Source organism: Molossus molossus, unplaced genomic scaffold (genome assembly GCF_014108415.1).
Source record: "Molossus molossus isolate mMolMol1 unplaced genomic scaffold, mMolMol1.p scaffold_m16_p_10, whole genome shotgun sequence".
NCBI classification, from domain to species: Eukaryota; Metazoa; Chordata; class Mammalia; order Chiroptera; family Molossidae; genus Molossus; species Molossus molossus.
Window position 1 is genome coordinate 21137576 of NW_023425345.1, and position 60948 is coordinate 21198523.

The following is a 60948-nucleotide window of genomic DNA, read 5'->3' on the forward strand; positions in this document are numbered from 1 at the left end:
GTGGCCCTCGGAGTGACGTCGAGGAGGAGGTGACGGTTCTGCCCAGATCTAGCTAGTTCTGGCTGAGAACTCGGGCAGGATTCTTCCAGGTGGGGGAGGAGTCCGGCCGCCAGATGGCGCTCTTCGGCCAGGCTGGAACTACCTCCCCCAGGGAACTGGTGTTGGCGAGGCTCCTAAAACCCTCACACTGCTTTGAGGGTCGGACTGGGGAAAGGCTCTAGTTCTGAAATTAGTGCCAACCTTCCCTTTCTTTTTCCTAACTCCTATGTTCTCAAGAGCTTCCAGTCGTGCCCTGATCTTTCTTGCCTCTTAGTCAGTTAGGTCAAAGGTCTAAAGTTTGGGAGATGAAGAAAAAGGGTGAAGAGCTTCATTAACCAGAATTACCCGGAGATGAAGCTAGAAACAGACTCTAGAGACCTGACTCCGAGGCCAAAGACTGATACTTTGACATAGTAAGTGTCTTGGATAAAATCTGGCCCAACTGGAGAGAAAGGCCCATCCCCCTGGGTGTCAGGGGATTTGCACTGTCTAGGATGGACTTTAAACCAGGTTTATCCAAATTCTAGCTCTCCCTGGTTCTTTACTCTGGCTGCCAGCCATGAGTGCTGTGTGGAGCCCGACAATCAGAAAGACTTGTTCCCAATACTTCCCTGGGAGAGAAGGCGAAGGGGTGGTCCCTGGTGACTCAGGAAAAGGTACTGGGGGCAAGAGCCTCTCAGGTTTCTTTGGACTTGATCATCATTAAAGAGGACAGAACAATAGTACAGAGACAGATAATTTAGAAGCAGGCAGACTGGCAAAGACAAAGAATAAAATAAAATTTGTTTTCATTAATACTTCTGGGGAAAAGACTGAGCAAAATCCTTTACATTTATTTTCCAGATGCTGTATCTCTGGACATCCCACCATGCAAGTGCCCCTTTTCCTCTTGCCCCAAACAAAACAGTTTGACATGTGATCAAGTTATCCCAGTGAGAGTTCTGTGGTCCTGACTTTAACTACCAACTGTGGTCCCTCACTTTCCAGCTTCTGCCTTCTGATTCCATCATAGCTAACCTTCAAGACTGAATGGGAGATAGAACTTAGCTTTTAGACTCCTCTTTTTCCTTTTCCAGTACCTGGTACTCTACCTACTGCCTTTAGGTGCCTAGAGCTCTTTCTCGTCTTTCTTCCAAAAATTAAGAATCTGATATCAGCCCGGCTGGTGTGGCTCAGTAGTTGAGCATCGACCCACATTCCAAGAGGTCGCAGGTTCGATTTCTGGTCAGGTCACATGCCCAGGTTGTGGGCCTAATCCCCAGTGGGGGGCATGCAGGAGGCTGCCAGTCGATGTTCTCTTTCACTGATGTCCCTCTCTCTCTCAAAATCAATAAGGAAAAAATATTTTTAAAAAAGAATCTGGCCCTGGCCGGTTTGGCTCAGCGGTTAGAGCGTTGGCCTGCGGTCCGGAGAGACCCGGGTTCGGTTCCCGCTAAGGGCACGTACCTTGGTTGCAGTTTGTCCCCAGCCCTGGTTGGGTCGTGTGGGTGGCAACCACTCGATGTGTTGCTCTCACGTCGATGTTTCTCTCTCTCCCCCTCTCATTCTATCTGAACAAAATATTGAAAAATGTCCTCGGGTGAGGATAAAAAATAAAAATAAAAAAGAGTCTGATATCAGTCATTTTTACCTCTGCATGATTTTAAATGTATGCACTACAAATATATTACCACTCATAGAGGAGTATAGTTAACAGTTGAACAAGCAGGGTTTAGGGGCGCTGACCATCTGCAGCAGAAAATCTGCATATAACTTGCCTCTGTGCATAGTTGGATTCTTAACCTGGAGCAGATCCAAAGTAGTGTTTATAAGTTACAGTTTAGTTTCTAACTATGAGACAAAGCTCCAAACCTAGGCTTTGTCTCAGGTTAAAAGAAATCCTTGAATAAATGGGGATGAAGGAGGAGATGCAAGAGCTCATTTTCAGAGTCTCTAGAGACATACCATTTAGGCAGCCATCTACTCCAAGAATTGAAGGAATGTAATTTTAAAAGTAACCTTCCTGTGCCCCACAACCAGAGTTTGTCTGTCTTCCTTCTCCATCGCCATCACTTCCCTTTCCTCCCACTGTCCTCCCTCCTTTTCTTCCTCCCTTCCTTTCTCTTCCCTCCCTGTCCAGTGAACTCCGATGAACAGAAATTCCTCCGTCACTGGAGTGCCTTGTAGACTGTAAGATGTAGGAAGGAGAGTGGATGCATTTGCTGATGGATGGATGCAATGCCCGGGGTAAGGCTTAACACAAGGAGGATAAAGACTGTTGAGAAGGAAGAGAAATAAAGTAGTTCCCACATTCACTTCTCTATATAATAAAGTCAGGAAGTCTTTGAGAGGGTAGAGCTTGGCCAGAAAGGGGCCTTTTTAGATTCAAGGTTATGCACCTGGAGCAATCCCAGGGCAATTGTATGTTGGAACAGAGTGAGGATGGGGAATGATGTAGGAGTTAGGGGAGACTGGATTTCCTGCTTGAGCCAAAGTGAATGGGTGTGACAGAGTGTATGTGTGTATGTATATGTGTATTTGCATTGGGGGAGGAAGATAAACGCTGAAAATTAGTACTAAGGTGCCCCAAGTAGAGGGAGTTGTACAGCAGACACCAGATCAGAGTGAGATTGAAAAGTGTGACTCGGAAGCATTTTTTTAAAATCAGCTTTCAATTTGTTTTTATATCCACATCCATTCTACACATATTTATTGAATGCCTACTATGTGTCAGGTACTGTTCCTGGCTCTTAGATATAGTAGTAATATAGAGAAAAATAAAGCAAGGTAGGCCCAGCCAATGTAGCTCAGAAGTTGAGCACCGACCCAGGCACCAAGAGGACGCTGGTTCGATTCCCAGTTAGGGCACATGCCCAGGATGTGGGCCTGATCCCCAGTGGGGGGCATGCAGGAGGCAGCCAATCGATGTTCTCTCATTGATGTTTCTATCTCTCCCTCTTTCTTCCTCTCTCTCTAAAATAAATAATTTTTTTATTTTTATTTTTATTTTTTATAAAGCAAGGTAGAAGGGGGATAGAGGAACAGGCAAATGGCTGGGAGGTGGTGGTTGCTTTTTAGAGGGACTAAGGAGGCATCACATAGAAGGTGACATTTAAGCATAGACCTAAACAAGATGAATAGCTGGGGTGAGAGCTTTCTGGGCAGAATAGCAAGTGCAAAGGCCTGGAGGCAGAAGTATGCTTACTGTGTTCAACAAAGAAGCCAAAGTGCCTAGACTGGTATGAAATAGGGAAGAATAGTAGTAAGAGACAAGATCACAGAGAAAGAAAGAAGCCTGATCATGTCTGTAAGATCTACTAAAGGATCATTGTGGCTATTGTATGGAGGACAGACTGTTGGGGAACAACAGCAGCAACAGAAAGACCTATTCACATGCTGTTGCCATAATCCAGATGAGACATGATGGCTTTGAGCAGGTTAGAAGAAACGGAGGTAATGTGAAGTGGTCACATTCTAGATATAGTCTGAAGATAGAGCTAACAATTTGCTGATGGATGAATGTAGTATAAAGGAGAGGAATCAAGGACTCCAAGGTTTTTTGATCTGGGCAACTGAAAGAAATAAATGATCATTCTGCTTGCTGCACTGTACTGAGTATACAGACACTAGTTTGAGAATAGTATATTAAAATTGTGTCTGGTTGGAAGATCTTGACCATGTGGCTATGCAGGATAACTGACCTGGACAGTCTCACCTTTATTTTTTTATTTACTTATTTTTTTTTTTTTTATCTTTATTGATTTTAGAGAGAGAGGAAGGGAGAAGTAGAGAGAGATGGAAACATTGATGAGAGAGAACATGGATTGGCCGCCACCTGCATGCCCCTCACTGGGCCCATTGGGCCCACAACCGGCCTATGCCCTGACTGGGAATCGAACCGGTAACCTCTTGATGCATGGGTCAATGCTCAACCACTGAGCCACACCAGCCAGGCGACAGTCTCACCTTTAAAAGCTAGCCATATAGAGCAGGAGGAGATGTGGACAACAGGAATAAGTGAATTCCATACCTAGTTTGACCATAAGATATTAGCTGTTAGATCATCAGGGGTAGATATGCTAACGTCAACCGTTGGTATTAGCATTGGTATTAGAGTTTTAAGTCTTAAGAACTTCCTGTTGGCCCTGGTCTGTGTGTCTAAGTGGATTGACCGTTGTCCCATGGACTGAGAGGTCCTGGTTTGAGTCCTGGTCAGGGCACATGCCCAGGTTTCAGGCTCGATCCCCAGTAGGGGACATGCAGGAGGCATCTGATTGGTGTATCTCTCTCACATCAATGTTTCTTTGTCTCTCAAACCCCCCCTCTCTTAAAAATCAATAAAAACATACTAAATTAAAAAAAAAAAAGGTTTCCTACTGTTCTTTGATCATTTCAAGAAGACATCCTGAAGGAGGCAGTACATCTTGTGATTAACATGGGCATTAAGGATTGATTTTTGTCACCTGTTTGGTAGTTCATATCCAAAAATATTTATTGAGCTCCTACTATGTGCCAGGCATAGTGCTAGGTGCTGGGAATGAAAAGACAAGTAAGACATGATCTCTGCCCAAGAGGCTGGCCAACATGTAATCAATTACAATCTGGTGGTCAAATCTGCAATAGAAAGATATATATACTTTTTTTTAAATTAAATTTATTGAGGGTGGCACTGGTTAATAAAATTATATAGGCTTCAAATATACAACTATACAATACATCACAATCTGTATATTGCATTATTTGTTCACCACCCAAAGTAAAATCTTTCATCAACATAGTTTGACTCCCTTTACCCTTTGAAAAATGTATATAAAAAGGGAAAAAGTGGTTCAAAAGAGGAAGTGAGTGATTTTAGGAGGGGAGAAGGAGCCAGGAGAGTATTCCAGGCAGAGGATGCAATCAATGCAAAGGCACAGAGGTATACCCCATTTAGGAAGAACTATGAGGATTTTTTTTTTTAAAGGTGGGGGGCTGAATAGGAAGGAGCGTGTCAGTGGGGTAACAAAGGAGAAACATCTGTAACAAAAATAAAATAAAAATTAAAAAGGTGGGGGGGCTGAAGCAAAACATTTGAGGGAACAATGGTGAGAGATCAGGTTAAAAGGACCAGACCCTGAAGGGCCCTATTTGCTCCTGGACTTGATCTGCTAGGCCTGGGGGAAGCTATCAAAGGGTTTTATATAGAGAAATTACAACAGCCTGTATTTTAGGTAGAAAGACAGTTTATGCATTTCAGGAAACATTTTTTAGCTTCTACAATATGCCAGGTAGGAAAGTAGGTGCTGAAAATACAAAAATTCTTTAAATTAATTGAAAATCCTAATTAAGATTAAAGCCAGCAAGTGATGTTGACCCTTGGAGCAGAGACAGGACTGAAATTGGAGAGATGAGGTACTCAAAGAATATTTAATTTTTTTTTTATCCTCACCCGAGGACATTTTTCGTTCAGAGAGAGTGGGAGGGAGAGAGAGAGAGAGAGGAAGAGAGAGAGAAACATCGACGTAAAAGAGTCACATTGAGTGGTTGCTACCCACAAGACTCCAACTGGGGCCAGGGACAAACTGCAACTGAGGTGCCTTTAGCGGGAACCGAACCCAGGTCTCTCTGGACGGCAGGTCGACGCTCTAACCGCTGAGCCAAACTGGCCAGGGCGGAATCTTTACTTTTTTAAAAAAACACACGGTCCAGAGAGACCCGGGTTTGGTTCCTACTAAGGGGACATACCTCAGTTGCAGTTTGTCCTCGGCCCCAGTTGGGGTCTTGTGGGTGGCAAGCACTCGATGTGTCCCTTTCACGTAGATGTTTCTCTCTCTTCCTCTCTCCCACTCTATCTGAACAAAATATCGAAAAATGTCCTCAGGTGAGGATAAAAAAATATGTTTTTTTCCCTGGCCAGTTTGTCTCAGCGGTTAGAGCGTCGGCCTGTGGCCCAGAGAGGCCTGAGGTTCGGTTCCCGCTAAGGGTGCGTACCTCCGTTGCATTTTGTCCCTGGTCCTGGGTGGTCGTGCAGGTGGCAGCCACTCGATGTGTCCCTTTCACGTCGATGTTTCTCTCTCTCTTCCTCTCCCCCACTCCATCTGAACAAAATATCGAAAAATGTCCTTGGGTGAGGATAAAAAAATATGTGTTTTTATTGACTTTTTAGAGAGAGGAATGGAAAGACAGAAACAATGATGTGAGAGAGAAACACCCACTGGGGATCGAGCTTGCAACCCAGGCATGGGCCCTGACCAGGAATTGAACCAGGACCTCTCAGTCCATGGGACAATGCTCAATCCACTGAGCCACACCAGCCGGGCCTCAAGGAATCTATAAAGTGAAATGTGAAGGATCTAGGCAGGGAAAGAAAAGGTGGAATCTTGGATGACCACTTTGCCTAAAGGAATGAGTAGAGGACAGTACATTTAACTGAAAGAGAAAATGAGGAAATTTCCATTGGAATGTGGGGTCTGAGGAGCTGTACAGGATCCAGGGAGAGATGAACAGAAGGGAATTGGGAGTCATGACTCTGGCGAGAAGCCAGTGCTAGAGATACAGGTTTACAGGTCATCAGCTTTTGAGGTATGTGTTGGCAGAAGGACTTAAAACTATGGAAGTAATAATAATAAATAAAATAATTTAAAAAAAACAAAAACAAAACAATGGAAGTACACAATGGAGTCACTTAGAGAGGCTGAGAATACTGAGAATAGGACCCCTGAGACTGGAGTCATCTGGAAGGGTTCAGTCAACACTGGCATTGCCTTCTAGTTATCAAATCTTCCTTCAGTCTTTTACATTCTAGGAAAAATAAGTTTCTAGCTATCACTCCTGGTCCCATTTTCCCTATCCTTTTCTTTCCTACTGTTTTCTCTGTGTTAGCCAGTTTGTTTAATCTGTGAAAATGTGGAAACCCTGAACAAACATGCACCTATGGTAAAGCATATGACAGAAGTGGCCCAGATTACTTTCAACACAGCATGCAGAGTTGCTCTTGACTTTCTACGTACAGAACACTGTGGATGGAGAATAGAAAGGAGGTGGAGAAAGAAAAGACAGCTTAGGGCCAAGGACTAAAGTGGTGCTGTCCAATAAGGTAGCCGCTAGCCACACATGGCTATTTAAATTTAATTAAAGTTAACATTAAAAATGCAGTTCCTCGGTGGCATTAGCCACATTTCAAGTGTTCAATAACCACATGTGGATAGTGGCAACTGTATTGAAAATTGCAGATATAGGACATTTCCATTACCACAGAAAATTTTATTAGAGCCAGAAGCATTTATGTTATCTTTCTTCTGGACTTTTCTGAAGGCTTGTGAAGGCTTTTTGAAGAGAAATTGAAAGGAGGACAGTGGAAGGTTAGGCAATAGCCAACTATTCTAGGGGTAAAAGTGAAGATTACCAAGAAGGCATGGAGAACAAGAAAAGCCAATCAAACCATCTGGAGGCAAAACCAATTCTTTTTGCTGGGGAGAAAGTTCATGGGGAAGTATGAAAGACACAAAAATTTTGGTTGTGATGCTGAAACCGTAAAAGACAGACAGTGATCACCAGGACATCAGTAGTTAATGAGCCGATCCCAAGTTAGAGCAAGGCAAGCTGATATCCTGGTGGTATGTTGTAAGTTTTCCCCGCCTACTCAAATAAAGAAGGTTGAAAGGGCTGAGATTGAGTCCAAAATAGTGTGTCAGGGCTAGGAAATCAATTTATAGAGCTCTTCTTTGGTGCCTAGCATTATATCTTTGGTATTAGGTATTATGTACAGGAGGAGACAATCATAACAGTGGAGGAACCAAAAAAGGCTGGAATTGGGAATGATGGATAAGGATTTGTAAAAATAAGGAGATCAGGGAGGCATTCCTTAAGAATACCCATGGAGATAGGACAGGGTGCTCTCTGGTGTGACTGGTGGGAAGAGCACTGGATACATGCCCATTTTCATGCTGTACTTGGAGCTCTCCCCATCTATTCCTTGAGGGCAAGGACCATGCCTTTTGCATTTAGCTTTGAATCTCCAATACACAGCACCATGCCTAATATCTAGTATGAGCTCAATAAGTTTGTTGAAGTGTAAAAGTTCACGCTTTATAAGGCAAAAAGAAAACTTGAATTTTAGTTTAACTCTACTTAAATTTGACCATAATATAATGATGGACACACTTGACCGGTAGTGTTCATAATGAATGTGCCTTAGTGTTATGAAGATGATTTAAGTAACACTCCTGGGGGCAACATACTCAAACAGGATCAAAGTTAAGCTGGTTTAGGTTTCTCTCTAGGAGTCCATCTCTTCTCAACTCTCTACTAACTTGAGTTTTTTAAAGGTTAAAAAAAAAAAAGGAAAAATGAGGAATAGAAAATAAGGTTATTGGAAGTGAGGATTAAAAAGTGCAGTGAGGAGCCCTGGCCAGTTTGGCTCAGCAGTTGAGTGTCAGCCTGCGGACCAGAGAGTCCTGGGTTCGGTTCCCGCTAGGGACACGTACCACAGAAAAATAAATAAAATAAAAAGTGCAGTGAAGAGGCCCAACTCTCAGGTTTCTGTTCTTCAATGCCTTGAAGGATAAAGAGACCTTCCTTAGCACTTAACCTATCAGATAAATAGGCAAATTAAAAAACAACAGCAACAACAAACAGGAAGCTGAAGAGGGGGAAGAATTCACTTATGAATGATATAGAAATAGTTAGAATTGAACACCTTACAAACAGTACTGGGATAAATTTCTAGATGTCAGGTGGGAAGTCACAGTATCCAGAGGGTTCATGCCTCCCTTGTTCTCACCTGGCCTCTTTTTTCCCACCTCCAGAAAATGTGTAAGAAGCACAGGTTTCCCCATTCAACCAGTGGAAGAAATTCTCAATTGGACTATGGAGTAATAGAACTGTAGGGATAGGCAAGCCTCCACAAGGCCTCAGAAATAGTTCTGTGGAAAGGATCAAACATGCTGGCATCATTTAACACTATTTGGCCCAGGAGGCCCAAAGTCTAACCTCAAGGACTATGGGGGTTGGCTTTCAGCAACCCACCCAATCCATATTCATCCTGTCTCACTTCCAGCTTCTTTCTTATTAAGCCAAGGTTTCAGGAGACCAGTCTGTTGTCCAACCAGACAGGGAAGGCTAAGAGATGCTTTTCTCGTGCAGAAAGGGATTTAGATCCAGGCCTCCAGCTTCCTAAGTCTTTTTCCTGTGATCCCTGCGGACCCTAGTGTCCAAACTCTTAGATTCTCGAGGCACTCCCTTGGGCCTTGGTGCAGGACTCCCATTCTCTGCCGTTCCATCTCCCTGGAATTTTCCACTGCAGCTGCCTCCGCTTCCAGACACCCCTCCCTGGGCAAAATTCCCGGCTGCCTCCGCCTCCCCTTCTTTAATCACACCTCATTCCCACCCCCGGCCCTGAGGCCCAACCCACAATCCCGCTCACACCCCACACTAACCCTGGCGGTCCCAGTTAGAGAAACGGGAGGCCAGGCCCTTACTGAAGAATGAGAGAGGGTCCCAGGCTCTTTCCAGATCAGGCAGAAAGGGCACTGGAGGGGCTGCTCCCCTGTGGGGCTGGAGTGGGGGGAGTGGCCCTCCTCAAATCCCCATATAAGGCAGGGCATGCAGTTTGGCTCTTGGATTGGCTGATTCAAATGAGCATTCCACCTGGCAACAGAGTTTCTATTGGCTCTCAGGAAAAATAGGAGGAAGGTGGATGGAGGTTGTTGGTGGCGGGGATTGGAGGGGGGAGGGGAGTGGAGGTGACCGGAGTGGGGGCGGTTACCAGGGCAACAGGGTAAGAGCCCAGCAGGGTGTCCGAGACAGCAGGCGGGGCTGGGAGGTAGTGAAGAGGGTAAAGTGAGGGTGGGAGGGAGAGGAAAGAGACTGACGGGGAGGGAGTGAGACATGGAGACTTGGGGGGGGGGGGGCAAAGGAGAGGGGAGAGGAAGAAGAATGAAGCAAGAGAGTACCGAGATGGAGAGGGTCAGAGACCGCTAAAGACATCAGCAAGTGAGTCAGAGAAACAGATTGAGAGATGGAAAGATCTCAGAGAAAGATGAGTTCAGCAAGGAAAAACCCTTGTGGGTCTCTAAGATTTTTGAGAAAAGGGAGAAAGAGAGAGTGGGTTATGTGTACACCAAGGGATCAAAAAAGATGGATTATTTAGGCACTCAAGTACTAAATGATGATTGATCAGTGTGTCTTTTTTTTATTAAGAAAATAAGAGTAATGATTATGATAACCAAATACGAGAGTACACACACACCAAAGACATCTTTTCCAAACCCTAGCCTTCCATCCCATATAGATTCCTGACATTTAATACACACCCTCAGCTCCTGTCCCCTTCTGAAATCCCAAGTTTCTCAAAATAACCCAAAGATACAGAGACTGAAGCAGGAACTGAGAATGTGGAGTAGGGTGGGGCTAGGACTCCAAACCTGGACCCCTTGCAAAGTAAGCAAACATATTTCGGAAAGGCTGGGCAAGATGGCACCAGAGGAAAGAGAAATGGAAAGAAAGGGAAAATGTGGAAAATAAGGACATGAAGGGGAATTGCAGAAAATCAACTAAGGATATAAGGCCAAGTGAAAGACCTAAATGAGACAAGTACAATGTTGTCTAGGAAAGGGAACGAGATCAGATGGAACGGTGGAAGAGGGCAAACGAGAAGCAGAGCAGAGGTGACAGAGAATAAGAGAGATGTGAGATATAAATGGCTGTGAAGGAGGGGGTCTGGGTACAAATGAATGAGGAGGAATGAAGAGAAACAGAAGGACCAGGAGAAGGAAAGTAAAATAAGATGAGCGAATAAGAAAGGCCAGAACTGGAAGAGAGACTGGAGGGCCTCTGCTCACCTCAGAGCACGAGGAGAAGCCCCAAAGGGCAGAACCCAGTAAGGGTCACAAAAGCCTAGGGCAGGACAGAGGGTGGGCTGCCCTTTCTGCTCCCATCCCCTCTCAAAGCCAGGAAGAGAATGAAGGTAGATGCCTGATGAAAGGGGAAATCCAGCGTGATGTGGAAGTAGCTCCCCCATTCTCTTCCTCTTCTTTAAGCTTTTGGTTTCTCAAATACCTGCCCAGCTCTCTCTCTGCTCCCCCCACCATCCCTTGGCAAAATCTCAGGGCTTTGTTGGGGGGCGGGGGTGGTAGTCAGGAGGATTCTAGCCATCCTTCCAATCCGCCCCCAAAAGACAAACTCCACATTCACAGGCAGTAGGTCGGGATTCGGAGAGGTCCCTCCCCGCAGGAACCCCACCCCTTCCCACCTCCGCGCCCCACTCCTTTCTCCGCGCCCGTCAGTCCCTCCATTTCCCCCTCCGGTCTTGTCCTCCCTCCCGCCTCTCGCGCTCTCCCTCCCCTCGCTTTCATCCTCCTATCCCCACCTCTCCAACCTCCGCTTTCATCCTCCTCCCTTCTCCTCTCCTCCCCACTCCCGCCTGCCCCACCCCTGGGGAGCCCCTCCCGTCGGGCAGCGCCGCCTTTATAAGCGGTTTCTCTGCCCGGGGGCGGCAGCGGCTGGTCGGTGGCAGCTCTGCTGGTGCGGGGGCGGCGAGCCCAGGAGCAAGCGACCGCGGCCGGAGCGCGCCGGCCACCGTCTGCACCGCCCTTCCGCCCGCTCTCTGGACGGCCGCAGCCCTGCGGGTCTCCGCTCCAGACCCACCCCCGCCCCACCCCGCGCGCCTCTGCCGCCTCTTCCAGAGACCCAGCTTGCTGAGCGGCCGCCACTGCCGCTGTCGCCGCCGCCGTCGCCACCGCGCCAGGTTTCGGCCGCGACCACCTTCCGTCCAGCGCCCCTCCGTCCCGAACCCGGGACCCCGGCTCCCCGCCAGCTCCGGCCCCGGCACCATGTCGGAGAAGAGCGTGGAGGCAGCGGCCGAGTTGAGCGCCAAGGTACGGGCGGGAACGGCCGTGACCCGGACCCCGCGCGACCCCCGGACTCCGCGCGGTCTTGCGCCCCAGGCCGCCCCCGACGGCCCCACGCTGCCCTGGCGCCGGATCCCGGCAGACCCTTCTCCGCCCTCCCCCCTGCTCACCAGCCTGGCGCTGCCTACCCCTCTCGGCGTGCCGCCCGCCAGCGCCCTCTAGCTTCCCGAGTGCCGCTCCCTGCCCTGCCCGGCTCAGGCCCAGCCGCCGTCCCCACCCCTCTCCGGGTCAGGCCCGCGCGCCTCGGCCCCGGCCAGTTTCCCGTCGGAGCTCTCCGCGGCTCACTTTACTTGCCCTGTCCCTCACGCCCCTCTCCCCGCACCCCATTTTCCCGTCTCTCCTGCCAACCTGACCTCACCTTTCCCCGGCTAAGCGGTTTGAGACCCTCCTGTGTAAACAGGACTCCGGGAAGCCGCTCCTCTCGGCCCCTCCCCTCGAGGTCAGACCGCCTCTTGCTTCTCTCCTTGGATTGTTACTGTCTCTATTTTCTCATTTCTCTCCTTAATTTCCGTCTATATCCATTCCTCTACTCATGGCCTGCAGCTCTCTTTTCTCTCCATAGTACCCTTCAGCCTCTCCTCCCACACTTAAAGAATCCTGAGTCCTGAAAAATCAGAAGCGGGATAGGAATAGCCTTCGGAAAGCCTCTGCTCAGCATTGCATGGCCTTGCGTGGAGCCGTCCTTGCTCCCGTCAGCTCCCTTCCCCGGCCCATCTGTTTGCCCTTGCCTGTCTTCGAGCCTTTAATTTCTCCAGGGAACTTGCTGAGTACCGCTTTGGGAAATTAATTCCACCAGGGCTTGGGGGCTGGGAGCCCGACCTTGGGGCTTGGGGGTTGCTGAGGAGGTCATAGAGGACTCCAGGTGGCTTGTGAAGTGAAAAGGGGGAACCAAGGGGATTAAAGGCATTAGGAGAAAGAGGGGCTATGTGCGAGATCTGACAAGGTGTGGTGGCATGTGACTTCATTGAGTAGGTGTCTTTGTATGTCTGAAATTCAGCAAGTGTGTGGGACTGCCCATGTCAGTTACATGTGTGCATGTGGAGACCTGGAGCCATGTTGCTGCTTTGTGAGTGCGGAGTGGCTCCACTGTGCCCTTGTGCTGTCTGTCTCAAGAGTGTGCCAGAATGCCCAAACACCAGCCCATGTGTCTTTGGATTGCGTGGGTGCTCCTCTGTATCTGTGTGTGTGAATTGGTGTCAGCCTGTGTCAGTGTGTGTGCCTGTGTTGAGTAAATGAGACGAGAGCTGTTTAGCACAAGACCTAGGTCACATACCCTCCTGGAAAAGGGATCATGGGAGGACAGTGACCAGAAGGACAGGACAGGGAGGAGAGGGCCTGGCCCCTTGGACTTTGGTCTCTGGTAGTCTCTCTCCCTCCCTTTCACAGTCTCTCCCTCCCCCCTTAAGCCCAGATGGGAAACTCAAGCCAGGGCCACACAGACTTGGTGCTGGGGCCCAGAGAGAAGCTGATGAGCCCCTGGCCTCCAGCCCCAGGATAGAGAGGAAAGTACACCAAGTAGTAGAAATGCCATATTGCCCTGGCTGGGTAGCTCAGTTGGTTAGAGCACTGGCCAGATAGTCCCAAGGTTTGGGTTTGATCTGCCTACCACCACAACCCCTGCAGGGCACGCACATACAAGAATCAACCAGTGTGTGCATCAATAAGTAAAACAACAAGTCGATGTTTCTCTTTCTCTTATCCTCTCGCTCTCTCAAATCAATAAATTAGAAAAAAGGGAAGAATTGCCATACCGACCATGTGGCAAAGAAATGAGGACAGCCAAGTGACATGAAAAAACCTAGCTGGAGTAAGAGGGTCAAGCATTTTGTGCTCCCCTGAAAGGGAGAAGAGAATTGAGTGTCTCTCCAGGCCAACCATTGACACCAACCCCCCTCTCCTATCCCCAGTTCTGTTCCAGAAAGGACACACCCTCCCAGGGTAATCTCACACAGAAAACTTCCATCCACATGGAATCAGATACACAGAGTTGCACACCAACGCCAGATCAGATCACAGGGAGACACTGTCGTTCAGTGCCTGCCAAGGGTAGGGTGGGAAGAGGACTGGAATCAAAATTGGAAGGACGGGTGTGTCTAGAGACAGGTGACTCTCTCAGGAGCATCTCCCTCTGCCAAGGAAGAAAAGGACATTAGGGTGTACTTGCTAAGATCTTGGGGTGAAGAAGAGAGGGGCAGTGTCGGGGAAGGGTCCTCTAGACAGTAACCTTGCCCATCTGTATTCCTGTCCCACCCCAGACACAGAACTTGTTTGTCTCTCATTTCATCCTCTATGTCCCACATTCTCCCATGTTTCTTTTATCCTACTTGACCTACATCCCCTGGAAGTGGTTATTTCTACTCTTCTACCACACCATGCACACTCCATGGGCCTTAGGGAGCTGGAAACGACTTGAACTTTTTTTGGAGGAGGAAGTGGGAGAAAGGGGGAGGGGGTACCAGAAATTAGGCTAGGGTGCTTTCCCTATTCCTGTGGTGTTTGCCCAAGTAGGAGGCTGCAGATTCTGGGGACAGACACACAGACATGGAAATAAAGACTTTGGTAGCTGGAAGGGATGCCCAGGAAAGAGTACCAGAAGAGGCTGAGGGGTAGACAAAAGGCAGAGCTGGGCAGGCAGTGGGAGGGGGTGGGGCATCAGGGCTGTGAGCAGATGGAGGGGATTTGCTTTGCTGAGCTGAACTCTAAAGCCAGTGAGGTTTGGAAAAACTATGGAGATAGCAAGCAGTTACCTTGGCCACCTAGTTCCCTTTTCTCATCACTTTTCATCTTCCCTGAGTCTTGGGGAAGAAGGTGTCTAGTTTCAGCCCCTTTGTGGCCTTAAGGACCCTGGGACCTCTGTTCTGACTCTAAGCTGCAGTAGCTACTTTCTCCATTTCACACTCCTCTAAGCTCACTGCAGAGGGAGAACAGGGGCTAGAGGGACTTCAGGGCTGCAGATCATTTGTGGTGAGAGAAAGGTGACCTCTTTCTTGCAGGACCTGAAGGAAAAGAAAGAGAAGGTGGAGGAGAAGGCAAGCCGGAAAGAGCGAAAGAAAGAAGTGGTGGAGGTGCTGAGGGTTGGGGTCTGGGTCAGGCTTGGGGGTTGTGACCATACCTGCCAACCATTCCCCCTCTCATTACCTTCCTGGGAGGCTGGGTCTTGTCTTTCCTCTGACTTCTCCCATCCTCCCTGTGGTCCATCCCAGGGCCTCTTGCCACTGGTGGTGATGGTGGGTGGAGGCAAAAAGCTAGCCTGACACTGCTTTCTCTTCTGGTCCCCAAAGGAAGAGGAAAATGGAGCTGAGGAGGAAGAAGAAGAAACTGCTGAGGATGGAGAAGAGGAGGATGAAGGAGAAGAAGAAGGTGGGGAGGGGCAGGGAGGCTGGGCTCCAAGGAACAGAGTTAGGGTGGGTTCGAATACCTAAAACAGGGCTGAGGGCGACCACAGGGGGTCTGCTGGAGCTTCCTGCTCTTCCCCAATGACCCATTTCTGGCTCCTCAGATGAGGAAGAAGAAGATGATGAAGACGAAGGGCCCGCGCTGAAGAGAGCTGCTGAAGAGGAGGTTTGGGCTGGGTTGTGGGGCCTGAGGGGCTGTCAGGGATGCAGCAGGGGCTGGGAGCCCTTTGGATTTGGACCCAGATCTCTGGTGCATGGGTGGGTGCAGGAGCACGGCTGGGACAGGGGGAGGTCCCTCTCCCATTTACCAGCTCTTTCCCTCTCCACAGGATGAAGCTGATCCCAAGCGGCAGAAGACAGAAAATGGGGCATCGGCATGAGCCCCCTGCCAATGGGCTGGGGTGGGAGGCCCATCAGGACCTGGAGATGGGGGCAGGAACAGCGAGTGCAGCCACTCTTCACCTGACTCCTTGCTCTGGGCCCTGCATAGAGCTGCCACCCTTTCTCCCCAGCCTTCTCATGTCCACCTCTCCACACCCTGCCCTTCCTCCTCACTCTGCCATTGTTCCACCTCCTGCCCTGTTCATCTGAGCTCCACAGCTGGTCCTTTTGCTCCCTTTCCCTCTTTCTCTCTTCCTCACTCTTTCCACCCCCCAACCCCCACCTCCACCACTTCCACCCCTCCTCTGTAAGCCTCTCCTTCCTAACCTCTGCATTCTAGTCTTCTGTCCTGCCCATTCCTACCCTGCCTGATTCCTGGGTCTCCCTCAGATCCCCTTCTCTCAGACAGCGCCAGGCCTGGGTGGGGCCAGGGTTGGGACCAAGCCCCACAGCTGCCGCCCTCTCCTCCCCTTTTTGTATAATTTAATAAAGAAATGGTCGCGCTTCTGTTTTTAACCTGTCTCCTGCTTTCCCAGGGCAGAGGGAGGAGGGTGGCTATGTCACATTCTGTGGGCCCCTTTCCTTCTATAAAAAAGTACCCTGCTACCCATCACTCAAGAAGACAAGGTCAGCACTTTAGGGGTAGACATGGAGCACAGCTTCTTTGAGAGCTGACTGTTGTCCTGATTTTGGATTCTTGGAGATGCTCCTCCCCAGTGATACACCCATACTTCCCTGCTAGCCACACCAGGTCTAGACACTGCTGAGTCCAGTGGAAAGCTACCAGTCCTATTGTGCTGAACCACGCAAAGAAACAGCCTCAGAAACAGGAAGTCCCACCCCTGCAGTGGGAGAGGGCAGAAGGCCTGGGTCTCAACCTCCTGGGACCTGGAGTGAGTTTCCTGGCATCAAAACTGCCCCACTGCCTGGCACTGAGGAGAAGTGAGCACCTGGTTAAGTAGAGGAGAACTCCAGGGCCTCTTTGGTACCCAGGCTGGCTGCAAGTTTTTGGCACCCACTCTCCACCACTCCCTGCTGGGCTCCTCAGGCTGAGTGGGGTGGGGTGGGGAGCAAGAGTTTCCCTCTGGCAATTTCAGGCTTCCTTCCCTAGTACTTCTGCCTCAGTTTTTCTAGAGTTTGATCTGTTGCAGGATTTCTGCATTTCTCCATATCACTCTTGTCAATCTAGAACCTCTGGATTGGGAGCAGATGCTGAGTATATAGGGGTCTGAGCTGGGGCAGGGTGTGTGTGAGTGACTGACACCACCTTTTTTTTTTGCATTTATCTTAAACTGCAACCAAGGTTCATGCCCTTAGCAGGAACCGAACCAGAGACTCTCCAGTCCATGGGCCAACGCTCTAACCGCTGAGCCAAACTGGCCAGGGCCATCATTCTTGTTAAAAGACATACATAATTCACCCAGGGTCAGGACTAAACACAGCTTTTGTTTTCACACTCTATAACTGACCTTGGTAAATTATTTAATCTCTGAGCCTGTCTCAATTTCCTCATCTGTACAATGGGAATAACATTAGTTTTCATGCGTTACTGTATGTGAAGTGTCCAGTACAGTGTGTGTAGCACATACTGAAAGCTCAATACCACATAGCTATTCTTTTCTCTGGGCTTGAGGTGCCCTTCCCCAGACCTACCATCTTTTAAGGTCCAGTAAAACTTTCTGTCCACCTTATTTCCAGGAATCATTGGATGGGTGGGTGGGAGAGGCAGGTTTACAGGGGTAATGAAATTTGGGGAAGCTAAAGGAATGAGGGAGCTGATGAGTGCCTAAGGGGGTGCCAAAAACTTGCAGGCAGCCTGGGTACCACAGGAGGCCCTGGAGTTCTCCTCTACTTAACCAGGTGCTCACTTCCTCAGTGCCAGGCAGAAGGGCAGTTCTGATGCCAGGCAACTCTCCAGGTCCCAGGAAGAAAGGGTGAATTTTGGGACTGACAGGTAAAACAGCTTACAGATGGGGAAACTGGTAGTTTCAGAAATGGTTTGGAGAGAAGGATAGAAGGATAGAAGGTCCTGGGAAAGAGAATAATCAGGAGGGTGGGGGAGGGTGTGAAGGGGGTGGTGGGGACACCCAGGACTGAGGAAATAAACAAGGGGAGCGCCAGCCACCACAGCGGTGGAGGGTAATGCTGCTGGGAATCAGCCCCCTCAGACTTTCCACTGCGAAGTGAAACCGTGAACCCTGGGGTGTGTGTGGGGGGGGGGCAACACAGAGGGGAAGTGGGGAAGGTGGAGGAAAGACAGAAGGACAGGAGCAAGGGCCCTGGGAGCAGCAGACCGGCAGCCTCCCAGCTCAAGACATCCACCTTGCCTTTGCTCTGCTCTCTGCCACTGCCCTGTCCCATTCCCTGGGACCCCCACCCCCCTCACCACCAGCACCCTCACCCCCTGCCCTCCCGGCCCTCAGCTGCCTGATCTGGCCAGCTTTCCTCTGGATTCCAGCTTCTGGTCTTTGTCCCTGTCCCTCTTCCCCTAGGTTCCCTTCCTCCACCTCCACTTTGCAGAACCTCTCTTTTGTCAGGCTGTCTTTCCTTTCTTTCTGACCTCTTCCCTTTGGAGGGCTCATCACAGGGCCCAGGCCTAAGGGGAGATGGGGGAGGCCCAGTTCCTGGTCTCGCTGCTTCTGCAACTGCTGTGGGTGGCTCCAGGTAAGGTGGAGATGACACTCGGAGAGGGTTGACCTCCAAACCCACCGGAGGGGGTCAGCAGGGATCTCTGGATGACTACACAGAAGCCAAGGTTCCTAGTTTGGGTGGGTTTTCCTTCGCCTTGCTTGGGGCAAGTCCTTCAGCCCCAAAGCCTCTCTTCAGCCACCCCTTGGCAGGAAAAGAGCGGAACCCCTGGTCTTCCTCAGGCTCCTTCTCTACTCCAAAGTCACTTGGCTCATGGCCCCTCCCCCTGGCCTCTCTTTTCTTCCCCAGTGGAGGCAGAGGTCCCAGAGGTGTGGGCCCAAGAGGGGGCTCCTGTCCAGCTCCCCTGCAGGCCCACAATCCCCCGCCAGGATCTTAGCCTTCGAAAAGGAGGGGTCACTTGGCAGCATCTACCAGACAGGTATGCACCCCAAACTTGGGCACCCGAACTCCCAAATCCAAGGCCCAAGCGGGTCCTCAGTCTCCTCCCCTGAACTGTCAGTTCCTCTGAAGCCGGTGGCCTGCCTCCCCTGCCACTATGCACCCTTAGGCCCTCCCTTCGCAGACTGCTTCCCTCATCCTTGCATCCCATAAGTGCCAGCAGGGCATGGTGCTGACCCAGTGAGAGGGGGAACGGGGACAATTAATGATCAAGAGATCTTCTCTTTGGGTGGGCTTCCTTATCCTTAAAGTGTGGCGGGACTGCATCTCCCCCGAGATTTCTTCCCCTTTAATGGCTCCATCTCTCTCTCCCGCACCCAGTGGGCCCCCAGCCCCGGGTTCGCGCCCGGTGGCGCCCTCCGGCTACACAGTGCTGAGGCTGGCGCCCGGGGGCCTGCGCAGCGGGCGGCCGCCCCTGCAGCCCCGCGTGCAGCTGGAAGAGCGCGGCCTCCAGCGCGGGGACTTCTCGCTTTGGCTGCGCCCGGCCCGACGCGCCGACGCCGGCGAGTACCGCGCCGCCGTGAGCCTCAGGGATCTCGCCCTCACCTGCCGCCTCCGTCTGCGCGTGGGCCAGGCTTCGAGTAGGTGGGGGCGGGGCGGGGGGCGCGGGGCTGCGAGGAGGGCGCCCAGTTCCAGACGCGGTCCGGAGGCAGGAAGGGCTGGGCCGAGGCGGTGCTTCTAAGGATGCCCCCTAGGCCCTGCCTGCGAGCCCCCCAGAAGGGTAGCGGAAAAGGGTGGGGAACCACATAGCGAAGTGGAAGATGTCACCAGAGAGGCACGTGTGTGTGAGGAGGGCCCTTTGGAGAGATTATTATCACCCTTTGAGCTCCCCTTCCCCCACCCCCTGTGGGAGTGCCAGGGTGGAGGAGGGGAGGCACCCCTTTTGGGGGAAGGAGGGTGCGGGGCTAGAGTGATTCATATCAGACATCTGTGGCTCAGGAGGTGGGCTTAGTGGGAATCCTCAGGCAAGGAAGACCTGGTGGAAGGGAAGAGTAGACCAAACCAAGTAAAATTAGAGGCCGGGGAAGTAAGTAGGCAGGAGACTCTAGGCGTCTTTTTTTTTTTTTTTTTTTTTGCGTTTATCTTGAGATAGAGCGGGAGGGAGAGAGGGAGGAAGAGAGAGAGAGAAGCATTGATGTGAGAGACACATAGAGTGGTTGCCACCCACAGGACCCCAACTGGGGCCTGGGACAAACTGCAACCAAGGTACGTATCCTTAGCGGGAGCCAAACCCAAGACTCTCTGGTCCGCAGGCAGACACTCTAACCACTGAACCAAATCAGCCAGGGTTAGGCATCCATTTTAAGCACCTCCAGGTGCCAGGCACTGAGCTGGGTTTGGGGAGGGGGACAAAGAAATTTACATCATGGAGCCTATTTCCAGGAGCTTCCAGCTTAGTTGGCCTGCTGTGTTGGGAAAGTGTTTGCTGTGATGCTGATCAGACCTTCTTTGTCCTTGCACAGTGACTGCCAATCCCCCAGGGTTTCTCAGGACCTCGGGTTGGGTCGTCTTGAACTGCTCCTTCAGCCGCCCTGACTTCCCAGCCTCTGTGCAGTGGATCCGAGGCCCAGGCAGAGTCCCTGTTCAGAAGTCCCCCCATCACCACTTGGCTGGGAGCTTTCTCTTCCTGCCCCAAGTCAGCCCTTCGGACTCTGGGCCCTGGGGCTGCATCCTCACCTACAGAGATGGCTTCACTGTCTCCAGCATGTACAACCTCACTGTTCTGGGTAACTCCTCCAGTCTGCCTTCATACTTGACCACAATGCCTTCCTGCCCCCCTCTCACCCCCTCCTGACTTATGGGTCCCCAAAGCAGCTAATACCATCTGTGATTGCTCTGAACATCACTGTCCGATTTCTTTCTTCCTCCTGTTGCAGATTTTCAGCGGCTTTCTCCCACTGTAGACTCTCCTTTAGCCATTCAGCCTCAGTTGCTAATCTTTGGTCTCCTGCTAGCCCAGCCCACATCCTAGGTTTCTGAGCCTCTTCAGTTCTGCTCCTTAACATTTCAGAGCCAGACCACCTCCTTCTTTCCTGAGCTCTTCTGCCTCCCTTTCATGCAGATCCAATGGTCCAGCCCCTTTGTTACCTCCCCGTCTGTTTTAACTTTGGGTTCTCTTTTCTCTCCAGATCCGGAGCCTTCAGTTCCTCTGACAGTGTATGCAGGAGCAGGTTCCCGGGTGGAGCTGCCCTGCCACCTGCCTCCTGGTGTAGGGGCCCAGTCTTCCCTCACTGCTAAGTGGGCCCCTCCTGGGGGAGGCCCTGACCTGCTGATGGCTGGAGACAATGGCAACTTTACCCTTCGACTAGAGGCTGTGAGCCAGGCCCAGGCTGGGACCTACACCTGTCTCATCCAAATGCAGGGGCAGCAGCTCAATACTACTGTCACTTTGGCAGTCATCACAGGTCAGCCCTATGTGAGAAAGGAGTAGCTCCCAACCCAGGGGAGCTAGACAAGGAGGGAAGACTAGCTAGGCAAACACTGGGCAAATCCTCCTCATGATGTCAGACCATGGGCCCAAGTTACAGAGGCTGTCCCTTGAGGTCTCCTCTTTTCTCGCTCCCATATATAAAGAACTGAAACTGAAAATCTCCCCTGAGTCATTAGATGAATGTTCCACTCTTCTCTAAGGGGATCCCCTGCTCTGAATTAGGGGGAAGGTCTGAGACATTAGAAGAAGATATGCAAAGAGTTTAAATAGTTCAAAAGCAGTGGAATATATTTCTAGAATCCTTGTCCCACTTTGGGACCAGGGCTTGGGTTAAAGTGGCCTGGATTTGGGAGGAGTTAATAAATTAGTCCCTTGGTCAGCAAATACTTACTGATCATGGGCTTTTCAAGACAATGCAAAACAAACACTTTTTTAAAAAAACTCTAAATGTGTTGATTGTTATTTCAGTCAATTACCAGTGGTGGTTACTAGGCTGTGTCTGCAATACTAACCTTTGGCCACTAAACAGTAGCACCACATAGTAGGTGCTTAATGTATATTGGTTGAATGAATAAATTAATATGCTCACATATAATGTATCTTCTGTGGGCCAGTGCTGAATCTGCACATTTTTCCTAGATATTTCTACCAAGATATGGTAGTCATACCTCATCCTCACTCTGAATCCCATCTTTTCCTCATGCCCAGTCCTCTTGCTGATGTGCCTTTCTGTCAATAACTCCACTTGCATCCCATTCACCCTGAAACCCATATCCAGTCAGTGGCCAAAGCCTACCAATTCTTTCTGTCCAAAGTCTTCTTGAGAGTCCACTGTTTTGTGTCAGTTTCCCATGCTGTCTCATGACAACTCAATGGAAGATGTTTTGTAGAGAAGGAGCTTTCCCACAGTCACACAGCAGGGAAGTGCCAGACTCAGGGTCTATACTCGGGTGTCTTTGTCACCAAATCTTCAGGTTCCTGTATACCTCTTGTCTCCTCCTACTCACCCTGTATCTCACTGTTCAGCTTTGAGATGCTCTGTTTCTAGATTAGTTGGTTAGTTCACTCTTCTCCAAACATTCAGAAAGGGGGCCAGTTCATTCAGCACCTCAAGGCAGGGGCACTGATGTGAGTCAAATTATGGAAGCAGGAAAAGTGCAAAATATATTGCGGGCCAACTCACCTGACAGATATAGGGGGTTTGAGGTTTTGAGTAGAAAGTAATGTAAAAGAATCTTAAATAATATTTGTTATGAGAGCCTTCTGGCCCAGTTTGAGTTTGAATAGTCCCCTGAAGGCGGTAAGAAACCTGGGAAGTTTTTGAGCAGCAGAGTGATCTAACCAGAACTTTGTCTTCATAAGATTAATTTGGCCATGACTCTGATCTCCTCCCCTCAACCTCACCCAATCAGAGCCCAGGGCAGTGCAGTGTGATTGAGACAAGTTGATCCTATGGTGTCAAGTAAGTGTGTCGGGGACTCAGAAGATCTCTTCCCTCTCATGTTTTCAGTGACTCCCAAATCAGTGACTCCTGGCAACCTGAGAAAACTGCTTTGTGAGGTGACACCTGCATCTAGACAAGAGCGCTTTGTGTGGAGACCCCTGGGCAAGCAGTCTTGGAGTTCCCTAGGACCCTGGCTGGAGGTGCAGGAGGCCAGCCTCCTTTCCCAGCCCTGGGAGTGCCACCTGTACCAGGGGGAGAGGCTTCTTGGAACAGCAGTATACCTCACAGAGCTGTCTGACCCAGGTCTGAGACCCCACAACACTGGAACCCCAACTCCAAACCAGTCATCTTGATTCCACTTGCAGACTGCCTCCCCAACCCCTCCCAGCTCTTTTTTTCAATTAGGGGCATGACTTCCAGCTCTTGTCTAGTCCTGACCCTCTTCTGTCACTAATTCGCTGAATGATCCTGGACAAGTCCCTTAAACTCTGTGGGCCTCGTGGTCTGCATCTGTATAATATGAGGGTGTGGCAAGATGTCCTTTCAGCCGTGACTCTATGCCTAATCCTGTACTTTCTCCTTAGGTGCCCAGCGCTCTGGGAGAGCCCCAGGAGCCCTGAAAACAGGCCGTCTTCCTCTCTTTCTCATCCTTGGTGTCCTCCTTCTGTTCCTTTTGGTGACTGGAGCCTTTGGCTTTCATCTTTGGAGAAGACAGGTGAGCCAAGAACTCCTCTCGCCCTGCTACTGGCTTCCCTTCTCCCCAGTCCTCAGAGTGCTATCTGGCACCCCTTCCTCAGGAAAGGTGATGAAGGTGGACCCTGAACTTGACTTCAGAACCCCTTCTTCATAAACCTTTGCACTCCAGGGACCCCTTGTTCCTGAAGATCCCAAGGAGGCTTGAAGGGGCTGGGAAAAGGCCTGGGACCAGATGGGGGAGGGCAGGAGGATGAGAAAGAATAGATGGACCCAGTATCCTCCTTATTCCCTTTCTCTTCATCCTTTTCTTCCTCTCACCCTGCATGTCTTCCCACAGTGGCGACCAAGAAGATTCTCTGCTTTAGAGCATGGGATTCATCTACGTCAGGCTCAGAGTAAGATAGGGGATCTGGAGCAAGAACCAGAGCCAGAGCTGGAGCCAGAGCTGGAGCCAGAGCCAGAGCCAGAGCCAGAGCCACAGCCACAGCCACAGCCACAGCCACAGGCACAGCAGCCCTGACCTGGAGCCGAGGCAGCCAGAGGATTCCGTAGCTCAGTACAAATAAACTCCCATCAGCAGCAAGCCTGAGTTTGGCTCCTTCTTGTCCAGTGAAGGTTTTAGTTTCTCCCCAACGTCTGGGGGCTCCCTTCTCCCACCCCAGCTTTTCGACCTACTTTTCCCTCCACCAGTCTTTCTTACCTTCCCCTTTCTGTTCCTGGCTTCCCCGTGATTCTTTTCTCTTTGGTCTCTTTCTCTTTTCGGGGTAGTCATTTTTCTGAAGCTCTATAAAGCCCTCACCCCTTACTCCTACAGCCCTTTTCTCCGTCCTCTGGCTTTTATTGTGCTGGCTGCCCTGGTTTCCTTTATATTTTTATTCCTCTGGCCCACCCCACTCCACCTCACATTCGGCTCCACTTCAGCACTGTCCTTGGCCCTCTAGCTGCAGCGCATGTGACACACACACACACACACAGAACAGCCCTGCCGTGTCTAGTCTCCTGGAGATCAAGTCTGGCAACCTTTCTGTGCCCGCTGGCTAAGGTTCCTGCCTGCCTCCGCCCCACCCCCACGTTCCTCAGCACTTGGGCCCTGTCTGTTCCCAGGCATGAGAATACACTGCCACCCAGTGGTCACTGCTTGTCACACACCTCTGGAGGTCACTAGGTAGGCTGGGGCAGACCTGAGATTAGCAGTGCAGTGGACAGGCTGACAGTATCCCTGCCTGTAGGCAACACCTTTGAGGGGTGCCCTTTCCCTGGTCTGCATATGAGTGTGCACCCATCAGCTGTCACAGGCTCTATGCATCTGTCAGGAGAGAGACTGAACAATACATGCCTCGGGACACATAGTCCTGGACATGGCAAGGTTATGATCCAAGTCTGACAAAGGAGAGTGCTGTGAACAAAGGCCCCACGTGGGGACAAGAACAGCTAGCAAGACAGCTGGCTGCTGCTGCAGCTTTGGGAGTCAGGAGAACTGGCTTCTGATCCCAGCTGTGCTGATGTGAGCAGAGTTCATCTCCCTGAGACTCAGTTTCCTCACCTATTAAATGGGGTAATAATAATAACCACCAAAATGGGCTGTTATGAGTAATGGATAAGAAAAAGGCTTAACTGTGATGTGCTCCACACATGTAATCTACTTGTCTGATCGCCCATCCGTGAAGGAGGAAGCAGGCCTGCTCTGATCACGCCAGGAATGATATAGAAGACCCTCAGCCAGCCTGCCCTTTGGCTCTGTCTCTCTCTTGGAAAGAACATTCACCTGGGCCATGGAGATCGTGGTCAGCAGAGCACACACACAGCCTCACCTCACAGCACCCCCACAGCGACCTAGACCTCTGCCTGCCATGTGTGCCAGGCTCTGGACTTTGGCCGCAGACAGCTCTGTCAGGGAACTTGACTCTGGACAGGAGGGGAAAAAATATTGAAAGAGAGTGGGAATAAGTTGACAGGAGCAGGAACTCCCATGTTTTAGTGGGGCAGGGGTTTCCTGGAAATTTTTGTGGGTGGCTTTTTTCCTTTCTACTATGTAACATCCTATGCCCTTTGGGCTTATGAAAGTAGTCATCAAGGATTCACCAGTGTCTATGCAGGGACTTCCCCATGCTCCCGTGCAAAGGGGACAGGAAGGGGACAGAGGCAGAGTGAAGGGCCATCTTGTTAACCCATTAAGGAAGTGAAGAGCAAAGAATGGAAGGAAGAGAAGGCAGGGGGCTTGTGTATATAGTGATCCTTTTATTATTATTTTTTTAATCCTCACCTGAGGATATTTTTACATTTATCTTCAGACACAGTGGGAGGGAGAAAGAGAGAAATATCTATGTGAGAGAGACACATCGATTGGTTGTCACCCTCACAACCCCAGAGGGGGTGGGGACAAACTGCAACTGAAGTACGCGCCCTTGGCCTGAATCGAACCTGAGACTCTGTTTTGCAGGCCGACGCTCTAACCGCTGAGCCAAACCGGCCAGGGCATCTTTTATTAATTTTTACCCCCTTTCCTATGAGAGCTCTCCTAGAGAGTGACACACCCTGCTGCTCCCTCTCTCCCCTCAAAGCTCTAGCAAGATAACCTCTAGCCCTTTTTGTGTTCTCTTAGTCCTTCCAGGGACCTGAATTAATTCACCCTGTATTTACTGGTTTATCTGTGAACTGAACCAGTGTTCCAGGCTGGGGACTTAGAGGGGAAGGGGCACCAAGGAGGCAGGGAGCTCAGTGGGGGTCCATGGGGATAGGAGAGGGATCATCTTAGGTTCTTGTTAAAAAGAAAAGGGTGGTCCAGCCCGTGTGGCTCAGTGGTTGAGCATGGACCCATGCACCAAGAGGTCGCTGGTTCAGGACACATGCCCAGGTTGTGGGCCAAATCCCCAGTGGGCGGCATGCAAGAGGCAGCCAATGGATGTTCTCTCTCATCGACATTTCTATCTCTCTCTTCTTCTCCCTCCCTCTCTCTCTAAAATCAATAAGAAAAAAATAAATAAGAATAAAAAAGGAAGGGGTGTATTAGTTATCTACTGCCACATAACGAATCACCCCAAAACTCAGTAATGTAAAATGATAAACATGTTCAGCTGGTGTGGCTCAGTGGATTGAGCATTGTCCCATAGACTGAAAGATCCCAGTTTGATTCCCTGTAGGGAGTGTGCAGGAGGCAGCCGATTAATGTTTCTCTCTCAAATCAATGTTCTCTCTCTCTTAAAAAAAATCAGTAAAAACATATTTAATAAATAAATAAATATTATTTCACATGCCCAGGAATCCAGGAGCAGCTGAGTTAAGTAGTTCTGGGGCAGAGTCTCTTGTGAGGTTGCTGCCTAGGTGTGGGTTAGAGCTGGAGTCATTTGAAGGCTTGGCTGGACTGAAGGATCTGCTTCCAAGAAGGCTACTCAGGTGGTTGCTGTCCAGAGGGGTTAGTTCCACCGCACATGGGCCTCTTCTTTTTTTTTTTTTTTTTTTCTTACTGATTTTAGAGAGAGAGGAAGAGAAAGGAAGAGAGAGATAGAAACTTTGATGATGGAGAACATCGATTGGCCGCCTCCTGCATGCTCCCCATTGGGGACCCGGCCCACAACCTGGGCATGTGCCCTGACCAGTGCATGGGTGGATGCTCAACCACTGAGCCACACTGGTTGGGCCTTCTCTTCTTAGTGGTTTCCCCCAGAGGGAGGGAGTGGCCAAGACAAAAGCTACCATGCTTTTATAACCTAATCTGGAAAGTGACTTGCTTTCTCTTCTACCTTATTCTATTGTTCACACAGACCAATGCTGGTGCAGTGTGGAAGGGGATAACATAAGGGTGTGAACTGAAGGAGGCAGGAATCACTGGGGAGCCATGTTGCATCATCTTGGCTATCATAGGGGGCAACAGTGTCTGAAAGAGAGCTAAGCCATGAGAGGGGAAGAGGTATCTCTGAGTATCGTCTCCCAGCCCTGCATGGGTCTGACAACCTCTCCCATTATCCACTGTCCAGAAGTTCTGGGGGTCAAACGAGGTCCAGAGCTTTGCCAAGTCAAGTGTGCCAGGCAAGAGGCCATGCTGTGCTCATCCAGACCTGTGGTCACATTTGCCAGTGTGTGCCCCTCCCCTGACCTTGGTCATCTTATCTTTATGGTTCAGGACAGGCCCAGAAAGTTCCCTGCTCCACCTCCCCCACCAGGCAGAAGTGTTAGGGTTCAGGCCTGGGCCCTGCTGCTATCTCTCTCACAAAGGAGGTAAGCAAGGTGCTTAGGTTTCCTTGTTTGGGCCCACCCCAAGATGGAGTTCACCCTTTGAAGGGAATAGGGTTGGGGTGGGGATGGGTTCTGTCTGCTTTACTCTGTGGCTGACAGTTTATCCAAAGGGCTGCAGGTGTCAGCTGGCTGAGCCCAGGCTGGGCTTTGAAATTTGACTGCTCATAGCTTCCATGAGGTGTGGGAGGCTCAGAAGCCACCCTCTGAGAGTTGCAGAGGTGGCCATGGAGCTAGGGAGAATGTGGCCAGGGTGGAGGTGGGTCAGTCCTCCAAGATTCTACTTCCCAGAGAACAGTCTCTGTGGCCCTTCCCCCTCCTCCCCCATCGCCAAGCCCTGCCCCCACCCCCTTTGCAGAGGGTGTCAGTGCAGCTGCAGATGTTTCTAGTAAGGAGGCCACCACAGGACTGCATCTGGGGCTTCCAACGTCCCTTCAACAGGCTTCCACAGTCAGCTCTACCCTTCTTCAATAGCCTGACCTACAACACTCTGTCAACCTTGATGCTGACTTCCATCTGCTTCTCCTCCCTTTCTCCCCACTTGACCTCCTCCCCCTCCTCCCGTCTGGAGACAGAATCCATGCAGCAAAAATAGCTCTCTACCAGGAGCAGAAGACTTCTGGAAATCTCCCTGCTCCACGCTTAGTCTTACTGTGGGGCAGATAGCTTAACTTCAGTTTCCTCTTCTGTAAAACGAGGATAGTAATACCTACCAAAAAGGTTTGGCAAGTGCGAATGTATGTGAAAGTGCTTTGAAAATGGAAAATCACTGTATAGATGTGAGGGATAGTGGTGATGCTAAGTCTCAGAAGCCCCAGATGAGGTTGTTGGCCTAATATCCTTGCACTGCTATGGGAGGAGATGACTCTTAGTGATCACCTTGCCTTCCTTAATGCAGAGGAGAGGCAGTGAGGTGAGAGGGACAATCTAGGCATTGGGGTCCAGGCAGAAGTTCAAATCCCATTTCCACCAGTTACAGTTACTAGCTGTGATCTTCGGATATTTTCTTAACCTCTTTGAGCCTCAGTTTCCTCATTTGTATGATCTGGAGAATAATACTTATGCTCTATCATTGTGAGGATTAAATAAAATACACAGCCAACCCTGGTTTGGCTCAGCAGTTAGAGCATCGGCCCTTGGACTGAACGGTCTTGGCAACCAATTGATGTGTCTCTCTCACATCAATGTTTTTTTTTTTCTCTCTCTCTCCCTCTCTCCCTCCCTTTCACTCTCTCTAAAATGCAATGGGAAAATATCCTTGGGTGAAGATTAACAAAAAAAAAAAAATACACAGCCAACCCGGCCCATGTGGCTCAGTGGATAGAGTATTGTCCCATGGACTGGGAGGTCCCAGTTTGATTCATGGTCAAGGCACATGCGTGGGTTGTGGGCCCAATCCCCAGGGGTGGGGGGCATGCAGGAGGCAGAAAATCGATGTTCTTTCTCATGGATGTTTCTATCTCTCTCTCCCTCTCCTGTCCTCTCTCTCTAAAATCAATAAAGAAAAATTATTTTTAAAAAAATACACAGCCATATAAAGTACACAGCTGTTCTAAATATTTGATATAAACTTACTCGTTCTTCCTCTTTTTTTTTTCTCTTTGGAAATTCCATGGTGAGAGCTAGGTTCTTGTATCCTATTGATTCTGGGAACCCACCTTCATAGACATTTACTGGTCACAGACCCAAAAGTTGAATGGTGTCACACAGTCCATCTGGTGCAAACTGTGGGCCCTAAGCTAGACCCAGCCTCTGGAAAGCTTTGTTTGATTTACCCAATGTTAGAAAAAAAGAAAAATAATTGACAACATTAAAATGAGAAGATATTAGCCCAGCGGGTGTGACTCAGAGGTTGAGTGTCGACCCATGCACCAAGAGGTTACCAGTTCAATTCCCAGTCAGGGCACATGCCCTGGTTGTGGGCCCAATCCCCTGTGGGGGGCATGCAGGAGGCGGCCAATCGATGTTCTCTCTCATGGATGTTTCTATCTTCTCTCCCTCTCCCTTCTTCTCTCTCTACAAATCAATAAAGAAAAAAATAATAGTAAAAGGTTAGAGTGGTAAATTATATGGTAAACATATATTTTTTACCACAATAAACTTAATATCGATAAAATTTAATATATAAAAAAAGATTTGACAAATATTAAGGATCTACCAGGCTCAAGTAAGACAGATGTGGTCACCACTCTTGTTTGTAAGACATACACTAACAATCAATAATTTCATAATCATTACACTTGGACAAGTGCTTCCAGGGCAGAAGCAGCACAGGGTACTGGGAAGTTTTACTGTAAGAGACCCTGATTTCAGCTGACGAGCTTGAGTAGACTTCTCAGGCTATGAAGAGAGGTCATGGGTAGAAGATGGTGGAGCCCAAATCCAGCCTCTGGGGTAAGATGTAGAGCCCCTTCACCTCCCTTACTTCTGAACCACCTGCCTCCAGACTTCTTTCAGGTGAGAAATCAATGTAACTTTCTAATGAATTTTCTTTCACTTGTAGCAGAGCCCAGTGCTTACTGATACACACTTCCCATGGAACCCTTTCTCAATCTCCCAATTGTAATAAAGTTCCCTATGATAAGCTCTTCCAGCACTCTGTGCTTCTCCCTTTGTAGTACTTGTCTAATTATAATGAAATTAATAAATGTTTAGTGTCTACCTCATAAACTAGATCCATGACCATGTCTAGTTAGCCTAACATCCCCAGTACCCAGCACAGTGCCCTGGGTCTGGTAGACACTTAACACTTGTTAAATACATGAATGAATGGAGGAACCAGACTAGATCAGAGGTTATAAACTTACATGCCCACAGGAGCCTGCTGGGTAATGTAAATGAAAAAGCAGGTGGGAGGGTGTTTGCGTTCCAGCCTGCAGTCAGGGGATGAAGGCCTGAGGAAGGCCACACATCTTCCTTTGAAGGACATATGCCCTGACTTTAAGTATGCTCTTTAGAAGGTGCACCTAACATTTTCTCTTCTATCCACTAACTCAAATGGTCATTTAGCCACATCCAGCTGCAAAAGAGGTTGGGAAACATAAATCTGGGCAGCCATGAGCTCTGCTAAACATCGAAGGCATTACTAAGGAAGAAAAGAAAACAGACGTTGAGAACAATGAAAGTCTATTCAGAGAGATAGTTAAGATCTGAATAATGAATACAATTTTTCTAGATTAGTGGTTCTCAAAGTGTAGCCCATGAGGGTCCCTGAGATCCTGTCAGGGGGTTCGAAAGGTCTGGTTATTTTTATAAAAATAATAGGAAGTTATCTGCATGGCTTTTCTTGCCGTGCTACAAGAAGCTTGTGATACTCTGGGTTCCAACCCAGTTCTGTTTTTTCCATTGACTTCTGTGTTTTCACTTTGACATCTTCCCCTATAGGCAGAGGGTGGGGACCCCAGCCTCAGATGGTGACGCTGGGGGCCGGCCCAGATCTGGGGTGTAAAGGAGCCTCAATACCCGGCTTCCTGTCTCTTCCTTTAAGTGCGTCTCTGCAGGAGTAACAAGCACTCTCCCCAGTGGGGTCTTGGTGGCAGAGCTCCCAGTCCTCGGGTAGGCTAGGCACACCTGTGCGAGAAGCAGACGAAGAGGGGACAAAAGACACAGACCCAGAGGTAAGATGGACAGATTCACCTTCATTCCTTTCTGCGGGTCTGGGAAGGGGAGGAGAACGTGGCAGCAGGTGGGTTGGAATGTGCTGGACTCCCGAATGTGCTGTGTCCGACCACAGATCTGGCCACCTTCTCTTGCATTTCATGAGCAGTGATCTCCCACTGGCTCTGTGAGATTCAAGAGGCCAGTGAATATGCCAAACTCCTCTCCATGTCCCCACCATGCGCAGCCCAGACAGTGTTCCTCAGAGGGGTGTTGATTCTGACTGCAAAATCAGAGAAGAAATTGCAACCGGGACTTGAGGCCACCTCAGGCTAAGAAAGGCCATGGAAGGCAATTAACTATGAAGAGTGGAGAAGATGAAGATAAGGAGAGAAGAGAAAAAAGAGGGGTGGTAAAGAAATAGAAAGTATATATTAAGGAGGCAGGAGGCCTAAATGAAAATGAGAAACAAAGGGAAAAGCAAGAAAAAAAAAAAAGTAAGAGAAATATAATCTAGTCTAGAGGCAATTCTCCCAAAATCAATTTTCCCAATGACACAATCACCAAAAGTCACACCAGAAATCATACTTCTGGCATTTCATAAGCTACAGGATTGATGCAGCCTGTTAATTGTCTTTTCTGTTTATATGTATTTTTATATTTTTGTCTCCTTTTAGGCATTTTTAGGGTTTCTTAAACAATATGTCTAAAAACCTTTCTTCTTGAATTAGTTTTAAAGTGATTAATGAAGTGGAAGAGCTAAAATTCTCAAAACGGATTGACATTGAGCTTTACATATGAAACGCTATAAAAGTGGTAGATACATATTTTTAGGTAAATACAGCATTGGAAAAATTGGCTCTAAGATAATTGGTTTTAGGTGTCATTGCCGCTCTGGAAAAGGAGGCTAAGGGGTTAGAAAAGGGTGTGTAGACCCCCTCCCTGCCCTAGATTTGGTCGGGTGGGGGGGCTCTCATGAGGTGATACCCCTCAAGATGGGACACCTTGTACAACTCCACAGCCTCAGACCTTTTCTCTCCCAAACCTCCATGGCCTTGCAGCCCTGCTCCAGAGGCGTCCTCCGCCTTCCCTTCGTAGACGACGTATTCTGGGAGAGGGGCCTCCTGGGTGTAGTCAGATTCCTCCAAATAGAAAAACCCATTCTTGATCATTCAAAGATTTTATTCTGGGTGGGCTGTCTGTTCCCGAATGCCCTGCTCTTGTGGGATGGATATTTAGGGGTACAAGGCTGAGAGGAGAACCTGAAGGGGAGATCACTGCTTTTTCGTGTTTTGACAAATAATTTCTTGGGCTGTGCAAGATTCTGTGGGTTTATACAAAATGGCCGCCCTCAACCCCAGAGGAGAGACTTCCGAGAGGACAGGGCGAGAGCACTCACCAGATGATTTCCCTCTTTCGGTGTGAGGGCATTTATATAGGAGAGGTCTGCCTCGAAATAAAAACTACCCCCACCAACTGGTTCTAGGCAGAACACTCTCAGGCCCTTGGGCATTGCTTCTGGATTCTGGGTGAGGTGGCAGCGAGGGAATTGGGTTGACTAAGGGCCTTGCGTATTTTATTTATTTATTTATTTATTTATTTATTTATTTATTTAATCCTCACCCAAGGACATTTTCCCATTTTTTGTTCAGATAGAGTGGGAGGGAGAGAGAGAGGGAGGCAGGGAGGGGGAGAGAGAGAGAGAGAGAGAAACATCGATGTGAAAGGAACACATCGAGTGGCTGCCACCCGCACGACCAACCAGGGCCGGGGACAAACTGCAACCAAGGTACATGCCCTTAGCAGAAACCGAACCCGGGTCTCTCTGGACCGCAGGCCAACGCTCTAACCGCTGAGCAAAACTGGCCAGGGTGGCCTTGCACATTTTAGACACTGAATAAATGTTTGTTGAATGAAATAACTTTGATGAGGGTGGGTATTGGAAGGAGGCAGATGGGGGCCTGGGTTTGTAAAGCTCTAAGTTGAGCTTTGTTCTGCATCTTTGGGGGACAAGAGAAGGAGGGAGGGCACGGCTCCCCCAACGTGGGCGTCTGAGGCAAAGGAGAGGATGGTGGAGGTTGTAGCCACTGAACCACAAGGGTCCCTAGAGGGGTCATGGTATCTAGGAAGTTTAAATGCAGCCAGTAGGCAGCAGAGAGGGTGTGTGTGGTGTGGGGCACATCCCGTGGCTGGGCTTGAGGGGTTGACTGGGGGCCATGGGGAGGAGATAAAAGTGTCTGTGGGACCACAGACTGCTGCTGTGGTGGGGCTGTGCCCTCTTCCTCTCCCCAGTCTGCTCCTCATCCCATTGCAGGGGGCCTGGGTGAGCGCAGGAGGAACCTCAAGGGCTCTGAGAGTGCGGTGTGTGTTGCCATTTTGGTCTCATGTATCCCTTGTTCTCCGTCTCTCTTTTGCTCGACTGCACTATGCGTGGGTCTTGCCTCTCAGAATTTCTTCATCTCTTTCTCTCTGCCTTCACCTTGTTTGTACTCCCCTGGGCTTTGTGTGTGATCAGGGATTGTGCAAAATGTAGCTGTTGCTTTAATGAGCTGCTCTGGGTCTCTCCCTTCCTTTGGCTTTCCCTCCCATCCGCCTGTCGTCAGTCCTTGGGGCCTCTGCGTGTTTCTCCGGATCTGTGCTTTTCCTTTCGTCCACCCTGCAGCCATCCCCCTAGCATTCAACCCTCAGCTCCAGGCTGTGATCTGCAGGCTCCCTTCAGACCCAAGCTTGTTGAAACTGCATTCTTGCCAAAGGCCTGGATGCCTGTGTACAGGAAAGAAAAAGAATTAAAGCTTGGTGGTAACTGGAATGGAGAGAGATGAAAAAGGGAAGAGGCAAGGGGCACTCATACACTCTGGTATGCGAGGCACAGAAGAAGAGACAGACACGGGGAGGTGAAGATGGATGTATCATCATGGGGAAGCACAGATACAGAAATGCATGGATGCGTGCAGAGAAACAAGGCAGGGAGACAGAGAGAGAGAGGCACCAGAATCTTGGGACCAATGAGCCCTCCCAGCCTTTCTCAGGCGGCTGTGGTGTACAGGATGCTGTTGCACTGGGGCAGAACACCTCAGGGGAGGCTGAGGATGTGGGAATCAAAGGCCAGCTCTCTGGGGTGGCAGCGGAAGCCCAAGGCAGGAAAGCAAACAGCAGAGCTGAGCCCTGAGGGTGGGTTAGGGCAGTGCAGGGAGCTGAAGGCAGAAGGTGGTCCTCTGCACAAACTCCATGGAGAAGGGAAGAAAAAAATGACCACCATTTAGGAAAGGTCAAGAATGTTCCAAATTCCTCAAGCATCTAAGCTGAATTTGGGCCCCTGGAAAGGGCTATCCCATAGGAGACTCCCCTCACTCTCTGCTCACAGGGCACAGTGAGTCTGGGATCGGGGGACAGTGGGAACCACTTCAGATGTAAGAGTGCCCCTACCCCACTCTTACCCCAGCCTTCCCCTCAGTGCCTCCCTACCCCAAGCTAACTTGTAAACAACCGCACCCGTGACCAGCCTCCGCCCTTTCCTGAACCCTCCTTCCTGACATCTTCTCTTCCCATTTCCCTGGTTTAAAAAAAATTCTATCAAGCCCCTACCATGTGTTAGGTCCTGGCTAATTGTTCTTTCAGGCAGAAGGAATGACCGGAGATTTAAAGATTTAAAAAAATCTTTCCCACCCAGCCTGGCGGGTGTGGCTCAGTGGTTGAGCATGGACCCATGCACCAAGAAATTGCTGGTTTGATTCCCCATCAGGGCACATGCCCAGGTTGTGGGCCAAATCCCTAGTGGGGGGCATGCAGGAGGCAGCCAATCGATGTTCTCTCTCATCGATTTTTAAAAATTTTTATGCTTACCCAAGGACATTTTTGCATTTATCTTCAGATAGAGCAGGAGGGAGAGAGGGAAGAAGAGAGGGAGAAACATCAATGTGAGGGAGGCACATTGACTGGCTGTCACCCACACAACCCCAACTGGGGCTGGGGACAAACTGCAACCGAGGTACGTGCCCTTAGCAGGAACTGAACCCAGGACTCTCTAGTCCACAGGCCGACGCTCTAACCGCTGAGCAAAACCCGGCCGGGGCTCTCTCATTAATGTTTCTATCTCTCTTTCTCTTTTCCTCTCTCTCTAAAATCAATAAAGAAAAAGAAAAACAAATCTTTCCCTAATCCTGGCAAGTGTGACTCAGTTGGTTTGACATCATCCTGTGCACCAAAAAGTTGCTGGTTTGACCCTGGCCAGTTTGGCTCAGTGGTTAGAGCGTCAGCCTGCGGTCCAGAGACACCTGGGTTTGGTTCCCGCTAAGGGCGCGTACCTCTATTGCAGTTTGTCCCCGGCCCTGGTTGGTTGTGTGGGTGGCAGCCACTTGATGTGTCCCTTTCATGTCGATGTTTCTCTTTCTCTCCCTCCCACTCTGAACAAAAAAATGGAAAAATGCCCTCGGGTGAGGATGGGAAAAAAAAAAAAAAAGTTGCTGGATTGAGTCCTTGTCAGCTTATCTGCCAATCCCTGGTAGGGAACCTGCAGGAGGCAGGTGATTGATATGTTCTTACATTGATGATTCTTTCTCTCTCTCCTCCTCTTTCTTCCTCTCTCTCTAAAAATCAATTTTAAATCTAAAAAAAGAAAAAAATGCCCCCAAACCTCATCAGGAGGACCTAGCCCCCAGCACTCCTCTGTTGACTCCCAACTCTCCTTCAAGAGCCCTATCATCTCTGCACACCTTGGGGTGGGATGCCCGTCCCCTATTATTTCATCTAATTCATGGTTTTCAAATTCAAGTGTGCATCAGTAACCAAGAGGTTTGTGAGAACACAGTCTGCTAGACCCACCCCCAGTTTCTGATTCAGCAGGTCTTGGGTAGTGTCTTTGAATTTGCATTTCTAACAAATTCCTGGTGACCTGCGGATCTGGACTCACACTTGGAGAATCTCTGCTCTAGCCTAATGCTACCCCTTCCTCAAGGTCTGTTCAGAACTCTTGTGCAGCTCCCTAGCCCCCACCAAGGAGAGACTTCCAAGCTCGCCGAACTGGCTCCTGCTCTTTCTGCACACTGAAACAGCCCCCGCCCCATGCTTGTTCCCCTGGGAGTCATTATAGGGTTGGTCTGCTAGTGAGCAGGGCCTGACCCTCTGCTCTTTCTCTCGCTGGCCCCTCACACTCTATCAGGCCCCATGTCCTGGGAAACTCGCCTCAAGTCAATCTCTTTTCCCTCATTCTCACCGCCACTGTCTGAATTCAGGCCTCATCTTCTCTGTCAGGATTGTTACAATCCTGACTCCTGGGCTTGGCCTCCTCCTACTCGTCTTTCACAGAGCAGCTCAAGGGAGCCATTTTGCAAATCTAGTGATGTCCTTCTCTACATGAAGTCCTTCACTGGCTCCCATGGCTCAGGGTCAGGTTCCAGCATCCCAGCTGGACATGCAAAGAACTTCATGACCTGGCTTGGCTCCCTGGTCTCAGTCCCCACCAATTTGCCACTTTCTAATTTTTTTTTAATTTATTTTTTGGTATGTGCCCCTAGTGGGAACCGAGCCTGGGACTCTGGTCTGCAGGCCAACGCTCCAACTGCTGAGCCAAACCAGCCAGGGCATTGCCACTTTCTCCATCAGTCTTTTTCTGCTGCCAGCTGGCAGAGACCCCACCCCTGGCCCGGGTACAACACTGTGTGGCACATACTGGTGGGGGTTTGCATAGAAATTTGCATGTCCAGGTCCCTGGCTTGGTTGTAGGTTCTTGAAGGGAGAGATTGCCTATCATCCCAGTAGGCCCCAGTCCCAATAAATGCCTGCTGCCTAACGATTAGTATCTTTCTCAGACCCTGCCCCTTCTGCAGGGGAAGGCCCAGGTCCCTGCCTGCCTCAGCAAGACCACAATGAACATGGGAACCTCTTTTAGGCACCAGCTCCTGCTGCTGCAACTGGGTGAGTGCTCAGACTTGGGCTGTGGGTGCAGATGACAAGGGAGGAGGGGCTGATTGAGAAATGCAAAGGTGGGGATGGGGCAGAGGAAGGGCACTAACTGGCTGGAAGACTGACCTCCTTCTTTTCCACCTAGTGCTGACCTTAGGAGCCACTCAGGGGAGAGAAGTGGTGCTGGCTAGGGTGGGAGGCACAGTGGACCTGCCCTGCAAAGGCCCCCAGAAGAATACTAAGCACAGCTTCACCTGGAAAGATTCTCAGGGATCCACGATTCTTCGAACTCAGAGCACCTTTGGTGCAACCTGGCTTAGAGGTAGGGTGGCTGGCTCACCATTCAAGAAGAAAAACATTATGAATTGAACATCCCTGGTGTCAGAGCTCTGCTCCTAGTAACTCTGGGATCCTCGAAGGTTCAGGGTGATAGAGACTCAGGTACAAGTGTTAGTTTTAAGTGATAATTATAACATTGTTTTTGGGTGTGTGTTTTATCCTCACCAGCGATAAGTTTTTTATTGATTTGAGAGAGAGAGAGAGAGAGAAACATCAATGTGAGAGAAATATAGATTCATCGATTGCCCTGGCCGGTTTGACTCAGCGGTTAGAGCATCGGCCTGCGGTCCCTGGAGACCCGGGTTCGGTTCCCGCTAAGGACAAGTACCTCGGTTGCAGTTTGTCCCCGGCCCTGGTTGGTCGTGCGGGTGGCAGCCACTCGATGTGTCCCTTTCACATTGATGTTTCTCTCTCTCTTCCTCTCTCCCCCTTCCACTCTACCTGAACAAAAAATAGAAAAATGTCCTCAGGTGAGGATAAAAAAAAAAAATAGATTCATCGATTGGTTGCCTCCCAGAGGCACTCCGACCCGGGATTGAACTTGCAACCTTTTGGTGTATGGGACAACACTCCAATCAACTGAGCCACTGGGCGAGGGCTAGTTGTGTGTGTTTTTTTTTACAGTTGCCTTCTGTTTATATCAAGCGATACTGGCTTTCTGTTTATTGTAGTGATATAAAGTTTCCTTATAAATGAATTTTTTTCATTTTAAAAAGTGAATCTGCCCAGCCAGTGTGGCTCAGCGAATTGAGAGGTCTCTGTGCAATTCCTGGTCAGGGCACATGCCTGAGTTACCGGCTTAATCCCCAGGAAGGGGGTGCAGGAGGCAGCGATCCTTGTTTCTCTCTTGCATCGATATTTCTCTCTCTCTCTCTAAAAAATCAAATAAAATATTTAAAAAAATAAAATAAACCTTAAAGGAAAAAAATTTTTTTAAAATTTTTTTCTCCTTTATTGATTTTAGGAGAGGGGAAGTGAGAGGGAGAGAGAGAAACATCAATGAGAGCGAACATCGATTGGCTGCCTCCTGCATCCTCCCCACTGTGGGGATCTGGCCCACAAACCGCACACATGTTCTGACCGGGAATCGAACCAGTGACCTCTTGGTGCATGGGTGGGTACTCAATCACTGAGCCACAACGGCTGGAAAATTTTTTTTTTTTGGTATGTGCCCCTAGCGGGAACCGAACCTGGGACTCTCTGGTCCGCAGGCTGACGCTCCAACTGCTGAGCCAAACCGGCCAGGGTAGAAAAAATTTTTTTAATTATACAATTTTTTTTTTATCCTCACCTTAAGATATTTTTTACATTTATCTTCAGATAGAGCAGGAGGAAGAGAGGGAAGAAGAGAGAGAGAGAGAAACATCTAGTGGTTGCCAGCCATAGGACCCCAACCAGGGCTGGGGACAAACTGCAACCGAGGTACATGCCCTTAGCGGGAACTGAGTCAGGGACTCTCTGGTCCACCGGCTGAGGCTCTAACCGCTGAGTCAAACTGGCCAGGGATAAAATTATACAATTTTTAAAAATCAGGTCTTTCAGAAAAATGAAGTAGATGTATGCATTAATTAGTCTGCTTGGGCTGCTACAATAAAATGCCATAGATTGGGTGAGTCAAAAATCAGAAATTAATTTTCTCACAGTTCTGGGGGTTGGAAGTCTGAGATTAAGGTGCTAGTGTGGTTGAGTTCTGAAAATGACCCTCTTCCTGGCCTGCAGATGGCGCCTTCTTGCTGTGTCTTCACATGGAGAGAGAGAAAGCAAGCTTTCTGGTGTCTTTTCTTATAAGGGCACTAATCACATCGTGAGGCCTCACCCTGCAACCTCATCTAATTCTAATTACCTCCCAAAGGCCCCATCTCCAAATACCACCACACTGAGTGTCAGGGCTTCAACACACCAATTTTGGAGGGACACAATTTAGTCCATAATAACATACTTTTCGCTATTCCTCTCACAAAATACAATGGAAAACCCTGGACATTATATATAGAAGATTTTGAAAGGTGCAGAGACGAGGGCAGACTGGTAGGGACCTTAGGATCTGAGGAACAACATGTGTTGAGTTGTTGCCTTATACGTTCCAGTCTTGGAGCTGAAGAAGCTGGCAATCTGGAAATGCCAATGGGCACAGACAAAAATAAGCCTCAACAAAAGCCTGTTTTTTTGAGCCAAGAGACCAGGAAAGGGGCAACTTAGAAAAATAAAACACTTTTAGATAATAACTGCTCTACTTCAGTCAAACACCAGAGAAAAACACTGTGGCCCACAAAAAGAATGAGAAGTTCCACATGTGTATGCTCAGAAGGATGTCAAGCATATATATATATTTTTAAATCTTTATTGTTGAATGTAGAATGTATTACAGATGTTCCACATTTTTCCCCCATTGACCCCCTCCTCCCCTCTGCCGCCCCCCTCCCGCCTTTTCTCCACACTATTGTCTATGTTCATTGGTTATGCATATAAGTTCTTTGGTTTATTTCTTCCCCCCCCCCCAACCCCTTTCCCTTTGAGGTTTGTCAGTCTAGCAATGAATTTGTGCTTCTTAATACCTTCACCCTTTTCACCCATTCCCCCAACCCCCCTCCCATCTGGCAACCAACAAAATGTTCTCTGTGTCTAGGAGAATGTTTCTGTTCTTCCTGTTCATTTTGTTTGTAGATTCCATTGTTGATAGATATGTATTCATTGCCATTTTGTTTGTTCATACATTTTATCTTTTTCTTCAAAAAGACCCTTCATCATTTCATATAATAACGGTTTGGTGGTGATGAACTCCTTTAACTTTTTCTTGTCTGGGAAAGTCTTTATATGGCCATCGATTCTAAATGACAGCTTGGCAGGATAGAGTAATCTTGGTTGTAGGTTGTTGCTTTTCATCACTCTGAATATTTCTTGCCACTCCCTTCTGGCCTGCAAAGTTTCTTTTGAGAAATCAGCTGACAGCCTAATGGGAACTCCCTTATAGGTAACTAGCTGCCTTTCTCTTGCTGCTTTTAAGAGTCTTTCTTTGTCTTGAACCTTTTGCATTTTGATGATGATGTGTCTTGGTGTGGGCCTCTTGGGGTTCATCTTGTTTGGGACTCTCTGTGCTTCCTGGACTTGTATGTCTCTTTCCTTCACCAAGTTAGGAAAGTTTTCTGCCATTATTCTTTCAAATAGGTTTTCAATTTCTTGTTCTCTCTCTTCTCCTTCTGGCACCCCCAAGATGCGAATGTTGGCACGCTTGAAGTTGTCCCAGAGGCTCCTTACACTATCCTCATTTTTGGGGGTTCCTTTTTCTTTTTGCTGTTCTGATTGGGCGTTTTGTGCTTCCTTATATTCCAAATCAATGGTTTGCTTCTTGGATTTACGTACTCTACTATTGAATCTTTGTATATTATTTTTTATCTCAGTTAAAGTCTCCTTTGTTTCTAACTGTGCATCGATCATTTCTGACTGGTCCTTTTTTATGCTCTTGAGGCCCTCACTGAGTTCATTGAGCATCCTTATAAGCAGTATTTTGAACTCAGCATCTGTTAGGTTGCTTATCTCCATTTCTCTTAGTTCTTTTCTTGGGGTTTTGTTCTGTTCTTTCATTTGGGACCTGTTTCTTTGTCTCCTCATTTTGGCTGCCTCCCTGTGTTTGTTTCTGTGTATTACTTAACGAGAGAGAGGTATGGGGCTAGCTGAGACCAGATGCTGCTTGTTTGAAAGAATTTAGGAAAAACATGAAGCAGGATCCAAGACAGGCCAATCCTATGGTTAAGCAAGTGGCAACAGCTTGGGTGGGCCTGAAAGTTGGGTGGGGTGGGGCGGGGCCTCAGGGAGTCTCCAGGGCGGGGCTACCAGTGTGAGCCAGGTTGCTGGAGTCCCAGATATGGCGGCTGTCTGCCACCCCAGGGAAGGCTCACCAAAGGAACAAAGGCCTCTGACAGCACGTTTGTCCCGGAGAAAGCCCCCTCTCCAGCCCTCGCTCCAGTGCCAAACAGCTCAGTTCTTCCCTGTATGTCTCTGGTGCCCCTCGAGCTGCCTCCCCTCCAAGCTTAGAGGGAGAGAGTCCAATAAGTCCGTGCGCGGGCCCTTTAAGGAGCTGCCTGGGGCTCCAGCTGCATCAGCCTCCCTGAGCCTCAGCTCCTGCTGGTTTTTCCAGCCAGAAGTTATGGGGATTCTCTTCCTGGCACTGGAACCCTGAGCGGGGCACCTGGTGTGGGACGGGGACCCCTCAGTCCTCAGGAAGGACCTTCCCAGCTGAGGTAGCCTCCTGATTTTTATCCGCCAAGCGTGGGTGTGGGAACAGCCTGTCTCGCCCAGGCCCTCACGCCTCCGCCCCTCCTACCATTCTCGATGCAGCTTCTTTAATTCCATAGTTGTAGGACTTCCATTCAGCTTGATTTCAGGCGGTTTTGAATGATGGTTGTTCTGTAGTATAGTTGTAACTTTGATGTGCATGTCAAGCATATTTTAAGTGGAAAGAGTAAGTTATATGTGTAATATACTCTCATTTTAATTAAAAAATACGATGCGTGTGAATATATGTTTATATGAGCTAAGGAAAAAGCATGGAGGAATCCACACCAAACTGTTAATAGTAGTATTAGAAGGGTGGACCAGGAAAAGAGAACTGTTGAGTCTGTATAATTTTTCTAATTCAAATAACTAACTTGAAAAATAAAGATTGGCTTAATGCAACTCTATAAGTGTATATTATGAATAGTTTCCATTTCATTAAAAATGATTTATAAATATCATTTTTGGTGCCACCCTAATATTCCATCAGATTTATGTACCCTAATATGCAATCATTATCCTCTTGTCTAATGTTGTACTCTATTAACAGACGCTGTAGTTATTATTTTTGTACCCATATTTTGGTTTGCCTTTTTAAATTATTATTTATTTTAATTTTATTTATTGATTGGTTTTAGAGAGAGAGGAAGGGAGAAAGAAACATCAGTTTCTTGTTCCACTTATTTATGCATTCATTGATTGCTTCTTGTATGTACCCTGACCAGAGATTGAATCTGCCAGCCGGGCATATAGGGACGATGCTCTAACCAACTGAGCTACCCTGCCAGGGCTTAAATTATTGCTTTAAGGATAAAGTTCTAGAAATGAAATGAAGGATATAAACTTTTAAAAACAGTTAGCATATACTGCATGATTGCTTCCAGAAAGGTTCTATTCATTTGCAGTAAGTCTAATGAATGTGCCAGCACTGAGTAGTAATATTTAAATTTTTTGTTTGTTTTGTTAATCCTCCCTAGAGGATATTTTTTTAATTGCTTTTTTTTTTTTTTTAGAGAGAGAATGGAAGGGAGGGAGAGAGGAGAGTGGGGAAGGAGGAAGAGAGGAAGGGAGAGGGAGAGAGAGAGAGAAACAGAGAGAGAGAGAGAGAGAGAGAGAGAAACAGAGAAACAGAAACATTGATGAGAAAGAGAGAGAGAGACATCATTTGATTGCCTTCCACGGGACCAGGACCCCGACTAGATCAAACTTGCAACCCAGGTACATTCACTTGACTGGGAATCAAACCTGAGACCCCTTGGTCTATGGGACAATGCTCTACCTCTGAGCCACAGGGGCCAGGGCACTGAATAGTATTATTTAAATTTCCTTTCTTTCTTTTTTTTTGTGGGCTAATTTGACAGTTGAAAATATATGTCATTGTTACTTTGATTTGCTTTTATTTTTTTTTTAAATCCTCACCCGAGGACATTTTTACATTTATCCTCAGACAGAGTGGGAGGGAGAGAGAGAGAGAGAGAAACATCGACGTGATGTAGACACATCGACTGGTTGTCACCCATAGGACCCCAACCGGGGCCAGGGACTAACTGCAACTGAGGTACTGCCCTTGGCCAGAATCAAACCTGGGACTCCTTGGTCTGCAGGCCGAGGCTCTAACCACTCAACCAAACCGGCTAGGGTGCTTTTTTTTTTAAATCCTCACCTAGGGATATTTTTCCACTTATGTTCAGACAGAGTGACATCATCAATGTGAGAGAGACACATCGACTGACTGCCTCCCGCATAACTCCAACCAGGGCCAGAGAGGAACCAAAATCGCAACCAAGGTATGTGCCCTTGACCAGAATCGAAACTGAGACTCATTGGTCCACCAGCTGATGCTCTACTGCTGCGCCAAGCCAGCCAGGGCTAATTTACATTTCCTTTTTTTTTTTAATTTATTTTTCTTTATTGATTTTAAAGAGAGAGGAAGGGAGAAGGAGAGAGATATAGAAACATAGATATGAGAAAGAGACATCGATTGGCCACCTCCTGCATGGCGCCCAATGGGGACCAGGCCCACAACCTGGGCATGTGCCCTGACCCAAAATTAAACCGGCAACCTCTTGGTGCATGGGTCGAAGCTCAACTACTGAGCCACACCTGCTGGGCAAATTTGCATTTCTTTGATCACCTGTGAGATTAAAACAATGTGATTCTTTCTAAAAATTCTTGTCTTTTGTGTCAGTGCTTCGTTTTCTTTCTATGATTTGAGTTTCCTGCAGAGCAGCTCCCTTTCCCAACTTCCTGATCTCTGACAAAGGCAGTAAGTATCATTCTTCTGATTCTCCCCATTTCTGAACCACAGAGTTAAATTTTTTTCCATTTCAATCCCCGATTTCCTATCCATCACCAACTATGGCCATTCCTTCCTTTGGAAGTATTTTTGTTTCCTCTTCTTTGTTCCCATGGGAATGCCACCATCATTCTCCAAGACCATATTCTGTTACTACAATTCTGTTACGAATTAGTCTCTTCTACTTTGATTTCTCTTCCACCTGTTGCAGCAGTGACTTCCAAAGCAATGTTCTGCACTTGTCACTCACTCCCTAGTCCATTGGACTAAGCCTAGAAGCTTCTGCTTGACATTTAGCTCTAGCATCACAGCCCAGACAGAAACCTCCACACCCAGTTGGTTTCCTCACTGCTTTCAAAGTAAAAAACCAAGTGTTTGCCATGTAAATTTAGCTTCTAAAGCCCTTCTTCACAGGAATTCTGGAGCGCCTGGAAAATGGTTAGCTAACAAGAAGAACTTCCTCTTGGTGATGGTAGTTAAGATACTGAAAGAGAAGACTGAAGGAGACTGCATGTCCATGCCTGAGGAACTTTTCAGAAACAGTACTGCATACAGTATCTAACAGGCCTGAATTTTAATTCCACTCCACTACTTACTGGAGTCAAAATGCAAAAGGTAGAAAAGGGGCCAGCCAGAGTGGCTCAGTTGGTTGAATGTTGTCCTGCACATGAAAAGGTTACACGCATGTTCGATTCCCAGTCAGGGCACATACCTGGGTTGTAGGTTCGATTCCTGGTTGGTCAGGACACGTATTGAAGGCAACCAGTTGATGTTTCTCTCTCTCTCTCCCTTCCTCTCTCTAAGCATGTCTTCAGGTGAGAATTAATAAAAATTACGAAAAGGTACAAAAGGGTTATATAGTGAAAAGCCTCCCTCCCACGCCTGTCTCAAGGGTATTCACTTCTTGTCTTACAAGGGTAACCAAAATTACCATTTTCTTATGTTTAATTCTAGAAATATTTGTTCATATACTAGGCAGATAGATAAACAGATACATAGATAATAGACAAATAGATAAGTTTCCCACTCCTTTTTAAACAAATGGTAGCCCGTTTAATATCTTGCTTTATTCAATTAATGATGTTTCTTACCTATTATTCCATCTCAGTATATGAAGAGCTTCCTCATTCTTCTTTTTATTAAAAAGTTGTTTTTTTTTCACCCTGGCCAATTTGGCTCAGCGGTTAGAGTGTCAGCCTGCGGTCCAGAGAGACCCGGGTTCGGTTCCCGCTAAGGGCATGTGCCTCGGTTGCGGTTTGTCCCCGGCCCTGGATGGATTGTGTGGGTGGCAGCCACTCAATGTGTCCCTTTCACGTCGATGTTTCTCTCTCTTTCTCTTCTCTCTCTCCCTCCCACTCTATCTGAACAAAAAATGGAAAAATGTCCTTAGGTGAGGATAAAAAAATTTTTTTCTGCCCTGACTGGTTTGTCTCAGTGGTTAGAGCGTTGGCTTGTGGACCAATGAGTCCCAGGGTCAGTTGCAGTCAAGGGCACATACCTCAGTTGCGGTTCGTCCCTGGCCCTGGTCAGGTTGTGTGGGAGGCAATCAGTCAATGTGGCTCTATCACATTGATGTTTCTCTCTGTCTCTCTCTCTCTCTCCCTCCCTCTCACTCTATCTGATAATAAGTAGAAAAGTATCCTCAGGTGAGGAATAAAAAAAAAAAATTTCCTGTCCGGCCAGTGTGACTCAGTGGTTGATCATCGACCCATGCACCAACAGGTCGCCAGTTCATTCTGGGTAGAACACATGCCCAGGTTGTGGGCCTGATCCCCACTGGGGGGCATACAGGAGGCAGCCAATCAATGTTCTCTCTCATCAATGTTTCTATCTCTCTCTCCCTCTCCCTTCCTTTCTCTCTAAAATCAATGAAAGCATGCTGGTGGGAATGTAGACTGGTGCAGCCACTATGGAAAACACTGTGGTGTTACCTCAAAAAAGTTAAAAATTGAACTGCTATTTGACCCAGTGATCCCACTGTTAGGAATATACCCTAAGAAACCTGAAACACCAATCAGAAAGAACATATGTACCACTATGTTCCTAGCAGCACTATTTACAATGGCTAAGATCTGGAAACAACCCAAGTGTCCATCAGTAGAGTGGATTAAAAAGCTGTGGTACATGTACACAATGGAATACTATGCAGCTGTAAGAAAGAAAGATCTCTTATCCTTTGAGATGGCATGAAAAGACCTGGAGAGTATTATGCTAAGCGAAACAAGCCAAGGAGAGAAAGACAAATATCCCATGATCTCACTTATTTGTAGAATATAATGAACTAAACAAACTGCTGAACAAAATTAACCCAGAGACATAGAGGTGGGGTACAGACTGACAAGCCTCAGAGGAGGGAGGGTTAGGGGGAAGAGATAAACCACAGAACTTACATGCATGTATGCATGACCAATGAACATAGACAACAAAGCTGGGCATGGGGCGGGGGGTAGGGGAGGAGGGTGTCAATGGGGGAGGAATGAGAAACATCTGTAACAAAAACAAATTAATAAATAAAAAATAAATAAATCCAATCAATGAAGACAAAAAAATTTAAAAATAAATAAATAAATAATTTTTAAATTGATTTTAGAGAGAGAGGAAGGGAGAGGGAGAGAGAGAGAGAGAAACATTGACGAGAGAGAACATCGATCAGCCACCTCTTGCATGCCCCCCACTGAGGATTTGGCCCACAACCTGGGCATATGCCCTGACCGGGAATCGAACTGGCGACCTCTTGGTGCATGGGTCAACACTCAACCACTGAGCCACACCAGCTGGGCCCTCATTCTTCTTTTATAGCATCCCACTGAATGAGTGAACTATAATTTGTTTAACCTATTCTTTCTTGGTAGACATTTAGTCTTGTAAATGCATTTGGAATTCTGGTAGATATTATAAATTGCATTCCAAAGAAATTGTACTGGTTTATGTGCCTGCTGGCAACATTTGTTTGGGCAACTACTTAATTTCTCTGAACCTCAGTTTCCTTAACTGCAAGATAAACAAAACAGTACCTATTTCTTTTCTTTTTTTTTTTATTCTCACCCAAGGACATTTTTCCATTTTTTGTTCAGATAGAGTGGGAGGGAGAGGGAGGAAGAGAGAGAGAGAGAGAGAAACATCGATGTGAGAGAGACACATCAAGTGGCTGCCACCCGCACAACCCAACCAGGGCCTGGAACAAACTGCAACCGAAGTACGTGCCCTTAGTGGGAACCGAACCCCGGTCTCTCTGGACTGCAGGCCGATGCTCTAACCGCTGAGCAAAACCGGCCAGGGCAAAACAGTACCTATTTCTTAAAATTGTTGTGCAGATCATTTGAGATTGTGCATGTAAAGTATTTGGCATGTAGGAACTGGTGTTCTCGAAATACGCTGTTACTTTATTTGGGTAAATGAGGTATTGTCCTGACCAAGGTAAATGACTGCGATGGGGCCTCCTTGCCAGTCCAAGGTTCTCTGACTAGGACGAGGGCAGATTCTGCAGGAAATTAGCAACTCAGATCAGAAGAGTTGTGGGACCCACTTTCACCAGGGGTGCCATATCTCTAGGATACTCATATCCAGGATACCCCAACCTCCTCCCTATGACTTCTACTCCCAGGTACCTCCAACATAGGCAGTCGTGTTGAATCAAAACAAGGCCTGTGGAATGAAGGGTCCTTTCCTTTGGTCATCAAGAACCTTGAGATAACAGACTCAGGGATTTATTTCTGTGAAGTGGAAAACAAGGCAACGGAAGTGGAATTGCTGGTGTTCAGATGTGAGTAGGGCAGGCTTGGGGTGTGGACACCTCCAGCCAATCACCCTCCCCCCACTCCCATCCCTGCACCCAAACCAGGGCCTGAGCTGATGCTATTTCAGTAGCCCAGAGCCAAATGAGACTGGCCACCACATCTCCTCAAACTCTCCTCAAATCTTGGGTCAGATCGGGGGAGAGGAAAAGACCTAAAGAGAGGGAAGGAAGAGGGCAGGAGCAAGAGGAAGGGGTTTGGAGGGAGGAGAAGGAGGGGAGAGGGAAGCCCTGCCGAGGGCTGGAGTAGACAGCTGGGCATTGGCTAGAAGAGAGATGTTAGGACAGGGGTAATGGAGAGACACTCTCTATTTCCTGGCTTCTATCCTTTTCCTTGGGGTTAGTGTGTGTGTGTGACACAGGTGGCCTGCTCCCTCCACAGTGAATGCCAGTTCGAACTCCTACATCGGCCTGCTGCCTGGACAGAGCCTGACCATGACCTTGGAGAGCCCCTCTAACAGTGAGCATTCAGTAACATGGAAAGATCCAAAGAATAAAGAGCGGGATGGGGGCAATAGCCTCTCACTGTCGCACATAGAGTTGCAGGACAGTGGCACCTGGACATGCATCGTCTCCCAGAGTAAGAAGACACTGGTGTTCAGCATAAAAATCTTGGTGCTGGGTAAGAGCTGCTCCTCTCCCCTGCAGACTCCCCCTGCCTCAAAGACTGACAGACCCTCCCTCTGCTCTCACTGCTCTGCTCCTGGATCTGATACTAGAGGACAGAGGGAGGCCAAGGCCTGGCTCCCCTAAAGCTAAAGTCTATCCTGAGGGATACACAGGGCCCTCTCTTCCTCAGGGTGGTGGACATGGAGGAAGGAAGGGACACAGATGTAAGGAGGTGAGGGTCCCCACAGACCCCTGGAGGAGACTCCGAAGGAGGAGTGTCAAGGACATCTATGTTCTTTGTTGCCTCAGCTCCCCACTCCCACCAAGTTGGCAAATCCACTTACTTGGGGACACTAGCTAGCCCTGAGGAAATTCTACATTGTATCTTTAGAATCCTGAGCTAGGCACGGTGGGGGAAACTGAGAGCCTAGAATGCAAGTCTTACCCCAGATCCTGTCCTCGGGGTACTTGTGTGACAGAAGGTAGGGTAGCATCTGGACTCAGATTCAAATCCTGACTCTGATGACCTTGGGCAGGTTACTGAATCTCCCTGTGGCTTGGTTTCTGTAAAACAGGGGTGATGTTCACTGTGATAGTACCTACCTTGTTGTGTTATAGTGAGAATTAATGTAGTATGGAAGGTACTTGGAACAGTCCCTGGCACATAGTAAGCCTATGTAAGTGTCTGCTCTTATCTTGTGAAGGGTGCTAACTTAAGTGCTGAAGTAATACAGGCCAAATACCCTCTGTGCTCCGGGGATCCTGAAGAGGGAGAGGCCCCCCTCTGGCTGGGTCATTCTATGAGGGCTTCCAGGGGGAGGAGGCACTGCTGTGGGAACATGTTGGAGTAGAGAGTTAAGAGAGAAGACTGGAGAGGTAGATGGGGATTTAAGGGCCTGAAATGGCAATCTGGGTGTTTGGATGCACTTGGTCCTCTTTCATCCTTTTGCTGCCCCCCCCCCCCCACACACACACACACATGCCTATGCCTCCCTGTACACCCTCATCGGTCTATCTCCTTCTAACCCAGGTTCTCTCCCTTCCCACCTCCAGCTTTCCAGAAGGTCTCTAACACATTCTATACAAAAGTGGGGGAGCCTGTGGAGTTCTCCTTCCCACTTACCTTTGAAAATGAAGACCTGAGCGGGGAGCTGAAGTGGCAGGACGGAGGGACTTCCTCCTTTCAGACCTGGATCACCTTCTCCTTGAAGAACAGGAAGGTGTCTGTGACGAACGTTCATGGACGACAGATCAAGCTGGAGGAGACACTCCCACTCCACTTCAGCCTGCCCAAGGCCTCGCCTGAGGATGCTGGTTCTGGAAAACTGACCCTTATTCTCAGCAAGGGGCAGTTGCACCAGGAAGTGAATCTCGTGGTGATGAGAAGTGAGGAGCTCGGCTGAGAAGGGGAAGGCGGGAGCAGGAGGTGGAGGGGCCTGACTCAGGGCTTCTTCTAAGGCAGGACAGGCTCTCAAAGGGATGCCTAAGCCCTGGTTGTCTGATGGAGCTGATGCAGGGCCCACTGGTTTGGGAGCTGGTTTTGAACTAAAACTGGAATCCATGTATCCTTCCCTGACATCTGTGAACTAGCCTAGGGCATATTCCACTGAGAATCCCCGAAGGACATGTGCTGAAAACCAGGGTCCCAGTTCTGCCTCTGTCCCACCCCCTATGACCCTGGCTAAGCCCCCTTACCTCTGTGTGTCTGCTTTCTACTAATGAGGATGACAAATCTGCTCTGAGTGTGCTAGTGATGATGACAATGTCAGGCTCCACACTGAGTTCTTCACATCTCTATTTCCTTAATCATCATTACAAGTCTACAAGTAATAATGGCTAATATTTGATGCTTCCTACATGCCAGGCCCCATTCAAGAGCTTTACAAGTATTTGTGTATTTAATAATTGTCTGGGATGGGCACGGTGGCGTGTGCCTGTAGTCCCAGCTACTCAAGAGGCTGAGGCTGGAGGATTGCTTGAGCCCAGGAGTTCTGGGCTGTAGTGCGCTATGCCAATTGGGTGTCTGCACTAAATTTGGCATCAATATGGTGACCTCCTGGGAGCTGGGGACCACCAGGTTGCCCCAGGTCAGAAATGGAGCAGGTCAAAACTCTCGTGCTGATCAATAATTGTCTGGGACTCAGGTTGCTAAGTAATTTGCTCAGGGTAAAACAGATAGTAAGCAATGGAGTTGGGATTCTAATCCAAGACTGTTGGACTTCAGAAGCTGTGTTTTCTCTGTTAGAACTGCATGAAAATGTGCTCTGAGATCCTAAAAGAGAAACGCCCACATAAAATGTCATTTTTATTTTTCTACTAATTCCCCTTAGAGCATGCCTCCATGCCAGGTCCAGGCTCCTAACCTCAGGCTCTTGCCCCTCTACAGTGACTAAGTCTCAGAACCAATTGACTTGTGAGGTGCTGGGGCCCAGCTCCCCGGAGCTGGTGCTGAGCTTGAAGCTAAACAACCAATCTGCAAAGGACTCAAAACAAGAGAAGCAGGTGACGGTGCAGGACCCTAAGGAGGGGATGTGGCATTGTTTACTGAGTGACAAGGACAAAGTCCTGCTGGAATCCAAGGTCGAGGGTGAGTGAGACCTAACCCCAAGCCCCTGCCTCCTCAGCTGTGCGACCTTCCCACGGTTGGCAGAGACCATCCAGAGTCCTAGCCTCCCAACACCCCTGAGATAGGTGGGTTATGTGTATGGTGCCGGGATACAGGGGTGATAAGACAAAGTGGAGTATGGTCCTGGGCTCTAGGTACCCACCTGTAGTCCTGCAAGTTCCCACCTCCATAAGGTCTACAGCCCAGGAATGGAGCCCACCTGACCAAGAGTCCCCATCCTAGCTCCTTTCCTAACCCAACAACAAGCACTTGTGTGTGTGTGTGTGTAAGGCACACAGAGTGGGCCACTACTCCTAGCTCCTCAGAGTGCCCTGTAGTCTTTAAACCTTAAAACCCCTTCCTCAGCCTTTCCCCTCCAGCCCTGGTGGCCTGTGAAAGCCCAGTGTACCTGGCCCCACTCTCCCAGCCCAAGAATCAGATCCATGTGTGGCTGGGCAGCCAGGCCGTCCTCAGGCCCTCCAGGCTGCTCTGTGCCCTGATGAAAGGTAATGAGCTGAACACACCTCTCTCTCTCTCTTGCAGTTTTGCACCTACCATTAACCCAGGCCTGGCCAAAGCTCCTGGGCATTGTGCTGGGGGCAGTAGGAGTCTTTCTGATTTTCACTGGGTTCTGCTGTGTCAAATGCTGGCACCGAAGGGTGAGTGAGCCTCCCCAGAGTCCCTCCCCACCCCATAGCAACAAGGGTGTTCAGTCTATGTCACCTGCTTCTGCTCTGTTTCTCTCTGCCCACCACTGAGTTCCCTTATTGCAGACTGGGCTCTGTCCCAGATCCCACGGAGGAAGAGGCAGGAAGGAGCAGAGAGTTAACTCTGGGACAGATGGCCTCAGCCACAGTATCTGCTTCTCCTCTCCCAGCTTTCCCCACTCCCCCCTCCAAGGGGCACCTCCCTTCTGGAGGCCTGGGACCCTCACAACTCCCCTCATTCTTCTTGGACAGCGCCAGGCAGAGCGGATGTCTCAGATCAAGAGACTCCTCAGTGAGAAGAAGACCTGCCAATGCCCCCAGTAAGGAGCTGGGGGGAGGAGAGGGGGAGGTGGTAAGAATGGAAGCACTAGGAGGGGCGAAAGAAGAGAGGGAAGGGGGGGATGCGGAGGGAGGAGGTGGAGGTGAGGAGATGGGGGCTAAGGTGGTGGAGTGGGAGAAGGGCACAGAGGGATGGCTGAGGAGGTAGGAAGCAGGCAGAAGGTGGCGGAAGGATTGGCGGGCAGCTGTGGCCCAGAGGCCATCGCCATACTGGAAGAGGGATCTAGGAGCCATGGAAGTTCTAGAACTCAAAGGAGTTGGGGAGGAATAGCGTGCTCCTCTTATTCTTTTTCCCTCCAGCCGGTTCCAGAAGACATGTAATCTCATTTGAGGCTCCGGGCCAGGGGGAGCTTCTCACTTGCAGCCTCCCCAGCTGTCTACCCTGTGTTTCCTGTTGGGCTCCCAGGCCTGCAGACCAGATGAATGTAGCAGATCCAGCGCCTCTGGCATCTCCTGCTCTCCTTGTCCACAGTTGGCCATTGGGTTTCCTCTTCCAGAGGCTTACTCACACCCCCGCTTCCCCAGTCAAACCCTAGCCCTTCTTTGATTTCTTCTCAACTCTCTCCCTCACTGCCCACTTGGATCCCAGGAGAGTGTGCAGGACAAGCCCTGCCTGGCCTGGAGTGTGAGGCTGGGTGAAGCACAGGACTGTCATTTTACAGGAAAGGACCTTGGGACCAAAAAGGGCAGGGAGTAGTCCAAGATCACACAGCCAGTCGAGGACAGATCCAGATCTAAAGGCTCCTGAGGGCCCCACTGTTCCATTCTGATGCACACCCAAGTCCACAGATCAAACTCGTGCAGACACAACTCCTTATCACCCAAGAAGCACAGTCAGTTTATAAGCCAGATTCACATCCTTTGTCTATTTAAACCTTATAAACATCATTCAAGTCTGGTAGTGACAGGACCAAGAATAGCACCTCCAGTTTATAGACCAGAAATGGAAGTCACAAAGGTAATATGGTTGCCCAAGGTCAAAAAGCAAGTAAGTGCTGGGGTAAGGATGGCCCAAGCTACTTGATCCCTAGTTCTACTGCTGTTTCTTGAACACAGGGACAAACACCACACTGCATGTGGCTAGTCACAAATGCTCAGTATGTACCTTAGGATTCACAGAAGCCTGCCTTGGAGAGGTCAGGAACATGGAGGAGGGCCTTCCTGTCTAAAATCCTTCCTTCATCACCTGCTGGAGGCAGAATCCCGTTACCAGAGGACAAAGCCTTCAGCTCTCCTAATCAGAGCACAGGCTGGGAGCAGACTACCCAGTGCCCACAACTTATCCAGTGCAGAACCTTCTGGAAGGTGAGATTTGACAGGAGGTGAGGGTGGGGGTGGGGCACAGGCCTAAGAGTGAACCCACTGAGAGGACCTGCTGTGAGGGATGATGGAGTTGGGCCTCACTCCCCCAGCCCTGCATGCTCCTTCATTCCTCCCCCAAACCACTCTGGACACAGGAGAATTAAGGTGACAAGTATTCTTCGTCATCTTGATTCAGTTCTCTCAGGATCCCTAGCCTGCTCTTCCTCTCCTTCCATTCTTTTCTCACCATTTCCCTCACGCCCTATGCCCATCCCCTTTCCCTCCAGCTTGCCTTTTCCAAGAACACCCAATTGCTGCCAGAGCTCCCACTGCTTGCTTTGTATTCCTGCCCACTCCCCATCCCTAACTCCCTGAGCTGACAGAAAAATACAATAAACTTACTATAAATAACATGCTCTTCTTAATTTGTGTGTGTGTGCGTGTGTGTGTGTGTGTGTGTGTATGTGTGGACCCTTCTCTGGGGCCCCAGAATCTTCTGATCTGTGGGGTCAGATGCAGAGCAGAAGTTGTCAGGCTTGCCCCAGGAAGGAGATGAGGTTTCTTCTGGGAGGGAAAAATTCTTTAGAGAGTGATTACCCACCTACCCACCCTCAAAGGGTGTGTGAGGTTAAGACTTTGTAGTCACGCGTGTGTGATGCACTGAGGTGGGGGGAGTCTGTAGGAGTGAGTGTGTTCTTTCCACACGTGTGTGTGTGTGTGTGTGTGTGTGTGTGGTGGAGAGCAAGGACCACGAGAAACTAACGTGTGCGTGCGAATTGTGTGTATCTCCAAAAAAAGTGTGAGTTTGTGTTCCAGGAGGTGTGTGTGTGTGTGTCCCTGCATCCTTTTAGACCTGTGTACCCACTCCCCACAAGCAGCCCAGCTTCAGCACCACCACCCCTCACTGCCCACAGCCTCTAGCACATGCCTCTCTGAGCTACAGCCTTACACAGATACACACAGTGACACACGGTGACACACGCTTCTTCCTCCTGGAACAGCTAGCTCCTCAGTCGCCGAACACCACCAGCTGCCTCTTGGAGCTTGAGCTCTGTTGAAAACGGGATGGGGTGGGGGTAGGACGGGAACCATTTCACCAATGAAGTCGGTTCCCCTCTATCCTCCTCGCCCCCTCCCTCTCCGCGCCTTCCTTGCCCCTCCTCCTGCAAGTCACCACCGTCCAGTTCCCCGCCCTACACTCGTCCCCCTTCCCCCGAAAAGCCTTCCTGAGGTCCTCAACGCGGGGCTTACGGGCTGGAGGACTCAGGGAGACAGGGGCTGGGGGTGCCCCGGGGGCCGAGACGAAGCGCGTGCCGGCTGAGCGTAGAGGCTGGGACCTAGGGGAGGGAGGGAGGGAGGGAGGCCCGGAGTGGGGGAGGGGGAGGGAAGAAGAGGGCGGGCGAGCGGGAGCCGGCGGGCCGCGGGAGCCCGACGAGCCGCACCAGGAGTGCGGTCTCCATGGCAGTGCTGGGCACAGCCAGAGGTAAGCCGACCCCTGCCCAGTCCCCCGCGGTCTCCTCCCCTCTCTTCCCCGCCCCCCAGCTGCCTCCTCTTCGCTCCAACCGGCCCCTCCTCCCCAGCCACCTGCTGTTTCTGCCCGGGCGAACCCGGTGGGCTACTGGAGGGAAGAGCCGCCTGACCTTACCCTTCACCCCGAAGGGCGAGGACCCCATGTCCGCCCTAGAGTCCCCCAGACCCCCCCATTCCACCTTCCTCTGATTTTTCTCTGCCCTTCATCTCCTTCTCTCTGTCCTTCAGATCCTTCCTGTCTTCCTCCCTCTCTGACTCCCCATTTCTTTCTTCCTGAGCCCACCGGCTGGGCCTGTGTGGGGGTGGGTGGGAAGGGGTCGGAGGTTGTCGGGGAGGAAAGTGGGGGAGGCGCTCCTGACCAATTCTCTCCACCTCCCTCTGGCTGGCCATTGCCATGGCAACTAGGGTGTACTGGGCTCCAGAGAGAAGATAAAGGTTGGGATGGACTAGGACCTCTTGAGGAGGGCAAGAGTCTGAGGTTCTTCCACAGGAAACAGACCCTTCCACTGCTATGCCCCATTTTTCCTCCCATTTACCCCAAAGTCATTATGCCCATTCTTCCTGCCTCCACTCTGTTGGGGTTGCACCTGATTTCCTCTTAGCCCCTTCCCCAGGGCTTACTAAAAGCTCAGCGTCATTAAATTCAGAATTATCTTCCCTCCCACCAGAAGGAAACTGAGGTTGGGGCAGGGGAGGAAAGACTCAAGGTCTACTGGTGGGAATCAGCACCTTATCATTGAGCTTTTCTTCTCAGCCTCCCTATTCCCTGCTGCCTCTCTCCCTCCCTCCAGATCTCCTCCCTCCAATGCCTCCTGTCCAGGGGGTCTCTGAGCTTTTTCCTTCTATATTCAGATACTATCACTTTGCATCCTCTTTCCTTCTCTTCTGCTAAAACTCTCCTCCTTTCCCCTAGTTCCCCCCTCTCTCCATTTCTGGATGTTTCTGATGTCAGAGGTTTCCCCACCTTCAGGTTCCCTAGTTTCCCCTCCGTCCCAGCCTCTTTTCTCCCATCTTCCCAGATTCCTGGTGAGCTGGAGGCGATAGTGCAGACGTGGGGAAATGGGGCTGAGCACCAAGACCATGGTTCCAGGAGCCTGGAAGTTTGGCAAGGGGCTGTAATAGCACATCCCAGTTTACCGTGAACCCTCAGGAAAAAGCAAGTTATGCATCTGTCATCAATAGCTCTAAAGAGAGATTCTGGGGCATGAAGATAGTACTGAGCAGGGGATATGAGAAGAAGGAACCTGAGTGCCAAAGGGAGGAAAAAGGGTTGAAAAAGGATGGGAGACAGGAGGTCGGAATACCTTCTTTTCTGGAGGTGTGGAAACAGGGCTCTTATTTGTGTGGGATGTTTGACTAGCCATCTGATTTAAGACAGGAGAATGGCCCTGGCCGGTTTTTCTCAGTAGTTAAAGCATTAGCCGGTGGACCAGAGAGTCTGGGATTCGGTTCCCGCTGAGGCCATGTACCATAGTTGTGGTTCATCCCCGGCCCCCGTTGGGATCATGTGGGTGGCAACCAGTCGATGTGTCTCTCTCACATCGATGTTCTCTCTCTCTCTTCCTCCCTTTTTTTCTCCTGCTCTATCTGAGGATAAATGCAAAAATGTCCTCAGGTGAGGAATGAAAAAAAAAAAAAAAAAGACAGGAGAATGTTCTGAATGACCCCATAACCCCTAGTAGTCAGTCATCTCTATAGTTTCAAGAGAAGTGGAGCACAAGAAGCCAGTTGGAGACCAGTCTAGGCCCTACCTTCACCTTCCCCATTCCACATTTTATTTCTCCCTTGCAGTTTGTCTAGGTGGGTGAGCCTCCCCACACCCGTTGGGGCATCCAGAAGATACCTGACTGGTCAAGAATCAGAAGAAGAAGAGATCTGCAAGTCCTAGCACGGGGGCCAGAGCTCCCCAGCCAGCCTCATAGTTGGCAAAGCAGCCAGCTTGCCTCCCCAGTCAACTACAGGGATACTTCAAGAAGGGTCCCACCCAGTATGGAGGCTGAGGACCACCTCTGCTGAGCCCCAATCTCCTCCCCTGACCTCCACAACTGACCTTAGCTGGGTCAGTTATGCAATGCTGAGCATTAGGGTGGGCCTAGGGGCTGCCTGCCTCACTGCAGGGAAAGGACTGTGGGCATCATGGGGCTGTGTGTGAGTGGAGCTCCTGGGTGAGACCTACCCCCCACCCCCAGGAGTTCAAAGGGGGTGGGGGGCTGAGGACAGAATGGCTCTGGGTGGGGCAGGGGCAGAAGAGGCCTCCCTGCGCTCAAACGCATTGTCCTGGCTGGCTTGTGGGCTCCTGGCCCTGCTGGCCAATGCCTGGATCATTCTCAGCATCTCTGCCAAGCAGCAGAAGCACAAGCCACTAGAGTTGCTGCTCTGCTTCCTGGCCGGCACACACATACTCATGGCGGCTGTGCCCCTCACTACCTTCGCTGTGGTGCAGCTGAGGCGCCAGGCTTCCTCTGACTATGACTGGAATGAAAGCATCTGCAAGGTCTTTGTGTCCACCTACTACACATTGGCCCTGGCCACCTGCTTCACAGTCGCCTCACTCTCCTACCATCGCATGTGGATGGTGCGTTGGCCTGTCAACTATCGCCTCAGCAATGCCAAGAAGCAGGCATTGCATGCTGTCATGGGCATCTGGATGGTCAGCTTCATCCTCTCCACATTGCCCTCCATTGGCTGGCACAACAACGGTGAGCGCTACTATGCCCGAGGCTGCCAGTTCATAGTCTCCAAGATTGGCCTTGGCTTTGGCGTCTGCTTCAGCCTCTTGCTACTTGGGGGCATTGTCATGGGGCTGGTCTGTGTGGCCATTACCTTCTACCAGACACTGTGGGCCAGACCCCGGAGGGCTAGGCAGGCCCGAAGAGCAGGGATTGGGGGTGGGGCCAAGGGGAGTGGGCCAGGGGGCTTGGGTACACGGCCAGCCTTTGAGGTGCCAGCCATTGTGGTGGAAGATGCCCGAGGGAAGCGGCGGTCCTCGCTGGATGGCTCCGAGTCTGCCAAGACATCCCTGCAGGTCACCAACTTGGTCAGCGCCATCGTCTTTCTCTATGACTCACTCACAGGGGTGCCCATCTTGGTGAGATTGGGGTCCCCCCTCCTGTTCTCCCTGAACCAGCCCCAGCACGATCACCTGCCCTCCAATTCCACCATCCATCTTCCTTTCCTCTACCTATCCCCACTCTATTTGTGGGCCCCCATCTCTATCATCCATCTTCCAGTTCCCATTACCCCCAGCTCTATCATGTTTTCCAGTTCCCACTACTCGACTCCATTGTCCATTCATCCTTCAGCCCCACTACCTATCCTCCAGCAGCACCATCATCTCTCCTGAGCCCCACTATTCAGCCCCCCAGATCTATTATCCAGCAGCTGAGCTCCATTTTCCATTCTCTAATTCCCTCTGGATATCACAGGGTCTCTGAGCTCTCCTGGGTAGAAACCCCAGAGAGCTCACCCCACCACCCCAGCTTTTTTGCATCCCTAAGTGGTCCCTATTCCTGAATTTTTCTTTCTTCAGGTTTACTGTACCACCTCTGCTCCTCTCCTTCTGGACCCAAGGCTTTGCTCCCTTGACCTTTCTCTGAGTCAGTCCCTTCCCCTGTATTCATTTTGTCTCTACCTCCATTCAACTTTGCTTCTGTCATGATACGGTGTGATCCAGGCCATCCCTTCCTGATGTTTTGCTCACCAGCTGCTCTAGGATATCGGATCTGGGGTCAAGTGGGCTCACTGGGCTCTGGGCCCTGACCCGGCGCCATTCCCCATCCTCCCACCAGGTGGTGAGCTTCTTCTCCCTTAAGTCGGACTCGGCTCCCCCGTGGATGGTGCTGGCTGTGCTGTGGTGCTCCATGGCACAGACGCTGCTGCTGCCCTCCTTCATCTGGTCCTGCGAGCGCTACCGTGCTGACGTGCGCACGGTGTGGGAGCAGTGCGTGGCTATCATGTCCGAGGAGGATGGCGACGACGGTCAGAAGAGGGACAGGGCTTTTTTCCTGGGCTTCGGCTCCCTTTTCTGCCCCTTTCTACCAGCCCTTCTCTGTGCGGGGACGGGCTGAACTGGAGTGCCCCCTGCTGGACGGAACTTGCGCCGCCCTTGGGCTGACTCCAGGCTCCCTTTTTCCTAATCACACGCCACGACGCACACCTACCGCTTCCTTCTGCACTGAGGGCTCCCTCCAAGGGGCATCGGTTCCCCTCTGGAAGTCCACACTATCCAGCTCTGCCTCCGCTGGGCAGAGTGCCAGAGAAACAATCTAGAGTCTTAACAACCGTAAAGGAAGGGTGTGGAACTAAGTGGAGACTAAGCTTCCTGAAAGGGACCCCAGCTACAGGGACAGTTTTTGGGGGGCGGGGAGGGAACGATTGTTTCAGTACGTCTATATGTATGATGCACTAGAGATTCAGCATTGAATGCAACAAACCACTCTCACTTTCCTTTTGGACTTTACAGAGTATTGGGAACGGATTCTCCGGGGAACTTGTAAAGGGGGTGGGAGATTTTAAAGGGGAGCAGGGAGTGGTGGGCGTTCCTTGCCTGTAACCACTCTGCTCCTTTTCTCTCCTAGATGGGGGCTGTGATGACTATGCAGATGGCCGAGTTTGCAAAGTTCGTTTTGATGCTAATGGAGCCACAGGACCAGGGGACCCCACCCAGGTGAAGCTGCTGCCTGCGAGGCACATGCTCTTTCCCCCTCTTGAGAGGGTCCACTACTTACAGGTATGGGACTAGGGAATATACCTCCTATTCTGGGTTCCCCCTCATGTTTCTCCAGGCCCTGTTATCCATCGCAATCCCTCCATTCCCTAGCCCTGGCCTGCAGGGCACATAAAGGGTAGGGGAAAGGCATGGCAAGAGAAGCTCCTCTTCAGACCTCTCAGAACCAGGTTTGCCCATCAGAGGATGTTTTGCAGTTTAGGGGGTGGCATCTTGCAGAGTGTCCACTTTGGTCCCTTCAGCATCTCTGGGTCTACTTGCTCCTTTCCCCAGGTTCCTCTATCCCGCCGTCTGTCCCATGATGAGACCAATATCTTCTCTACTCCTCGGATACCAGGCTCCTTCCTGCACAAGTGGTCATCTTCTGATGACATCCGGATCCTCCCAGCCCAGAGTCAGGCCCTGGGAGGCCCTCCTGAGTACCTGGGACAAAGACAAAGGCTAGAGGATGAGGAGGAGGAGGAGGAGGAGGCTGAAGGTGGAGGGCTAGCCAGCCTTCGACAATTCCTGGAGGGTGGCATTCTGGGGTCAGGTGGGGGACCCCCACGGGGTCCTGGCTTCTTCCGGGAGGAGATCACTACCTTCATTGATGAGACACCTCTGCCTTCTCCGACTGCCTCTCCTCCCCGGCCCAGGCCACTGGGCCTCTCACCTCGCCGACTCTCCCTTGGGTCCCCTGATAGCAGAGCCATTGGACTTCCTTTGGGGCTGAGTGCAGGGAGACGCTGCTCCCTGACAGGGGGTGAGGATAGTGCAAGAGCTTGGGGAGGATCCTGGGGCCCAGGTAACCCCATCTTTCCCCAGCTGACCCTGTGAGCCCAAGTGGGCTTGCTGGACTTAGAGGAAGGGGCCTGGGTGGGTAGCACCTCCTTCTGGCCCTGAGCCTAGGGCAGCTGTCTCCAGACTCCCCGGAGATGGGCACTGGATCTGGGGCTCTGGAGCCCCTGCTGTCTCCCATCCAAGTGACCAGATGCCATACTCACCTTCTATCACCCCTAGTAAAATGTATTAAAGTCTGGTGTTACCATGGAAACCTCTGTGTGCAGTGTACTATGGTGGCAAAGGGTATGGCCAGAGGCTTGGGGGTGGAGTGGCTCATAGAGGACAAATAAGAACAGGGGTGGTGGACAAAGGCACAGAAATACTCATGGAGAAAGACAAATTTAAACATGCAGGCATAGAGAAGGGCTTATAAGATCACCTCACGCTGGGGGGTATGCAGAGTCACTGATTTGGGTTGTGAAGTCACTGATTTGGGTTGTGAAGGAGGTGGTTTTAGAGTGCGACCCTATTCCCTATGCCTCCTTCCCCCAGATCCATGTTTCTGGGCAGCAAAGGGTTGGGCCTGACTTGTGATACAGG

The 60948-nt window shown here is 49.7% G+C and overlaps 4 protein-coding genes across 5 annotated transcripts; all 4 read left to right on the forward strand.

Moving 5' to 3' along the window:
- The first annotated feature begins 11415 nt into the window (after positions 1–11415).
- Positions 11416–16181, forward strand: PTMS (parathymosin). The gene is made up of 5 exons (XM_036253165.1): positions 11416–11873; positions 14900–14971; positions 15188–15266; positions 15406–15467; positions 15631–16181. Exons 1-5 carry the CDS (start codon positions 11829–11831, stop codon positions 15679–15681), a joined length of 309 nt encoding a protein of 102 aa, XP_036109058.1. The 5' UTR covers positions 11416–11828; the 3' UTR covers positions 15682–16181.
- Positions 16182–18288: 2107 nt separating this feature from the next.
- LAG3 (lymphocyte activating 3) lies at positions 18289–23815 on the forward strand (the record flags this gene model as incomplete). The annotated part of the gene is made up of 8 exons (XM_036252952.1): positions 18289–18346; positions 18620–18749; positions 19091–19350; positions 20233–20496; positions 20899–21174; positions 22711–22947; positions 23229–23359; positions 23678–23815. Coding segments are annotated over exons 1-8 (1494 nt in total), but the record flags the coding sequence as incomplete, so codon positions are not given.
- Positions 23816–31057: 7242 nt separating this feature from the next.
- CD4 (CD4 molecule) lies at positions 31058–53672 on the forward strand. 2 transcript variants are annotated; one of them, XM_036251704.1, is made up of 11 exons: positions 31058–31187; positions 33482–33528; positions 36975–37080; positions 37214–37390; positions 47580–47738; positions 48151–48390; positions 49431–49763; positions 50764–50964; positions 51526–51641; positions 51942–52009; positions 52329–53672. In XM_036251704.1, exons 3-11 carry the CDS (start codon positions 37032–37034, stop codon positions 52357–52359), a joined length of 1374 nt encoding a protein of 457 aa, XP_036107597.1. In that variant the 5' UTR covers positions 31058–31187; positions 33482–33528; positions 36975–37031; the 3' UTR covers positions 52360–53672. The 2 variants fall into 2 exon arrangements, with proteins under 2 accessions (XP_036107597.1, XP_036107596.1); XM_036251703.1 differs by lacking the exon at positions 33482–33528.
- A 1080-nt stretch (positions 53673–54752) lies between these two features.
- On the forward strand, positions 54753–60619 carry GPR162 (G protein-coupled receptor 162). The gene is made up of 5 exons (XM_036252086.1): positions 54753–54813; positions 56652–57948; positions 58649–58838; positions 59438–59589; positions 59860–60619. The coding sequence occupies exons 2-5, from the start codon at positions 57082–57084 to the stop codon at positions 60400–60402; spliced, it is 1752 nt and encodes a 583-aa protein (XP_036107979.1). The 5' UTR covers positions 54753–54813; positions 56652–57081; the 3' UTR covers positions 60403–60619.
- The last annotated feature ends 329 nt before the right edge of the window (positions 60620–60948 follow it).

Excerpts from the sequence above, each read along its gene's own strand:
- GPR162 (XM_036252086.1), top strand. The coding sequence starts at position 57,082 with ATGGCTCTGGGTGGGGCAGGGGCAGAAGAGGCCTCCCTGCGCTCAAAC. Across the intron at positions 57,949-58,648 it reads TCACAGGGGTGCCCATCTTG|GTGGTGAGCTTCTTCTCCCT; the intron begins GTGAGATTGGGG and ends TCCTCCCACCAG. Across the intron at positions 58,839-59,437 it reads CGAGGAGGATGGCGACGACG|ATGGGGGCTGTGATGACTAT; the intron begins GTCAGAAGAGGG and ends TTTCTCTCCTAG.
- CD4 (XM_036251704.1), top strand. The coding sequence starts at position 37,032 with ATGAACATGGGAACCTCTTTTAGGCACCAGCTCCTGCTGCTGCAACTG. Across the intron at positions 48,391-49,430 it reads CATAAAAATCTTGGTGCTGG|CTTTCCAGAAGGTCTCTAAC; the intron begins GTAAGAGCTGCT and ends TCCCACCTCCAG. Across the intron at positions 51,642-51,941 it reads TCAAATGCTGGCACCGAAGG|CGCCAGGCAGAGCGGATGTC; the intron begins GTGAGTGAGCCT and ends CTTCTTGGACAG.
- PTMS (XM_036253165.1), top strand. The coding sequence starts at position 11,829 with ATGTCGGAGAAGAGCGTGGAGGCAGCGGCCGAGTTGAGCGCCAAG. Across the intron at positions 14,972-15,187 it reads GAAAGAAAGAAGTGGTGGAG|GAAGAGGAAAATGGAGCTGA; the intron begins GTGCTGAGGGTT and ends TGGTCCCCAAAG. Across the intron at positions 15,267-15,405 it reads GGATGAAGGAGAAGAAGAAG|ATGAGGAAGAAGAAGATGAT; the intron begins GTGGGGAGGGGC and ends CTGGCTCCTCAG.